Source organism: Carassius carassius, chromosome 7 (genome assembly GCF_963082965.1).
Source record: "Carassius carassius chromosome 7, fCarCar2.1, whole genome shotgun sequence".
Taxonomy (NCBI): Eukaryota; Metazoa; Chordata; class Actinopteri; order Cypriniformes; family Cyprinidae; genus Carassius; species Carassius carassius.
Window position 1 is genome coordinate 35,731,879 of NC_081761.1, and position 72,089 is coordinate 35,803,967.

The 72,089-nt window shown below is 36.2% G+C and overlaps 2 protein-coding genes across 3 annotated transcripts in view; both read left to right on the plus strand.

Moving 5' to 3' along the window:
• The window catches only part of LOC132144109 (adhesion G protein-coupled receptor E3-like), a 19,885-nt gene extending 10,426 nt beyond the window's left edge, over window positions 1–9,459 (plus strand). Inside the window, exons 8-12 of one of the 2 annotated variants that reach the window (XR_009434319.1) lie at window positions 603–669; window positions 751–842; window positions 931–1,093; window positions 4,072–4,202; window positions 9,113–9,459. Coding sequence is in view for 1 of the 2 variants with exons in the window: in XM_059554861.1 (XP_059410844.1) it covers window positions 603–669; window positions 751–842; window positions 931–1,093; window positions 4,072–4,131 (382 nt within the window). In the remaining variant the exon portion in view is untranslated. Of the gene's footprint in view, window positions 1–602; window positions 670–750; window positions 843–930; window positions 1,094–4,071; window positions 4,708–9,112 lie in introns of those variants that run through there. The other variant, XM_059554861.1, reaches the window with a different exon arrangement.
• Window positions 9,460–29,829: 20,370 nt separating this feature from the next.
• On the plus strand, window positions 29,830–59,077 carry LOC132144261 (oncoprotein-induced transcript 3 protein). Its single transcript, XM_059555041.1, has 7 exons — window positions 29,830–29,917; window positions 30,073–30,111; window positions 32,209–32,265; window positions 44,851–45,237; window positions 45,322–45,378; window positions 58,524–58,904; window positions 58,989–59,077. Exons 1-7 carry the CDS (start codon window positions 29,899–29,901, stop codon window positions 59,075–59,077), a joined length of 1,029 nt encoding a protein of 342 aa, XP_059411024.1. The 5' UTR covers window positions 29,830–29,898.
• The last annotated feature ends 13,012 nt before the right edge of the window (window positions 59,078–72,089 follow it).

The following is a 72,089-nucleotide window of genomic DNA, read 5'->3' on the forward strand; positions in this document are numbered from 1 at the left end:
GGCAGGTGTTCATCACTAATGCACAATCATTATTTAATTAGTCACTTAATTATATCATTGACTTTAACTCTTTGAGGACTTGGGATTTGACTTAACTTGTAACTTGGAAGGAATGACTTGGTTCCTCCTCTGGTGAAATCAGCTGCTGAGTTGAATTTTCAATCCATGTAAAACATAAATTTGAACTCCAGTGCTTTTTTAGACACACACAAATGTCAAGAACCAGCATATGAATTTTCACCACATATGAATTTTGTTTAGGATCATATGATAAATAAAGACTAATCAAGAACTTAAAAGTTACTTGCTAGTTCAAAATGTATTTCAACATAGCACAAATGTTTGCTGTGAGACAGTAAAACAATTGATTAGAAGTAAACTTATCAAAACTGCTAATAAAAAAAGGCTCAAGAGCTCAACTGAAGCAAATACTCACCACAATTATGGTGGTAATTTTTTTTCCTTCCAGTTGATTTCATATATATATATATATATATATATATATATATATATATATATATATATATATATATATATATATATATATATATAAACATCTGAAATGGCATTTTTTATTCAGTTATTTGTTTTCCTCTGAACAGGTGCTGGATTAAAGTTGATCAAGGTTTTATCTGGAGTTTTCTGGGTCCTGTTTGTGTCATACTAACAGTAAGTTCTGAATACAAACATTTTCATATGGGCAGTTGAAGCCAAAACATTCATTTAATAATTATTTTTCTTTATCCACAGTTAAACATGATTCTCTTCATTAATATCATCATCACTCTAAACTCAACTCTCAAAAAACTGAATGCTGAGGTTTCACAGATGAAACAAACGAAGTAACAAACAATATGATCAAAACACTATATAAATAAAGAACAAAATATTCAAAGAAGACATTATCTCTCTTTCACTGTTTCTCTGCAGGATTTTGGTGTTTAAAACTCTGGGTCAGTTTGTGGTTCTTGGTTGCCCCTGGATTCTGGGTTTCTTCATTAATGGCAGTGAGGTGCTGGAGATCATCTTCCTGATCTTGAACTCCCAGCAGGGAACCTTCATCTTCCTGATCTACTGTGTCCTCAATAATGAGGTCAGACTTTTTTCCATCCTTCTCTGAAAATAAACAAATCAATCTCCAGTGACAGTACAGTAGTTTCTTTCCTGTTTATTATAAACAAATCTCCATTCTGGTCTTTGAGTTTCAGAGGTCAAATTGATATCACAAAGCAAAAATTCCAGAGTGAAATTAACTCTGCTGGGAGTACATGTGAGACCACACTCCAGAGTGTGGAAGTGTTAAAATAGGAGTGTTAAATTAACACTGAAGCTGAGTTAAAGTTAATGAGATAATTAAGTGATTAATTGAGTGATGATTGACCACTATTGACGAGACCTGATGTTAACATGCAGAATCAACAAAGATAAAAATCACTATTTTTATGTCACCATTATAGTGGTCAGTGTTTGCTTTAGTTGGGTTCTTGAGCCTTACGTTTTTAAAGGCAGATTTAGTTTGGCTGTTACAAATAGTAATGACCAGACAAGAAAAAAATCTAATTATGGGTGTTTGACCTTAATCACCCAACTCAATTAAAGCCTAAACAGATTTGATTGACCTCATTGATTATAACAACCCTGTGATTGTGCAGTACCCGCTAATTAAAGAGATTTCTTGAAAGTTGTTCTGATAATTAAAAAAAAGCTTGTATTAGACACACACATACATCAAAAATTAGTGTAGGAATCTCAACAATGGTGACAAACAGCAAATACAGAAAAACAGAACAACTCTAAACATTAGAAAACAAACTACTAAAAGTAACATAAAAAAACAAAACAAAAATAGATAGTAGGATAGTAGATAGTAAGAATAAAGGAAATTCCTGAAACAATTCAGCTAATAATTTATTCATGCCGCAATGCATCATGGGAGCCATGGATGAATTTTGTTAGGTGGCACCCAGAATGCACTGCAACATGCTTTTTGGATTTTCGCTATTGTTGAGATTGACAGGTTGATTCTTGATGTTTGCATGTCTAACTGAAAGACTCTTTCGAAAGATTTCTGAGCAAACAACTTTTAAGAAATTCCACAGATTATATTGAGAATGCTGGAAATACATTGTTGAAGAATCATAGGGCTGCAATAATCAACAATATAACTTTAACTCAGTAATTCAGGGATAACAATAGACTTTGCTTGTCCATCAGTTTTATAACTCGGTTATAACAGCCAATTAAGACCTGGCGTTAACATTTTAGGGGTCAAGAGCCCAACTAAAGCAAACACTGACCACTATAATGGTGACACCATTAAAATAGTGATTTTCGTCTTTGTTGATTCTGCATGTTAACATCAGGTCTCGTCAATAGTGGTCAATCATCCCTCAATTAATCACTTAATTATCTCATTTACTTTAACTCAGCTTCAGTGTTAATTTAACACTCCTATTTTAACACTTTCACACTCTTGAGTGTGGTCTCACATGTACTCCCAGCAGAGTTAATTTCACTCAGATTTTTTTTGCTGTGCATGAACCCACCTAGAAACTTTTCAGCGGCTAGTTTTATTTTAGTTCCCAGAATGTTCTACTAAAAGTTAGGATAACATTCTCTAAAGACACTCAAAAAATCTCTATGGATAACATTGTTACAACATTATTCTCTAACATTCTAATAAAGCTTCCCATCACATTAGATCTGGACTGACATGGCTCAGAAGTCAAATGTTGGTTGAAGGTGAAAACCCAACCTCTGTTTGGTGTCAAACTCTCGCGTAAATAACTCCAAAAACAGTATTACTAACTGCACTTATTATAAACAAGATTTATTTCTGTCATACATGTAAAAAAGTTCTTATTGAGATTAACAGAGGTGTTGGTTTATTGAAAATAATAGTTTAGTTTGACATCACCATTATGGTGATCAGTACTTAGGCAGTATGAAACTTTTCAGTGTTACAATTCATTTAACTGCTGTAATTATATTTGTTACAGCAAAAGCACTGAGAGTAAAATGTCATCAGGTGATGCTGGTTACTTGCTGCTATTAAAACTTTCCTTAAGTAGTGATCTAATCAACTGGTTTTATCTGGAGCTGATCTGTACTATTAATTTAATATTAGTGACTATAGCAGATGCAATGCATAAGATTCTACAAATTATATCATATTTTGTCTGTTCTTTTTAAATTACATTGTCAATGAACCAGAGAAAGCTTAGACACACAATGACCTCAAGAATTAATGTATGAATCTCAACAATGGTGACATGCATTCTGGGTGCCATGGATGGGTTTATTTGTTTATTTGCTTATTTATTTGGATCCCCATTAGCTTCCACAATGTGGTTGCTAGTCTTCCTTGGGCCCATAAAAGGGTTTTGTATGATGTACCCAGAATACATTGCAGCATGAAGCATGTCACCATTGTTGAGATTCATACACTGAATCTTGATGTTTGTGTGATAAAGAAAGACTCTTTTTTTTTTTTTTTTTTTAAACCTTGAAATAATATGCTTTAAATTCAGTTGGGTCTCAGGCTGTTGAGCTGTTAAGTTGCTTTATTAAATAATATGTAACTAACACCATACATTAGATTGGGTGAAAACAGGTATCCAAACCACATATGTGATGATGTATTAATCATTAGCAAGCAACCAGTGTCATCTAACCACACGTTTTCTTGCAGTTTTTGCCAAAATAAAGATTATAGCAGTTAAAGAACAACACTGACAAGTCAAGGGTCAAATTGTAAACTAAACTAAAACCTACACTTATAACCAGTATGGTGACCAAACCAAACTATTACTTTTAAACAGACATCAACACCAACATCTAAACATCTGCTTAAATTTTAATTAGAATTTTAGGGGATAATGTTCTAATAATGTTATTAATAAACATTTTTAGAATGTTTTTAGAGAACGTTATTCTATCTTTTCAGAGAACGTTCTGGGAACAAAAATAAAACTACCCGCTAACAACATTGTTAGAACAATCCATGGGAATGTTTTTAGAACAAAATAATTCTAGCTGGGAAGTCACTCAGCTCGTCTCATTCTTGTTCAGGTCAGGCTGCAGTACAGGAAGTTTTTCATTTGTCTTTGCGGTGGAGGCAAAAAACTCTGAGGACTACAGCATCATGTTTAGACATTAAAAGTAATGCTGAAATGCCATTAACAGGTGATATTATTCTTACAGTAAAATCAATGTTTAAGATGTTAACTGTAGTTTCAGCTCTTTCCTGCAAATACTTTTGATATTACAGTTCTAAATACTATTAATGCTGAACATTTAAATCCTTTTTAAACACAACCTTTTTCTTAGTGGTGAGAGAAAATAATATTTTTACAGAGAATCCACTAAATGCTTGCCAATTATAAAAACCATCATGAAATATGTTTCATGCATTCATGGTGAAGGAAAATAACATGATTTTAGACTTTATAGTTTAAATTAAATATTTAAATGTGCCTTGCGTCAATTTTTTTTGTGTATTTATCGTCCATAGTTCTGTTTGTGGTTAGAATATTATTTTTTTTATTTTACTTTATATGCCGTAAAGTAAAAATACAGTATATTTTCAGAATGGCGTGTCACAGGTTTTACATGTGTATCTTTGTAAATAAACTATTCAAATAAAGGAACAGCTGATGTGTCAAATTTAAAGTGAATCTGTATTGTCATATGGCTTTTATTTTTGTATTAAAACACATGAATGATGATTGAAATTTGCTTTCACTCAGATTTTCATTATTTTAATTTCTTTTTTTTTTTTGTAAGGCAAGGCAAGGGAAGTTTATTTATATAGCACATTTCATACACAATGGTAATTCAAAGTGCTTTACATAAAAGAAAGTAAAATAATAATGAAGAAAAATAATAACAAGAATAAAACAAGCAATTTTAAAACTTTTAAAATTATTAAAACTGTGCTTATTTAAAATTAGTTTAAAACAGTTAGAAAATGATTTTACATAAAAAGAAATTAAAAAAACAGTGAAAATATATATTGCAATGAGTTCAGACATTGCACAGTGCTCATTCAATAAATGCACAGCTAAACAGATGAGTTTTAAGTCTAGATTTAAATGTGACTAGTGTTTTAGCACATCTGATCTCTTCTGGAAGCTGATTCCAACTGCGGATGGCATAGTAACTAAAGGAGGACTCCCCTTGTTTTGTGTGAACCCTTGGTATTTCTAACTGACTCGATCCTAATGATCTGAGTGGTCTGTGCTTATATTCAGTGAGCATATCTGAAATATATTTCGGTCCTAGGTCATTTAGTGACTTATATACGAGTAAAAGTACTTTAAAATCAATCCTAAATGTAACTGGAAGCCAGTGTAAGGACCTGAGGACTGGTGTGATATGCTCAGATCTTCTGGTTCTGGATGAGCTGCAGCTGTCTAATGGTCTTTTTGGGAAGGCCGGTGAGGAGCCCATTACAATAGTCCATCCTGCTGGTGATGAAGGCATGAACAAGTTTCTCCAAGTCTTGGCTGGAAACAAAAGATCTAATTCTTGCAATGTTTTTTAAATGATAGTATGCTGATTTAGTTACTGCTTTGACATGACTATTGAAACTAAGGTCTGTCTCCAGAATCACACCAAGATTCCTGACTTGATTATTAGTGGTTTGACCCCTAGAGTTAAGGTATGCATTCACCTTGAACACTTCATCTTTGTTTCCAAATGCAATGACTTCAGTTTTTTCCTTGTTTAACTGAAGAAAGTTCTGGCACATCCAACTATTAATTTCATCAATGCATTGGTAGAGGGAGTCAATTGGGCTGTAGTCATTTGGAGATAAGGCTAGGTAAATCTGGGTATCATCAGCATAGCTGTGATAGGCAATTTGGTTCTTTCTCATTATTTGACTTAGTGAAAGCATATACAGGCTAAACAAGAGCGGTGCAAGAATTGACCCTTGTGGGACTCCGCATGTCATGGACGTCCACTTAGACTTATGCTCTCCTAGACTCACATAATAGCCTCTCCCTTCTAAGTATGACCTGAACCATTTGAGTACCATCCCAGAAAGCCCGACCCAGTTTTCCAGTCTCTCTAGTAGTATGTTATGATCGACAGTGTCAAACGCAGCACTGAGATCTAGCAATACCAGCACCGATATTTTGCCAGAGTCACAATTTAAGCGAATATCATTTATTATATTAATGAGTGCTGTCTCTGTGCTGTGATGCGGTCGAAAACCAGATTGAAAATTGTCCAGGTATCCATTTGAGTTTAAGTATTTGTTCAGCTGATTAAAAACGACCTTTTCTATAATTTTACCTATAAAAGGAAGATTAGATATTGGTGTAAAAATTGCTCAAAATGGTGTTATCAAGATTGCTCTTTTTCAGGAGGGGCTTAACAACTGCATTTTTTAAGGAGTTTGGAAATATCCCAGAAAGAAGTGAGGCGTTCACCACTTCTAAAAGATCTGCTTCTAAGCAGGTAAGCACACTTGTGAAAAAAAGATGTGGGAAGTGTGTCAAGACAGCAGGTTGATGATTTTAGGTGCTGCACTATGTCTTCCAGAATTTTGCTATCAATTGCTTCAAAAATAGACATAGTATCTTTTTGATATTGTGGCCTAATCTGTATGACCTCTGCATTACTTGAGGATGTGCTAATCGCCTTCCTGATATTGATGATCTTCTCAGAAAAGAAGGATGCAAACTCATTGCATTTGCTGTCTGATAGCATTTCACTGGGAATCTGACTTGGGGGGTTTGTCAGTCTCTCTAGCTGTGGCTAGTTTCACATTAAAAGCATGAAGGCTGTCTTTGTAGATGCTATAGTGTAAGTTTTGTCTTCCGCCACATCCGCTCTGCTTTTCTGCATTGTCTTTTCATAGTCTGAACTGCTGTTGATCTTCTCCAAACTGATTTCTGTCTGTTTGTTTTCTTACTGATTATTATTGGAGCAATATCATCAATAACATTCTTAACTTTTGAGTTGAATGAATCAAGGAGAGTATCAACAGAGTCTGCAGAAATGCTTGGTGTTAAAGATATAGCCTCCATAAACAGTACACTTGTGTTCTCGTTAATGCATCTCCTTCTGACAGAGACAGATCTAGATTCAGTGGTAGCAGAGATCAAAATATCAAAGAAAATACAGAAGTGATCAGATAGTGCTATGTCCTTAATAACAATGGATGAAATGTTTAGACCCCTACTGATGATTAAGTCTAGAGTGTGTCCACCTTTGTGTGTGGGTCCATGCACATGCTGAGTCAAGTCAAAAGTGTTTAGAACCGTTATCACTTCTTTTGTAGTTTTGTTTTCTGAATTATCTATGTGAATATTAAAATCCCCTGCAATAGCAAAACAGTCAAACTCTGAGGAAATCATTGATAGCATTTCTGTGACCTCTTCAACAAAGGCTGGAGAGTATTTTGGAGGCCTGTAAATAATAATAAACAGAATGCGTGGAGCACCTTTCAGCACAATCCCTAGATATTCAAAATACAAGTACTGACCAAATGACACTTGCTTGCATTGATAGACATCTTTAAATAGAGCATCTACACCCCCACCTCTCTTATCAGTCCTGTAAACACTCATGTAAGTGAAGTTAGGAGGGGCTGCTTCATTAAGGACTGTTGCATTGCAGCTGTCTTCTAGCCATGTTTCGTTTAGAAACATAAAATCCAGATTGTTTGTGGTTATAAAGTCATTGATTAGAAATGATTTATTTTTTAGCGAGCGAATGTTTGAAGATGCTAACTTGATGGCTGTGCTTTGTGTCTTTACATCAATTTTATCACAGTCAGTCTGTGAGGAGGTCTGTGGGCAGGGTTCAGTCGGGATAGTGTCCATGAGTAGTGCTTGTTTTGGCTGTGTGGTGTTATCCGTGTCCTTGTGGGATATGTCAACCACATGATGACTCGGACCCGGTGTGTGTGTGCTGAATGGATTGACACACTCTGCTGAAGGATGACGGAGGGAAAAGTAGATATTGTCCTTAAACACTCTAGCACCAAGTTTGTTTGGGTGGAGGCCATCCGGTTTAAACAATTGTCTATGGCCCCAGAAAAGATTGAAGTTGTCAATGAAATTCACTCCTTTTATATTACAAGATCTTTGTAGCCATGTGTTCAGCCCAAGCAACCGTGAAAACATATTTGTTCCCCTTGCTGGGAGTGGTCCACTGATGAACGACTGAACTTTAAGTCTTCGAAGTGTTTCAAAGAGTTCACTGAAGTCCTTCTTAAGGAGTTCTGACTGCTCTTTCCGAATATCATTCTTCCCCACATGGATGATGATTCGATTTGCAGTCTTGTGCTTCATCAGAATGTTCTGAAGTTCCTTGTTCACATCAGAGACCGTTGCTTGAGGAAGGCAGCATGTTGTTGTAGTCCTGCTACGGATGTTTCTGATAACAGAGTCACCCACTATCAGAGTCCTTGGCTCGGCTGCGCTCTGAGTTGAAAGCCGCTGTCTGCTCGTCCTTGAGCGCCTGTTAGTAGCGGTGTTAGCTGCTGGCTGATTTTCCTTTGGGTCTCGCTCCCTGTTTGTGCCATCGATTATTGTGGCGATCAGTTTTGGCTTGTTCCTCTACACTTGGTATAAACTGTTGAGATTCATAAGATTCATGGGACTCACCGGCTGTATGCTGAGAAGGTCCATGACGACGGTCTACTAAGTGTTCCGTCTGTTTTGGAATTCCAGCAAGTAACTTTGTTTCAAGAATCACAATCCTTTGTAGAAGTTTGCAGCAGTTCGTGCAACAAGTAGATCCAACAGGAGGCATTTTTTCTCTCTTCTGTTTGAATGTAGGCAGTTGTTTTCCCCTCTCTGGAATGTAAGCAGCTGGCAGTGGGAGGCAAAGTTTTCTTTTTGTAGTGTTATTTCAGTCCCAAAGAGTTTTTAGTTTTAGCGTTTGTGCCAGAAAATCGTTTTTTGAGCACTGTGCTGATCTGCTGATGTAGAAATCTTAAAAAAAATCAGAAATAAGAAGCAAAGCGCAGAGCAGTAAGCTAGAACGTCCGAACGGTAGCAAAGCCGGAAGCTAAGACCCTTTTGTACAAAGTTTTGTCTTTACAAAAAGTGAGATATAATAACTGTATCTGTGAACATGTTTAATTCCATGTAAGACTAAATCTACATATAAGTAGACTGATTCTAATTTGAGAGAAATTTCCTGGTTTGAAATATAAAATAATATATTCTGCAATATAAGTGTATTTAAAATATAACTATCACATGTAGTTTTGGTTTCAGTTTGAGTTTCATGGACTTCTATTTTGTTTGTCTTTGTTACCTGTGTCTCATTGGTTGTCATAAATGTTCAGTGATTTCACACACCTGTTCATTACTTGTTCATTCTGTGTCATTCATTGTCTGGTGTTGTCTGTGCCTTGCACAGTGTCGTTGACTCTTGTACGTGGAGATCGCTAATTTATTTTGGTTTAAAAAAAAAGTTACACTACTCAACCTGTCACCATCCATAGCTGGAACCTTACAAAACATCAGACAGTAAGAATAATGGATTATGCAGCAGAATTTCTCACCCTCTCCTGTGAAAGGATTCCTATATTGGATCAAGCTGCTCACTAATGTTTGATCACCTGGCACATATTTTCATAAAAAAACAAAAACAACTTGAACAAAAAGCTGAATTATTATTTTATTTATTTTTTTGGTCAAAGACTCTGAACAAAATCATAGCAGAAATCCTGTACAAAGAGTCCATCAATAGTGGTGACAAGATGAAGCCTCATGAAGCTTTAAGCTTTTCAGCGAAGTGGTTGACAAAAGGGTTAATTTCTGGAGGCTTCATTTACTCACAGTACCACCTAGTGGCCAACGAGTGTAAAACAAGCAGATATATTACAGACAGAGGTGTAATGTCCAGGGATCAAAAAGTAAAAGTCCTGCCATACTTTTGCTCCACCCATGAACTCAGCAGCTGATTTCACCAGAGGAGGAACCAGGTCATTCCTTTCAAGACACAAACTAGTCTAAAGTCAAACCCCAAGTCCTCAAAGAGTATAAGGCAATGAGATAATTAAGAGACTTATTAAATGATGATTGTGGATTAGTGATGAACACCTGCTGTGTTCATCACTAATCCGCTTGAACCTTGAATGACTTTGACTTTGGTCCACTGACCAAAGTTGAACTAGTTGTTAATCTTGTATGGAGAATCGGTGAATGTCTATTTCATACTAACAGAACATGTAAAAATAAAAAAAAAAAATAAAAAAACACAGCGACAAAACTTTGATTCTGGTTCCTCAGTGGATGTCCTTTCAATGTCTGCAAAGATGTTAACTGGACTTAAACTTGCCCAGTGGGTAAATTCTGAAATAAAAGTAAAACATAAAAAAACCCAGAAGTGTAAATTATCTCCATATGTAATTACTAATTACCCTGTCAAAGACTTAATGACTGCTCTGTCAAATCTTTGTCATTAGTATGTGTGCTATTTAATAGCAATCTTTCCTTTGAAAGCCATGTTTCTAGCATTTGCAAAACTGCATTTTTCCATTTCAAAAATATATCTAAATTATGACCTAAACTCTCAATGTCAAATGCAGAAATGTTAATCCATGCGTTTATGACCTCAAGATTAAATTATTGTAAAGCTTTATTGATTGGTTGTTCTTCACGCTTAGTAAACAAATTACAGTTAGTCCAAAAGGCAGCAGCTAGTTCTTACAACCAGGAAGAATTAGCCCAGTTCTGTCAACACTGCAGTGGCTCCCTTTTAAACATCATACAGATTTTAAAATATTGCTAATTACTTATAAACCCTAAATGGTTCAGCATTTCAGTATTTGAACAAGCTCTAATTGCATTAAAGTCCACCATGTCCGATGTGTTCCCGAAACTCTGGCAGTTTGAAAATACCTAGAATATAAAAACCAACTGCAGGTGGCAGATCCTTTTCCTATATAGTCCCCAAACTCTGGAATAATCTACCTAACATTGTTTGGGAGGCTGAAACACTCAGTTTAAATCTGGATTAAAAGACACATCTTTTTTAATTTAGCTAACGCATAACGCACTAACACATTTCTAATATTCAAATCTCTTTTATTTGGGTTGTTAGGCTGCATTAGGTTGTTAGGTTATTAGGCTGCATTAAGTCAACCAGAATAACACCCAACTTGACCTCAACAGTCCTGAATATCAGTGGAGGCAGGGACAACTATATGAGCCCCAGAGAGAGATCCCCAGTGAAAACCTTGTCTCATAGGCTACGTTCACACTGCAGGCTGAAACGACCCAATTCCGATTTTTTTGCCCCTATGCGACCTGTATCTGATCTTTTCATGACAGTCTGAACGACACAGATCCGATCTTTTCAAATGTGACACAGGCCACTTGGGTATGTGGTCCTGAATCCGATACGTATCCGATCTTTTGAAATGCGACCTCCGTCTGAACGGCCAGGCCACATGTATCCGACCCGTACGTCATTGATACGCCACAAATGTCATAATTCTGCTTTTGAAGTAGGCGGGAACGAGAAGATAAACAACAACCATGGCGGACGATGCGGACAAGTTAGCTATCGTACGATAGCATGCACCTGTGGCTAGCCAATACACTCCAACTCCAACGCGTTTCTGCACTGTTATGGGCCACCGCAGAAATGTCTCTTCCCTTGATTAATTGAAGGCGCTCACAAACATAATCGAAGGTGGATCTGGTCATTCGAAAGTTACTGATGAATTCTGTATTAGTGAAGCCACTCACATAAGTATCCCACCACTCCTGGCTGCGACTCCGCACCCACACGTTTCTCTGTACCGACGTTGCTAACACTGCTCCACAAAACGCCATGGCCAAAAACCTTGCTCTCCTCCTCCTTTTTAAATTTCTTCTTAAAACGAGAAGATTGTAATTGTGCTGGCTCCGTTGGGAAAATAACTTTTATGTTGCAAAAATAGCTCCGCTGTTGACTACATTGTTGTTGACATCCATGTTTAACGTTAGCTTTGACTATCCGTGCACACCCCTAATATATATATATATATATGTGTGTGTATGTGCTCTAGTGACGTCGTTGACCGTTGAGTACTCTTCTGCGCATGCGGGTCACTTCTGGGTCATTTCATGTTCACACAGGAGATCACAAAAGGTCGTGTTTAATTGGAAATGTGAACGGCCTTGCAAAAAAATCTAATTTTTAAAAAAAAATCGGAAATTGAGCATTAAGCCCTGCAGTGTGAACGTAGCCCTAGACAGGCATCTTTGACATAATCTGTATTGTTGAAAAAAGCTATATAAATAAAGGTGACTTGACTTCTGTTGTGATGAAGGTAACCTGGAGCGAAGGCATTCTCCAGTGTCTGTGGTAAGGAGGTCACAAGAACATATATATATGTACAAGTTGGTATCAACATTGTCTGATGGTACTTGTTTTTCTACAGTGGAGTTAAGTAAAGAAAAAGTAAAGTGAAGTACCAAAGATAGCGAGGCTGTATTTTTTCCCGGAACTGATGGAGGCAGCACATACGCCTAGAAGTATTTCAGTCCTCAAAAGGTAAAGAAGAAAAACGCCTACACGCACATGGCTGGACAATACTTGAAAGATGGCAACGAGTTCAGTTCTGCCCTGACTCTGTGGCAAGAAAAGTGCTTATCGGTGTACTCATACTAGGCACTAAACAGCTGACCTGCACTCACACTTGTACTAAACGTTCTGGGCCGCAGCATGCTTACATTATGTAAGAGATAATGGAAAAAACCACATTTATCAATATTCTGTGTAATAAATGTATCATTTATGCCATGCAGTGATTTTCATTTACGTATCAAATAATTATTACGCCCGTTTCACACATACTCCGTCTATGGTGCGTATGCAGTCCGTGTGCGTTACGTATGTTGTGCTGAAGCAGCACGGACTCGTGCTTTCACACAGGACGCGTTTGCAGTCCGCTCTGATCCGCGGCTGTTTAAGCCACAAAACACAACATTTGTCCATTATTTTGATATCAAATCATGTAAAAAAAAAAAAAAAAAAAAATCAGAAAGCTTTTTCAGCATTGTGATATTCTTTCATCACAGTACAGTAACAATCTTTCATAGACATATTTAAATTCAAATATAAACAACGTATTACTCATGCATTTGACTGCTAGGTTTTTATAATAAGCTGCTGAAACAAGCTGCAACACATTTAAACACAACATTAGCCTACTTTTCTTGTAAGGATATCACAAACATTTAAAATTAAAACTCACCACTGACAGAAAAAGTCGACTCTTGAGACTTTTGCATTTAAATCTTTATTACACGCAAACCAACGGGTCTTAAATAACTTTGTTTTTCTGCCTCTATAAAAGTGCATATATAATGTTGCCTTGTTTCTCTAAAGTTGCTCCTTTTCTAGTTTTAAATCTATTAAAATCCATGTGTTGCGTGTGAAACACAGTAGGCTTTGATTAGTATACATTTATTGTGAAAATGACTGCATTTCCGTGTCAATCCATGTTAATTTTTACCGTTAACAATGCGCTGTCACTTTAATTCAGCGCCTGCAGCACAGCAAAAATAGACTCGGTACGTAAACGACCGCTGCACTGCTGCAGACACACTGCTCCTGGAACGCACTGACGCACTGACGGACCGCAACCGCGTGCAGTGTGAACGCTGGAATCCATTAACATGGGTGCGTAAAAAATTATGCAATGCATACGCACCGCAGATGGAGTATGTGTGAAACGGGCGTTACGGAGGCATCTGACATCGCAGTGGCGCAAAAAGTGGGTATGCCATGGGGGGCGCCAAAGCGATGGTTAATTAATTAATTCATTTTTTATAAGAAAAGTTATATATATTTATATTAAAATGTATATATAAAATATAGAGGACTAACAGGCGCCGATGCCCTCATAATATTCCATCATAGAATTTAGACATAGAAGGGTAATATCGCGAGTGGGCGGGGCGCGTGAGCGCTTGAGCAGCTGTAACGTTAGTGCGTTGTCGTTGAAACTCGAAAAAGATGGATAGAACAAAAAAGCTATTGGGGGCTAAAAATAGAAAAAGAAAGAGGGAAAAGGAGATGGCATGTCAAGTGATGCGACAGAAGCTAAGTAAGTGGATGGTGAAAGGCAACAGGTAGGATTTAAAATGTGACGTCTATGCTTGGAGGCTTGCAAATACGTTTGTTAACACTGGGAATATAGCAGACAGAATATGTAGATATCTTAGAATATGCAAAACTGAGGTTGCTGAGCTGAAAACTGAAAGGTAGCATCTGGAAAACAACTTTAATATATCTGGTTTACCGTGGAATCATGCGTAGATTTGCTACCAAATTTGGAGGCTTGCAAATATTAATGTTGACTGGCAAGTGTTTACTAACTTTCTGCAAAATAATGTTGCTGATATCTACATTTAGATTTTGGTTAAACCCTATGTTACCAATCCCATGCATGACATATCTCAATTTTATTAAAGTAAAATAACAACTGGTTAATATAAGGTAGCATCAGGCCCGGCTGCAGGATGAAATGACTGAGGGGGCATGTGAAATTGTTAAGGGGGCTTAACTTTATTACACCATCAATGATTAATACACACTGAGATCTCGCTTTGCAACGAGAAAACCTTTATAACAATAGAGTAAACTTTATAGTTAGCCTACTTCCACTGTGTTTGTCTGATATGAAAAACACACGTCAGCAAATTATATTTGAATAGATTGTTATTGCTGCCTCCACAGACTCCAAATGTAGGCTATTGTTTTACCAGTGCTTATGTGTAGCCTATTTAAATGTCTGAAATCTAAAATAAACATTATGAGGTTGAAAACACTGCATAGTTGTGATATGACAGCGCTGAGCTCGTCTGTCTCTGGCTCAGCGCCAACCAACGCGACACTAGCACTTGGTTCCACAGACATGTGTCTATTTTACAAACTCCAAATGTAGGCTGTTGTTTTACCAGTGCTTATGTGTATTTAAATGTCTGAAATCTAAAATAAACATTATGAGGTTGAAAACACTGCATAGTTGTAATAATAATGTCACGAGTCACAACACTGAACATTCTAAATCCCATGGGGATAAGGTTCAATTATTATTTAACTCAAAAGGTTGAACATTTTATTTTTAACCATGAACACAAAAATAAAACAGAGGGGCCACAAGTCAGATCTGAGGGGGCATTGCCCCCTTGTGGCACCGGGCCTTGGTAGCATGCACAATAAATGTTAGGGATGGCACGGTTTGCTGAAAAAAAAAAAAACAGACACACACGGTTCGGCACGCACTGGGACCGCGGTTCAACTTAAATCTGACAAAGCATCTGTAATATGGTTCGCTATATATATATATGTTTCAGTTGATGCATGCGCATTCTGGATTCCCAGACATAACAAACCATGCACTCCAGTTCAATGTGAATGTCTTATGCTGGAATATGAGCAGTCATTTATTCCGTAATCACCCGGGTGCTGATAGCGCGCGCGCACAGATGAGACCTGATCAGCACACGTTGATATCTGTGTTTAAACTAAACTCATTTAAGCTTTTTCAGTTTAAACATTTAAGAGCCAGAGGACGTGAGATCGCGCGCGCAGTGTGAAGATTTGTGCGTGCGCTCATCCGTAACGCGCAAACCCGCACCCCGCAAATATAAGCTCTCTCTGAAGTATTATATTTAAATGGACAAATGCACACAAAAATTTTCAAAATGCCCGTCTTGGTAAGTATCCTACAGCAGACATAGCCGGCTGAATGCAGGCCTACTGGATCAGTGCATTCTCTTTAACCCAGCAGGTACAGTAAATCAATGTGATGTCAGGAAGACGTTGGACTCCAACTAATCCGTCATTCAGATGTCATATTTTGGTTGAAAATGAAAGTCGGGTTTACGTCTAAACCCAACTTTGTTTGACTTCAAACTCTGACATCAGACAGACGTTGAATTTTGGTTGGAATAAGCACCACAACACAACAAAGGGTGAAATGCATAGCAGCACATTAAATATCTCAAGATCTCAGCAGAGGAAGATTAAACAAACTCCACAAACAGCATTACCAACTTCACTTATTACTAACCAGACCGACTTTATTTCTGTCAAACGTCTACAAAAGCTCTTAAAATTAACAGGGCTTTAAATCTTATGTTTAATTTCCATAACAGCTTAACAGTTAAACACCATAACAGTGGTTAGTGTTTCCATTAGTTGGTCTTTTAACAATTATTATATCTTTTGTCTTTTTTGGCTGCTGTGACAGTTTGTTTGTCGAGCACATTTGCAGCATCAAAGACAGCTAAAGTGACATGAGATCAGGTGATTATCTGTAAATGGTTTTATAATCATCATGAAATAACCTAATTCACTGATGTTTTTTTAATCTAACAGTTATGTTAGTCCTTTAGTACATTCATATTACAAACCCTGTGTTTCGGCCACATGAGATCCAGCAGTATTACAACAATCAGTTAAAATCTTTTAACAAACATGAGCTCAAAAAACTTAACTTACACTGACACACACAGACATCAACAATCAGCATATGAATCTCAACAATGGTGACATGCTTCATGCAGCAATGCATGCTGGGAGCCATGTGTTTTATACTACGGTGGCTCCCAGCATGCATTGCTGCATGAAGCATGCCACCATTGTTGAGATTCATATACTGATTATTGATGTTTATGTGTATCGAAAGATTTTACTCTCAAAAGTATTTAAAAATGAAAATTCTGAATGTCTGATCTGATGGAAGAAAGTATTGTTTCTTGAATATTGTTCATTAATAATAAACAACCACTTTAGATCAATGATGAGAAAATTAGTTTACATCAATAGTTTTTATTTTCTTATGGTCCCTTTTATAATAAATTATGCGTTTTGGTAAACACTATTACAGGAACCAAAGACTTACTAAGCCAAGAGTCAAACTACCCAAATAAAGCAAACACTGATCACAATAATGGTGATCAAACATTTTCAAATAAAACATCAACATATAAACCTCTGTTAATTCTCAAAAAGAACTTCTGTAGACGTCTGACAGAAATAAAGTCAAACTGGTTAGTAATAAGTGAAGTTGGTAATACGTGTAGTGCCATGCATTTAACCGTTTTTTATGTTTGGTTTTTTTGGGGAGGGGGGGGGGTGTTCCAGCCAACATTCAGCATCTGCCCAATGTTGGAGCTTGACGTCAAACAGTCGTTGGATTTAGACGTCAACCTGATTTTCATTTTCAACCCGACGTTGGAGTCTACATCCTGTGCCTGCTGGGAATTATCTTTATAATAATCGAACAGCAACAACAGAAAAATCTCTCACTGCTCTTGATTATAACGCTTTTGTAACTTTAATAAAGAACAATCTTTAATTTATACAGTCAAATATGCGATGCTGTTTTACATGTGATTATTCAATTTCTGTACCTAAAAACTAAAGATAGACCTCCCTAAAAAATATGGTATATATGTGTATATATACCATATAATTATGGTAGGTTTACAGAGGCTGTCTGATATACTTTAAAATAAACATTTATTATTTCAACCCCATACATGATGATGTCCTACAATTATTTATTTAGAAGTGGGGGTGGGGGGAGAAGCACCCGGCTGCAGCCTGCAGATCGAGGCGGGGCTGCACCTGGGGCGGGGTTGCACGTGCAGCCCTGCCCCATACCTACTCTTAATGGTTCAATCGTCTTTCATAGACTTAGATGATAGGAAATGTGTGCGTAGTTGGTGTAGGATGGAGAATGCTGTTTAAAAAGCTAAAAACACTGTACAGTTTTATAAAGCCTTCATAATGCACAAAAGAACAAAAAAAAAACATTAGCCTGTAACTCGCCATGTCCCTGAAATGATTTTTTTGTTAAATTAAGCTGATCTTTAGGCTAACATATGAATATAGTAAATTAATTGGGTTGATTATCCACAGTAAGACGATCAGGTCTTCAGAAAGAATAATTAATTATGAATTAAATAATTGTAGAAAATTTGATTATTTCATATCATCAGAGTATGAGAAAGGAAAATGAAAGGGGTGTATCATTACTATTTTTATTTCTATAGCATGACAAGACAATTATTGTTACATATAATTATCCGTCATGCAGTTGATAAATGACACTGCAATAGTCTAATGTGTCTGCCAATTTAATTTTTATGAAACTTTTAATTTTCTTTACTACATTGCAAAACATAGACTCTTTCTTCTCTTTATATCAGGAAAATATGCTGCTCCTCGTTATTTGAAAGAAATCGATAAACTTTTATTTCTATCGGCCAGTGATGATTCTGAAAGGACATACCTGTAAACCGTTGCTATAGTAACGAACACAATTTCATGATAATTGTACTCTTATTTTAGTGCAGTCTCACAGCCACTGTCAAATATTGAGATACACTTTATAAAGTATCATCTATTTATATTAAATTGGTATCTTCACCGATATCCATTTTGTTACCATAGAGCCGATTCTTTTCAATCAGCTGGAATGATTCGGGACATTCTACGTTTAATGTGGCTTAATGCATTAAAAGAGTGTTTTTAAAAGACCAAACTCAGTAAACAAATTAATAATAAAGCATTTTGTTCACTGACAGGCAGATGAGTCCAGAATAAGAATGCAATGTGTTTAATTACGTGTTAAGCATTTTCCTCCCATAGAAAACCATTAGACTAAAAGGAAAACGCGTAACGTGGCGTAATGCATTAAAACGTGTTTTAAAAAGACCAAACTCAGTAAACATTTTAATAAAACATTTTATTTACAGACAAGCAGGTTATGGGTGGAAATTAAACGCTTTGTGTTCGTATTCTGTGCTCATATCTGCTTGTCTGTGAATAGAATGCTTTATTAATAATTTGTTTACTGAGTTTGGTCTTTTTAAAACACTGTTTTAATGCATAAAGCCATGTAGCCTACTTTAACGTTAAGCGTGCTTTTAGAATGTCCCAATTATTCATTTGTGAATTAATCTGGTCAAGAAGAGTAAACTTGCAGCAGCTAACATCTCTTGATTCAATAAATCAGACATAGTGAGTCAAGTTAACAATAAAAAACTGCATTATAGTAAAGGCTTTATAAAACTGTACAGCGTTTTTAGCTTTTTAAACAGCATTCTCCATCCTACACCAACTACGCACACATTTCCTATCATGTATGTCTTTGAAAGACGATTGAACCAATAAGAGTAGGTATGGGGCGGGGCTGCACGTGCAACCCCGCCCCAGGTGCGGCCCCACCTCGATCTGCAGGCTGCAGCCGGGTGTACTTGGGTGGGGGCGCCAAAATGTTTTGTTGCATACCCCTCTAACACTGGATAGTTGCGCCCCTACATCACTGAAATAATTTGCAGCTTTACTCACAAACTATAGTTTGTACTTTGGTTCTTACCCTACTGTAGAAAAACAAGTACCATCAGGCAATGTTGCTAACAACTTGGTATACACAAAATACTAGCTGTTCTGTGCTCTGGCACAGTTAACCATGACAATAGATGTGTACCTCGCCCGAGTGGATACAAGGGCTAAATGCCCTTGAGTGACCAAGTCAGAGCCCTGATTTAAAGGAACACTCCGACTTTTTGGGACTTTAGCTTATTCACAGTATCCCCCAGAGTTAGATAAGTCCATACATACCTTTTTTATTTCTGTGCGTTCTGTAAGTGTTATTTGACGCACCCACCGCTAGCCTAGCTTAGCACAAAGACTGGATGTAAATGGATACTGGTAGCATAGTAATCCCAATAAGTGACAAAATAATGCAAACATTTTCCTATTTACATGTTGTGATCTGTATAGTCACAGCGTGTACAAATAACAAGGCTATATGAGACAGAGAGCATTTTTAATCGTATAAATACTGGGAACTATATTCTCACTAGCGTAGGAGCACAGCTAACGTTACTTGGGCGGAGTGATTAGCGCAGCACACGAGACGCGCCATGGTGAGGAGAAGAGAGTTCGCTCAGAGTTGGAGTAATAGAGTCAGCAATTACTAGATAGTAGATTTATAGTGTACAATCATGGATGATCGCTGTATTGTAAAGAACTGCGACAATAAACAGGGGAGACAAGGTATTACTATGATGTTTCATAGAATTCCAACCACAAATGCTGACCTGATAAATCGATGGCTACTTGCTCTGGAAATAGATCCAAACACACCTGAAAACACCATCACAAAGTATTTCGTTTGCTCTGAACATTTTACTGTAGACGACTATTTTGAAAAAATGCAAGTTGCCACACGGACCATGAAACGTGTGCTAAAGGATACAGCCATCCCATCGATAATAAAGACAGGACAAATTGGATCACCTGTTGCTGCGGTAAGTGTTCCGTTATGTTTTGAGATGACTAACATTAGCCATACTGTAACAGTGCCATGCTAATGTAATATAACCTTAGTAGTGACACTATTACGTGAATAGGGGGTCCGTGTATCCCCTTTATTGTTATTATTGTGACACACTGTATGCAATGGCTATACTACAATTTCATTGAACTATGAATGATCATTATAACAAAATCACTTACTTGGTGGATAGCTGACCATTAGTTCACTCGGCATGGGGCGTTTCTTCCAGTTGATCTTGTCACAATGGGGAAAAAAGACAACTGCCTGGTGTATTAGGGCAGAGAAATCTTCCGTGGTAGTGACGCAAATATTTTGATTGTTATCAAGCCTTGACATTGATGGCTATACACGGTCTCATTCATTACAACAAAGGCACTCGGTTTCTGTCGACATAGGTTGGCATGTTCCACATTTACACCACCAGTCTGTGTTCGTTCTGATTCTCCCTTCGTCTTACAGCTTCCAAAGTTTGTAACTCCTCGTCTGTGTATTCTGGCTCAAAACTATATGGTTCTGGATCTTGGTTTGATACACAGTAAAATTCCTCTGAGTCTGCCAATTCCTCAAAGTAAGCCATGATCACGAGTCACGTCTAGCTAGTTAGTCACGTTTGTTTTGTTTACGGTCTCGTGTGCTGCGCTAATCACTCCGCCCAAGTAATGTTAGCTGTGCTCCTACGCCTAGTGAGAATATAGTTCCCAGTATTTATACGATTAAAAATACTCTCTGTCTCATATAGCCTTGTTATTTGTACACGCTGTGACTATACAGATCACAACATGTAAATGGGAAAATGTTTGCATTATTTTGTCACTTATTGGGATTACTATGCTACCAGTATCCATTTACATCCAGTCTTTGTGCTAAGCTAGGCTAGCGGTGGGTGCGTCACTTACAGAACGCACAGAAATAAAAAAGGTATGTATGGACTTATCTAACTCTGGGGGATACTGTGAATAAGCTAAAGTCCCAAAAAGTCGGAGTGTTCCTTTAAAACCTATAGAAAAACCTGTGGATGGACTTAAAGAGAGCAGTCCATTGCCACTCACCATGGAATCTGACTGAAGATTCATGGCTGTAATTAATGCAAAAGAAAGCTCTACAATTATTAAATACACTGTAAAACCCAACAAGTTAACTTAACTCAAACCGTTTGAGTAAACCGATTGCCTTGACTGTAATACCCGACAAGTAAACTTAACTCAAACGGTTTGAGTAAACAGATATCCTTAAGTTATGTTAACTCAAACCATTTGAGGAAACAGATTGCCTTAAACCGTTTAAGTTGAAAAAACTAACAGTTATGAGTACTCTGAACTTAATTCAGTTGAGTTCACTGAAAGAAGATATACATTGCAATTAAGTAATTAAGTGATTAATTGAGTGATAATTGAGTTTAGTGATGAACACCTTCTGTTAACAAACAGAATTACTGAAGAAAAGAGAGAAAGGGAATACAGCTGACTTCAGACACAGCCTCACTCAAACCTGACAAGTTATGTTAACTCAAACCGTTTGAGGAAACCGATTGCCTTAAACCATTTAAGTTGAAAAAACTAACAGTTATGAGTACTCTGAACTTAATTCAGTTGAGTTCACTGAAAGATGTACATTGCAATTAAGATTAACTAAGTGCTGATTGTTAATTAGTGATGAACAGCTGCTGTTAACAAACAGAATCACTGAAGAAAAGAGAAACACAAGAACTACTACAACTGACTTCAGACACAGCCTTAGATGAAATCAACTGATATCAAATACATGAAATCTCTCAAGATCTGATTAAACAACCCCACAAACAGCATCACCAGCTCCACATATTAATAACCAGACTGACTTTATTTCTGTCAGACGTCTACAGAAGATCTTATTGAGAATGAACTAAGGTTTAGATGTTGATTTATTGTTTCATTTGAAGTAACCATGTTAGAGATCAGTGTTTGCTTTATTTGGGCTCTTGACCCTTGACTTCTGTCTTAGTCTTTTTTCTGGCTGTTATAACCGTGTGTTTCTAAAACACATTTGTTGTAACTCAAAAGCCCAGAAAAAATGCCATTAGGTGTTAACCTGTACCAAGGTGCAGGTTGTTATACTTTATATTGGTGATGATAATTATTCATTATTATTCACAATTATTGAGCCGTACAGAGTCTAATCTTTGATGAAGTAGATGTAGTGTAATTTGTAGAAGTGGTTCTAGTAAAAAATGACACTAAGAGCCAGTGGTTCTGTGATAATCAGTTAATATAAAAATGACTTTCTAAACATTTTGTACACATACATTTTTCTTCTATGCCAGTAGTTGGTCAAACACAGACATTAATAATCAGAATATGAACCTCTACAATGGTGACGAAAAAAAAACATGCTGCAATGCATGCTGGGTACTATTGTAGTACAAAACTCATCCATGGCTCCCAGCATGCTCTGCAGCATTTTTTTTTTTTATGGTCACCATTGTTGAGGTTCATATGCTGATTATTGATGTCTGTGTGTGACTAATTGACACCATAGAAGTCCAAACTGTTCGGAAAGTCTTTGTATTATCTGATTATCACAGAACCACTGGCTCTTAGCATCCATTTACTATAATCAATCAAATTACACAACACCTATTTCATCAGAGATTAGACTCAGTACAGTTCAATAATTGATGATTGTCATCATCAATATAAAGTATAACAACTTACACCTAGGTACAGGTTGGCACCTGATGGCATTTCTTCTGGGCTTTTGAATTACAACAAATGTGTTTTAGAAACACACGGTTATAACAGCCAGAGAAAACACAAGGACAGAAGTAAAGGGTTAAGAGCCCAACTAAAGCAAACACTGATCTCTAACATGGTTACTTCAAATGAAACAATAAATCAACATCTAAACCTTAGTTCATTCTCAATAAGATCTTCTGTAGACGGCTGACAGAAATAAAGTCAGTCTGGTTATTAATAAGTGAAGCTGGTGATGCTGTTTGTGGGGTTGTTTAATCAGATCTCACAGAGATTTCATGTATTTTATTTCAGTTGATTTCATCTAAGGCTGTGCCTGAAGTCAGTTGTAGTAGTTCTTGTGTTTCTCTTTTCTTCAGTGATTCTGTTTGTTAACAGCAGCTGTTCATCACTAATTCTCAATCAGCACTTAGTTAATCACTTAATTACTTGAATGCAAAGTTTCAAAACTTACATGGTTTAAATCAAGGCAATCTGTTTACTCAAACGGTTTGAGTTAAGTTAACTTGTCGGGTTTTACAGTGAAGGGAAAGATGACTTTTCCAACCCTGTTATGTGATGAGACTTGAAATGTCCCTCTTATTGAGGAAGGTAAGAAAAGAATGTTGTTATTATTAATATAGGGTTGCGCTGAGCTGAAAAAAAAAAAAAACTAAAAACCATGATCGAATAACAGCAGCTGCCAATGTGGGTTAAATATAGGGCTGGGCGATATATCGAACGATATGATCATGCGCATCTAATCAGTAAAGCTGCTTCCGTGATCACCGCTAAAATCGCCATCACATAATTGGAGTGGCATTTAATAGACAGCAGAGGTGGGACTTTCAAGTCACAAGCAAGTCTTCAAGTCATATCCAAGTCCTCAAAGGGTTAAAGTTAATAAGATAATTAAGTGACTAATTAAATGATGATTGTACATTAGTGATGAACTTCTGCTGTTAACAATCAACATCACTGAAGTAAAGCGAAACACAAGAACTACAACTGAATTTAGCCACAGCCTTCAACTGAAAAAAGAAAGAAAAAACACTATGCCACCATAATTGTGGTCAGGGTTTGCTTTAGGTAGTGTCTTGACCCTTTTACTAATTCGAAGCAATTTGATTCAAAACAATTTCAATAATGTTTTCGCAACAAACATGTATGCATTGCTGAATCAAACCTTGTAGTAACAGATGATCTTATGCTTTTCTGGCTTATAACTCATGTTGACTTGGACATCGTGAGATAGTCTTCTTTGGATTGTTGACTGACATTCAGCTTTTACCAGAGTTGGGACTTTAAAGTCACAAGCAAGTCTTCAAGTCATATCACAAGTCCTCAAAGGGTTAAAGTTAATGAGATAATTAAGTGATTAAGTGATGATTGTGCATTAATGATGAAAACCTGCTGTTCTTGAGAATTACAGAGGATCAGATGTTGATGTTTTATTGGTTAAAGTGATGCAACCATAATGGAGATCAGTGTTTGCTTTAGTGGGGCTCTTGACTGTCACGTTAGATCTCTTTATGTAGCATTGCATGAGGTGCTGTAAAGCAGAGAGAAGAAATTAATCTGTATGTGATAGGTGGTCAGATTACAATTAAATTAACATTAGCTCTATTTAAGTTTGGCATAATGAACCCAGTAAAACTACACTATGGAAAAAAATTAAGTGAATTTTAAATCTACTAAGTGCATACAAAATTTGAAAAACTACACTGTGTAGACACACACAGAGATCAAGAACCAGCATATGACTCTCAACAGTGGTGACAATCAACAAAATGTTGCATGCTGGGTAAAACCTTAGTAAAAACTCCCGTCATGCACTGCAGTATGAAAAATTGTCACCACTGTTGAGGATCGTGTGATAAGTGTGGTTGTCTAAAAACCTGAACCGATTGACTCCTTTTGTGTCTTTCAACATTGAAGCATTGTGATTTTTTTTTTTTTTTACTTCAGTTAAGTAATAGCTGAGTGTCAGTCTACTATCCAAAGATAAACACAATTTCATGATGTTCAGTCATCATGAGTTATAAGCAGAAAAGGCATAAGGTCATCTGTTATTGCAAGGTTCGACTCAGCAATGCATACATGTTTGATGCGAAAACAATATTGCAATTGTTTTGAATCAAATTGGTTTGAATTAGTAAAAGGGTCAAGACACTACTTAAAGCAAACCTTGACCACAATTATGGTGGCATAGTGTTTTTTTTTTTCTTTTACTTTTTTTTTTCATTTGAAGGCTGTGGCTAAATTCAGTTGTAGTTCTTGTGTTTCTCTTTACTTCAGTGATGTTGATTGTTAACAGCAGATGTTCATCACTAATGCACAATCATCATTTAATTAGTCACTTAATTATCTCTTTAGCTTTAACCCTTTGAGGACTTGAATATGACTTGAAGACTTTCTTGTGACTTGTAAGTCCCACCTCTGATAGACAGAGCCGTAAATCGCTGACAAGCCACGCCATATCGCGTTCATTATCGAAGGTGATTCATCTGCGATAATGAACGCGATATGGCGTGGCTTGTCAGCGATCTACGGCTCTGTCTATTCAATGCCACTCCAATTATAAGCAGGTGATGGAGATTTTAGCGGTGATCACGGAAGCAGCTTTACTGATTAGATGCGCATGATCATATCGTTCATATATCGCCCAGCCCTAGTTAAATATGCCAAAATCTGATAGGAAATTACATGCATTGTTGGGGGTAACTATAGTTACAAAGTAACGGATTTCAGTAACTATTACTTTTTTTGGTAACGACGTAAAGTAACGCATTACACTAATAATATTGGTAACTACGCTACTGTACTAGACTATATGAAAGCGCTTTCCTGCATTACACAAGCCGTTGGCCTGTTTGTAAAGGCCAACGGCCCCTCTTCTATATGGATTCCATCTGATCTTGCACACACCACAACTTTTTGTCGCCAAATAGTCTCCACTGTCGCAAAACCTCAACTGTGTGCATGCATCAGTGGAACCAGACAATAGGCTTTAATGTTTCCCGACTTCTCTGTTAAAAAGCAGATTGTGTATCAAATTGTGCATAAAACTGCCATCTTTGCCTTTACGGGTTTTCCTTATATAGTTGTATTGAGGATTGAGGAAGTGGCATGTCTCTTATAAATTGTCTCTGGTGCTACTTAGGAGTCGCTATCCATTTGTCAAGTGCTGAAATGTCACCTTAAAAAATAGCTCTTAATTGTAGTAATGATATACGATCGTTTATTGACGTTAACCTATTGCTGCGTTCCAGACAGACAACTAGGATATTATACAGGTCCTTCTCAAAAAATTAGCATATTGTGATAAAGTTCATTATTTTCCATAATGTAATGATAAAAATTAAACTTTCATATATTTTAGATTCATTGCACACCAACTGAAATATGCTAATTTTTTGAGACAGGCATTTTGGGTTTTCATGAGCTGTATGCCAAAATCATCAGTATTAAAACAATAAAAGACCTGAAATATTTCAGTTGGTGTGCAATGAATCTAAAATATATGAAAGTTTAATTTTTATCATTACATTATGGAAAATAATGAACTTTATCACAATATGCTAATTTTTTGAGAAGGACCTGTAACTATAATACAATACAATATTGTATTATATAATAGTGTATAATATTATACTTTACATAATAATATATATTGTACTTTTTATAGAGAGAGAGAGAGAGAGAGAAAGAGAGAGAGAAAGAAAGAGAGAGACATTATTTCCAGGTCTAATACATAGCTGGTTTTGTGCACTTCAGAAAGTCATTGACATATTTACATGCATAAAAAAACAACTTAATTTATTTATTTATTTTCTTAAAATAGCCTTATGAAATGTTTTCCCCTCCAGAACTGCACTGATGTTATGCTGCGTTCACTTCATGATCATTTGACCATTTGATTTAAGTAAAACTAGCCACATACACAGAACTGTAAAGGTATTCACATTAACACGTCAAAATAAAAGTCCGGTTTAATTTAAAGACAAGTATTTGCCAGAAATGTATTGCTATTGTTCAGAACAATGTACATAGCTTACTACTACTAATGTGATGACATGGCTGAGTCAGTTAAATCCATCTGCAGCAGTTTATTAATACAGGTAATTAAACAGAGAAAGGCAGACATCAAAAGGGAACTCAGGCAGACGTTCGTAGAGAACTCAGATAAATACAAACAGAGATAATACTGATACTTGCAACACAGACCAGGGGAAAATCAATACTTCACAAATAACAAAGAGGGGAGCAGTCCATATAAAGGGAAGAAGATAAGGTGCTGGTGATAATACTAATGGTAATCAAGATAACTAAGCAGTGTTAGACAAGGGATGATTGCGAAGAGGAGAACTGGGAAATGAAGTCCTAATATTCAGGGGAGAGGGATTTGATGCAGCCAGAGGAGGGCGTAGCAGACTGTTCCATGACAATTAAAATAAAACAAACATAATTTTTTTTAAGGAATAACCACACAGCATTTCTTCCATGTTTTATTTTTAATAGTAATCCCCCTTGTTTCCCAAAAAATAAGTTTGCTTAATTTTCAATAATTAAAAGAAAAACTAAATTAGTCTTTTATTCCTTCATTTGATAACCAGATAAAATTTAAATACACAACAGGATTTCTGACAAAAAAAAAAAAACAATTTCATAAGGCTATTTTAAGAAAAAAAATTTTAAGTTGTTTTTAATAATTATTATTTAAATTATTTATTATTTAATAATTGTTATTTAAATAATTAAACATGCTAAAACACAGAATTTGGTAACAATAAAACATATGGTGAATAAAAAATGAAACATTTCATAGGGCCCTAAACATGTATTTTTTGTAAATGTATAAGTAAAAATGTATGTGTTATGATTAAATTTATTAGACATAATTTTTGATTAATACAATTAAATTTAACCATTAAAATGGAGTTGAGAAAAAAAAAAGGAAAAAAATGGAATTCAAAAAAATTTAAGCAGAAAATGGAATTTAGAAAAATAAATAAAACGGAATTTGGAAAATAATAAAACTTTTATAGTTTTATATAAAAATTTTATAGGGCCCTAAAAAAGGAAAGTAATAAGTAGTGAAGTTACTTTTCAAATGCAGTAACTAGTAAAGTGATCTCATTACAATTTACAGAAGTAACTGGTAACTAATTACTTTTGTTGAGTAACCACCCCACAACTGATTACATGCACTGTAAAAAAAAAAAAGTTGCGTCAACTTAAAAAAATATTGTGTTAAATGTTAAATAAATCCAGTGTTAATTATACCTTAATATGTTAGCAGTCTTGTGGCAAGTCACATGTATTTAACATTTTTGTTTGTTTTTAAAGGAACTATTACGTGAAAATTACTATATTGCATATTACAACATCAACCTAATCCACTGGGCAAAGTTACGTCCAGTGGACGTCTTTTTATGTCTTTACAGACATTGAAAAGTTGTCAACTGAGGAGACAGAATGTTTTTATGACGTCTTTTTTCAAATGTTTCTTATGTCTTCTGTACGTCCGATATAGACATTCACAGATCCTCCTTACAAGGTTCTGTGACTTTATTTCTGTCAGACATCTAGAGAAGCTCTTATTGAGAAGTAAAAGAGGTTTAAATGTTGATACTTGATTCATTTGAAGTCACCATTGTGGTGGAAAGTGTTTGGTTTAGTTGGGATTTTGGTCCAGTAACTTCTTGTGTTAGCTTGTCTCTTGCTGCTGTAACGGTGTATTTTGAAAAGCTGTTTCTGTTAAATCTGCAAAGACATAAAAAGACGTCCATTGGATGTAACTTTGCCCAGTGGATTAGGTTGATGTTATTTTGTTATGTTAATTTTCACCTAATAGTTCCTTTAAAAACAAACAAAAATGTTAAATACATGTGATTTCATGGCACAAGACTGCTAGCGTATGAAAGTATAATTAACACTGGATTTATTTAACATGCATTATGCACCATGTGTTGAGTTCAGTGTGAAATGCATTGAGTAAAGAAGGTAATATACAAGACTTGGTATGTCCTTGTGCTCTGGACACAAACTTTCAAAAATAAAAAAAGTTATTTGAACCGTGTTATGGTCTTTTATTTATTTAGACCATTTGAATAATATAAACAATTGTGTATGTTTAGAGATGGTGGTGTTGGCGCAGTGGAAGGTTTGAAGATACACTACCAAGAAACTGGAAATGTGAGTTTATGTAATTTGTATATGAATTTGAATTTGAGAAGGAAACGGTGAACATGGCGTCAAATGTCCTTATCGGGCTGATGGATTGATAACTTCTCTGTAAACATCTGTAAACAGTCATTTGTGTTAGGTGAGGATCACTGTACATCACCTCACATCAGGTAAGACCCTTCTGCTCAGTGATGCTCATCAATGTCTCTAAATCAAACATGTAATGATGTGGGATTGTGTGTAGTTACAGTTGAGTAAGTTAGGCTTTGACCATCCAGTAAGTCATTAAACAGTCTATGAATGCATAAATATTTATGAACTACTCCAGATCACCTGTAGATCTACACTAGTTTTCAGGTGTGATGGTTTTGGGAAACAGTTTGTGATTTTAAGATGATGATAATTTCTGGGAAAACACTAAATTAAGAGCATCATTTAATTTTTTATTGCATTATGTTTTGACAATAAATCAACTTCAATTTTGACTCTTGTAAATGCATATTTATAAAGGCTGTGAATTGTTTTTCATGTGGGTTTAAAATTAAGAGGAAACAAACCTTTGTTATTCACGAGTCAGAGCCAAAGCTAATTTCCTTTTCTTGTAAAAGTTAGGGAAACTTGTCATCTGACCTGGTTTGTGTTTAACTGAATTACAACAGTGTCTCAAAACTGACAATGGCTATATTTCATAATGGTGAGTTATTTTTTTTTTTTTACTTTAAAGGTAGAGTCTCATTGACCTAAATAAAACCTTATTACATAAACCATGCTCATATGATGAATGTTGTGCTCACTAACTCAATTCAAACATTTTCAGTTGTTTTTAATTGATTTTTCTTAATGTTTCAGCTTTTATAAAAACACCGACTATCATCTCTGTTATTTTGTGTAAGTTATCTTGCTTTTGTTTCAGTACACTGACAAAACCTGTAGAAGTTGAAGTTTAATTGTTCACCTTCATGTCGCTCCAAACCCTTAAAACAAACAAAAAAGATTGGTCAGGATTAGAGGTTGACTGATTGTGGATTTTGCTGATACTGATAGCTAGGTTGGACCACAATGGCTGATACAGATTAATTAACCGATAATTTTTAGCAGTGGTGCGAACAGGGGGGCAGGAAGTCTTGAGAAAAAGGAAAGCCCCCCACCCCCCCGGTCCTCAATTGTGCCCTCGTAACGCCATTTCGCCCCTGCCCCTCCAGAGGTCTGTGGACGCCACTGGTTTTTAGAATGGATCGGCTACTAAACAAAAACTAAAATAGTGCTTTATAAAAAATAAAAATTAATAAAAGACAAAAATTAACTATAGTAGGGATGTGCGATTAATCGAAATCAACATAAAAATCGCGATTTGAGCGTGTACGATTTCTAAATTGCTTAATAGCTCGATTTTCCGCAGCCCTGACATCCCGCAGAATGCTAGCTGAAACAATCAGAATGCAGCGTGCCTAAATGGAGTCCAAGAACAGAACAGACTGGGCATACGCCTGCATAACTCCAGGTTCACACACTCAAGCATGTCTCTGTATGTCATAATCGTGATTAGAATTGAAATCACAAAACTAATCAAACAAAGCTTGATAGGTTTTCTTTTTTTGTCCATATCGCACAGCCATAAACTATAGTAGTAAGAATAATAAAAAAGTTATAATAATAATAATAATAATAATAGTAATAGTAAATGTTTAAATTACCACACTCTACTAGGGTCCTATGAAACCCACTTATTTCTGTTTTAATTTTTCTGGATTTATTTTTTAATAGTTAATTAAAGTTGTATTAATCAAAAAGCAAGTCTAACTCATTAAAAACATGAAACATGTACTGTATTGTCCGGACAATAAGTCGCACTTTTTTCATAGTTTGGCTGGTCCTGCGACTTATAGTCAGGTGCGACTTATTGATCAAAATTAATTTGACATGAACCGAGAGAAATCGACTAAGAGACATGAACCAAGAGAAAACATTACTGTCTACAGCTGCGAGAGGGCGCTCTATGCTGCTCAGTGCTCCTGTAGTGTACACTGAGAACATAGAGCGCCCTCTCGTGGCGGTAGACGGTAATGTTTTCTCTTGGTTCTTGGTTCTAAATAAATGCGACTTATAGTCCAGTGCGACTTATATATGTTTTTCCCCTCATCATGACTTATTTTTGGACTGATGCGACTTATAATCAGGTGTGACTTATAGTCCGAAAAATACGGTACATTGTTACATCAATTTAGTAAGAGTATAATAAAAATTATGTTTAGGGCCCAAAAAGATGTTTAATTTTTTTCTCACTATATTTTATATTGTCACCAAATGTTGTGTTTAAGCATGTCTAATTATTTGAATGCATAAAAGGGGAAAAAAAGAAAAAAAAGAAGCCTAATGATTTTTCTGGTTTTCAAATCAAGGCATGAAACATTAATTTCATTTATCTTTTAATTACTGAAAATTAAGCAAACAAAGGGGATTTTGGAAATCAAAGGGGATTTACTATTAAAATGTAAACATGCAAGAAATGTTCTGTGATTTATTCATAAAAAAAATAATGTTTGTTTCATTTTAGTAATAACAGTTGGTTATGTACATTCTGCTGAAAAATAGACTTCAAAACCAAACCGGACTTTTATTTTGATGGGTTGCTGTGAATACCTTAAAAAGTTTTGTGTATGTGAAAGGGCTGGGCGATAAATAGATTTTATCGAATAACTCAAATGTGTAGTTTACATCGATTTGTTTGAATTAAAATTGGTTTTCTTTTTAACGCTCCACTCAGGGCTCCCAAATGGGCTAAACTCTCACTCCGAGCGATTTTAGAATTCTATGAAAGAAAAAGTCACACTGGTTTGATAAGGCATGACGAGAGAGTAAATTATAATTGTCATTTTTGAGTTAACTGTAACTTTATGTACAAGTGTGCATTTATGTGTTTATTTTACCAGCTGACTACTTTCATTGAATGTTGTTGATTAATTTGTGGTCATAAATATTTTTCAGATGTCTTAACACTTAACTTGTCATTCAAAACAGTCACATGGGCGACGACTACAGCAGGTAATGTACCCTGTTGCTGACTGGTGTGTGGTCTGGATATGCATGACTGTAGCTTTTAATTGAACTGAATAGCATTGATCACGAATCCTGCCAATTCATATTCTGTGATAATTATCACTGTTCACAGGAGCGCAGCGTTGTCCGCTTTGTCCAAAACTCTCTTTGACAGCACACCTGCTTTCATATGCTGCTCTTTAACTTTGTATTCAATACTATTCAAATAATCCTGAAAAAAAGTTTAGTATCACATTTTCCACAAAAATATTGAGAAGCAAAAACAGTTTTCAGTATAAATAATTGTAGAGGTGGAATCTCTGGATTTTTTTGACAGACCTTTGAAAACTGGTGACACCAGTAAGAGAGTAAAGGGCTCAGAGAGTCACATCAAAGAAAGCTTTAATGAGTCGGATTTATACAGGCCACGTTGGTGAGCATAAAGGTATACAGGCAAAAGTTATTGGGGACTGTATGTGTGTGTGGGGTCTGGAATAAAGGACAATTGTGGAAATTAGATATAAAGAATATAACTTTCTTTTAACTTTCTATTAACTTACTAAATAATGTTAAACATTTCCATTCTGAACAGATAAACAATCATCAGTGGTCTTAAATTTACTGACAAATGCAAAATTATGATAGTGTAGCATATCAAAATGTTCTCAAAACAGCTAACGGATTAAGATACGTTAAAATTAGGGATGCACTGAATCCAGGATTCAGATTCGGCAGAATACTGGGCTTCGGTTTCGGCTGAACCTTAGATTTTTTCTCCACCGAACCGAACCCCAGGCTTGCGCTACGCTGGTCGACGTCACGCGGCTGTTGATAACTTGAAGGTGTTTACATGTGGACCGTTCGAATGTATTAGGCTGTGAGAATCAGAAAATGGAACTCGTAAGAAAAAAAGTATTGTTTGGCAGTACTTTCAACCAAAAGAAGACGATTCAATTCGAGCTACATGTTCAATTTGCAATGCAGATTTGTCTCTTGGTGGCAAGGACCCTAAGCAGTACACAACATAGCCGCTGTTAAAACATTTGCGTTACTACATTTTCAGTACTGCTGGGGACATTCGTTCTCACACTTGCTACCGGCTGTCACCTGTTAATGCAAAGCGTCTGGGTTTTTTTTGAAAGGAAAAAAATGCCTTTTACTAGCATGTAATCTTCCAAGAATAGATTAACAAATAACCTAATATTGTACGAATATACTCTTTCAAGATTAATGTATCATCAACATTATTAACATGCATGTTTCTGCTAGAGAATGCAAAATAAACATCCTTTTTTTTTTGAACGCACACAACTTTAAAGTTCGGCTGCTCACCATGACCCAGCGCGTGTGGTGTATATAGCTCATGTAGGGCTGTCATGATGTAACACAGTACAAACTTCACAATCACGGGAAGGACATATGCATATTCAGAAAAACAGAACAACTCTAAACATTAGAAAACAAACTACTAAAAGTAACATCACAAAAAAAAAAAAAAAATAGATTAGTAAGAATAAAGGAAACAATTCAGCTAATAATTTATTCATGTCGCAATGCATCATGGGAGCCATGGATGAATTTTGATAGGTGGCACCCAGAATGCACTGCAACATGCTTTTTGGATTTTCACCATTGTTGAGATTCACAGGTTGATTCTTGATGTTTGCATGTCTAACTGAAAGACTCTTTTGAAAGATTTTTGAGCAAATAACTTTTAGGAAATTCATCAGATTGTATTTAAAATGCTGGAAATACTTTGTTGAAGAGTCATAGGGTTGCAATAATCAACAATGTAACTTTAGCTCAGTAATTCAGGGATAACAATAGACTTTGCTTGTCCATCAGTTTTTATAACTCAGTTATAACAGGCAATTAAAACAGACTTTAACATTTTTGGGGGTCAAGAGCCCAACTAAAGCAAACACTGACCACTATAATGGTGACACCATTAAAATAGTGGTTTTCGTCTTTGTTGATTCTGCATGTTAACATCAGGTCTCGTCAATAATGGTCAATCATCACTCAATGAATCACTTAATTATCTCATTAACTTTAACTCAGTTTCAGTGTTAATTTAACACTCCTATTTTAACACTTTCACGCTCTTGAGTGTGGTCTCACATGTACTCCCAGCAGTTAATTTCACTCAGATTTTTTTGCTGTGTATGAAATAACAAGAGAAAACACTATCAAGCTCAACAGTATGATGAATGAATATTAATGGCAACACTTTACAATAAGATATCATTTGTTATCATTAATGTATTAACTAACATGAAAGAACAATAAACAATAAATGTATTACACAATTTATTCATCTTTGTTAATGTTAATAAAAATCGAATCATGCATTGTTCTTGTTAGTTCACAGTGCATTAATTTTACAAACACAACTTGTGATTTTAACAATGCATAAATAAATGGTGAAATTAACATGGACTAAGATTAATAAATGCTGTGGAAATATTGTTCATTATTATTTAGGCTATGTTGTTTTTAAGTTAACTAATGTAATTAACTACCGGTATATGTCACACACTAAATTAACATGATATCAATAACTGTTGCATTTAATATCACAGTTATCTTCAATGCCGGCTTCAGCTTTGATCACAGAAATAAATTTCATTTTTTACATATCAATAATAGAAAACTATTATATTAAGTGTAATATACTGTATTTTTGATTAAGTAAATTCTGCTTTGTTTAAAAAAGAATAAATCACTCAATACATGAATAAACTAATTAATTAATGAATAATAATTAAAAAAATCACTGTTCCATATTAAAGCGCTGCTTTAATTGATGCACACAATGCTGCTCACGCTCTCCTATTGCGGACTTTGATCTTGAAATGAGCTGATAATTATCTTTTGATTTCGTTAACGTGAACTGTGTTAAATTTAAATATAATGCGAGAATCGAAGATCAGATTTGTATATGTTTTGTGATGACATATGTATGTGGCCAAGTGTAAATGGAAACATTTTTAAAAATCAGACAAAAACGCATGAAATGACAAGGTGTAACAAGCCCTTAGAAACACAAGAACTACGGACTTCAGCCACAGTGCACTTCGCTATGGGATGAAATTAGACTTAATTATTAATAGATGAACGCAAAAATATCAATGTACTACATCAATTATATTTTTATATAAATTTTATATTTTATTGTATCTTACGAACCATAAACAAATGCCTTTCAATTTGATTTGGGATTAAATTATTGTGCAGCGATTTGTACACACACAGACATGTTTGCAAATAAAAATGTTCTGTTCTGCATTAATATATCATAAATTGCTCATGCAAAAGGGAATCAAAATGAATCCATGCATATGTTTTCTTTGTGTATGTGAAGTCAACATTTGAAGTGGATCAAATCCCTTAAAATTGTCCTTAAACCAAAAAGCAATATTGTCTTAAAACAACTTAACTTTTTTATTTAAAGACTTTTTTAAAGATTAACTTTTTTGATCTACTTTAAATTTTGACTTTATCTGTTTGCAAGAACTTTAAAGCAGTCATATAATGCTACATGCACTTTTACAAGTTGTTTGAACTGAAATGTGTGTTGGCAGTGTGTTAATTAATTATTAATTAATGATACAAATCCACCAAATGCACCACCAAATCCACCACTTTCTCAAATCGAGCCGTCTGACCGCGTGACGTCGCACGGTCAGAGGCCCCTCCCACGATTGTTTGATTGACAGCAGCGCCTCAGCACAGACTGGACTTGTGTCTTACCTCAGACTCGCCCTAAGTGAGCCGTCATCAGTCCGAGATGCAGATGAGCATGACTCCGAAGAGATTGAGGTGTTTCGTTGTTGGATGTAATAATGAACATAGCAGTAGTCATTAACTCTAAACTAGTCATTAACTAGTCATTCTATGCTTAACGTGGCTTAATGCATTAAAATTGTGTTTTTTAAATTCTTAAACTAAACATGCATTCGTATTAACTGTCTTTTGACAAATATGTCCTTAAACTTTAACATGAAAAAGCATGTTAAAAAATGTAACAGATAAAATGTATTTAAACATATTGAAATATATGCATTTTAAAATTTGTCAGTGTCAACATGCAACTACAAATTTGACAATATATATATATATATATATATATATATATATATATATATATATATATATATAAATCAATTTTGGGCTCATATCTGCTTGTCTGTGAACAGAATGCTTTATTAATAATTTGTTTTTAATAATTAATAGTTTTTAATAATAATCAAACTCAAGTAGTAATAATTTGAGTTTGATATTTTTAAAACACTGTTTTAATGCATAAGGTCATGTACTTTCACATTAAGCATTTTAGAATGTCCCAATGATTCATTTGTGAATTCGACTGGTCCAGAAGATTAAACTTGCAGCAGCTAACATCTCTTGATTCAATAAATCAGACATAGTGTGTGAAGTTACCAATAAACATCTGCATTATAATGAAGGCTTTGTAAAACTGCTCAGTGCCTTTAGCTTTTAAACAGCATTCATCATCCTACACCAACTACGCACACATTTCCTATCATGTATGTCTATGAAAGAAGATAGAAACCAATCAGAGTAGGTATGGGGTGGGGCTGCACGTGTAACCCCGCCCCAGGTGCAGCCTCTCCTCGATCTGCAGGCTGCAGCCGGGTGTAATTGTTTACTGACACACCCAATGCTGCGTTCCAGACGGACAACTTGGATATAATAACTATAACACAATACAACGTTATATTATATTATAGTGTATAATATTATACTTTACATAATAATATATAATGTATGTTACGGTACGTATACAGTAAAGAGAGAGAGAGAGAGATGATATTTCAGGGTTCAATACATAGCTGGTTTTCATGCACTTCAGCAAGTCATTGATATATTTTTTCCCCCCAGTCTTTGAAGCATTTCCTAAATTACTTTTTTCGGCCCTTTTAAATTATTTCATTTATAAATTAATAAAAAAAAGAAAGAAATCGAGCCATAAAGTTTACAATAAAGCTCAATAAAAGCCTTATATTATAATCGCATTGCACTTCGAATCAAGATAAAGGTGTAATCTGCCGATTGTCCTGCAAGTGAGTGCATAAATCTGTCTTCTTACGATGCACTTAGGGCTTTACGATTACTCCTGAGTACCTGTAGATTTGCAATGATTTTTAAGTGCTACTTAAGTTACGATGCTTTTGGGAAACAGACCGTAATATTAAGATCAGTCATACGATCATTTTTATGAACTGCTTAGCCTTACGAATCTTTTGGGAAACTCAGCCCAGCGTGTTTTGAACAATAGTATGTTCCTGCACAATCGGAGGCTGCTGTTTTAGGACCCTGGCTATAGGATCCCGTTATAGGACTCTAGTTTTTTGTGATATAGCAACGGTTGCAGTTTCAGGACCGCAGTTATAAGACCCGGGTGTTTTTTGTGTTTTTTATTTTATTTTTATTGTGTTTTTTATTTTATTATGTGTTTTTTATTCAAAAGGCTTCAGAGGTTAAATTTAAACAAATTCATTTCCACAAAACAAATTACAAATGTATATCAATCTTTAAACAACTGAAAAAGTGAAGTCTTAGTTTCTTGAATTAAACTGTATATTGATTAACCTCCTTAAGTTTAACTAATTTGCTCGTTATCAGGTAAAATAAAGATAGAAATCAGAATATGCAGTCACTACATGATATAGCCAGATATTGTAATGGTTGTAGAGAGGCAAGACAAAACTCGAGAATGATTAAATAATGAATTTATTACCACTTATGAAATGTTGGAGTTGTAGAGAGAGAAAGTCAAATAGAATGTTCATGTTACTGAGGTCTAATTCTAAACTCCAAATGTGTAAATATATAATAGCAATACCCACCAACTGAATGCTCTCCCTTCTTTCCTCAATTGTTTGTCAATTTGTCTGTTCAATTCTTCAACTTCACTGAAATAGTTATCAGAGAACAATCACTGTTGTGTTAACATAAATATCAGTAACAAAAGGGGGCACTGGGCATTGCTCAAAAATAATTAATAATATACTCTGACCTGCAATGATAATCCAGACCTGAAAGGAAGACCTGCTCAGCCTTCTGTAAGGAGACATTCCGGAGGACAGCCAGGGCATTCATGATGGCCTATGAAAAACATTAATGTAAATATACTATAATACCACTACTGAACATTTGATTGTTATATGCATCTTGAAAAAGAGAGAGCCTATTATATATAGAATATTCTGAGATCATCTCAATTAAAATAACCCTAGTGCATTTTTTTCTTCATATGTCCTACAATGATCCTAACCAAATCCATAAAATTCATATTGGCCATGCAGAACATCACAGAAACTAACACATGTTAACCATGGACTGTGTGGGTCGTAGGCCTGCAGATTAGGCTAAATTGTTACAGACTTTTAAAACTGCCAAATGACTCATTCATAATTGCAAAACAATGCCAAAACGACAGGCTAATTTGTAGTGCAACCAGGCAGTTGAATTATGAAAGGTATTTTATACCTAACTAATAAGGTAAAACAATGATTAAGCAAGTTTTCGTACTAATACAGTAAGCTCCAGGTAATCTTACACATTTAACATCAGCATGCTTTCATGCTCAACTGATTTACTTCGTGCTGGCTAGATTTACTTATTATAAAACACAACAAGGATTCATTAAATCATGGCCACGAATTAAGAACGTCATAGTAATTAATACATCTACACAGCAAAATCTCCAGTGTTAATTTAACACTCTGAGTGTGGAGTCTGTGGACTCATATAAACTCTGAAGCAGTGTTAAAAGTAACACTGAAGCAGAGTTGAAGTTAATGAGATAATTAAGAAGTTAATTGAGTTATGATTGAGCATAACTGAAGACACCTGATGTTAACAAGCAGACTCACCAAAAGAGAAAATCACAATTTGTGTGTCACCATTATAGTGGTCAGTGTTTGCTTTAGTTGTGACCCTGGCTTGTGGCTTTTTACTTTTCAAATTTGTTTTGCAAGTCAAAAGCAAAAGTCATCGGTTGGTGATGATTATGTTTAAATGTAATCGTTGTTTGAGCTGAGTTGCTTAACTCGTTTACAGTGTTTTCTCTAAATACTTCTCCATTATTGATTGTAACAGCTTTGATTCCACAATGAAAGCATCTGCATTTTCTAATCATTTTGTAGCCAACTCTTACAAGTGATTCTGATTTTTTTTTTAATTAAAGAGTGTTTATTTTAGGCACACACAGGTAACAAGAATCAACGTATGAATCTCAACAACGGTGATAAACAGCATATCCAGATAAACAGATCTACTCTGAACATCACAAAACTAGATAATAAAAATTCACATAAAAACAGCAAAAATAAAATATAGTTAGAATAAAAAGTTAAAAAGACAGTTCAGCTCATAATTTATTCATGCCGCAATGCTTGATGGGAGCCATGGATGAGTTTTTATTGGCTACAACATGCTTTTTTGATGGTCACCGTTGTTGTGATGCTTACACTGATTCTTGATGTCTGTGTGTCTAAACTAAATATTTTTTTTCTTTATGTAGAACTAACTTTTAAAAACGTCATATTGTGCCAAAAATGCTGGATTGTTATCTTTTTTTCACTTAATTTATGTATACATTAACAAAAGACTGAACTCACGTATTCAGGTCATTCCATGGCAATTAGTCCAAACCACAGTCAATAGCACAAATAATTGCCTTTGCTCTGGTCTGTATGTTATAATTCTGTTACCACAGCCCACAAAGTCTAAAGTAAATAACTGAAGGTTCAAGATCCCAACTAAAGCAAACACTGACCACTATAATGGTGACACACAAATTGTGATTTTCTCGTTTGGTGAGTCTGCTTGTTAACATCAGGTGTCTTCAATAATGGTCAATCATAACTCAATTAACTGCTTAATTATCTCATTAACTTCATCTCTGCTTCAGTGTTAATTTTAACACTGCTTCAGAGTTTATATGAGTCCACAGACTCCACACTCAGAGTGTTAAATTAACACTGGGGATTTTGCTGTGTAGAATACGAATTCTAAATCCATGGGAATTAGTTATTAATTCATAGTTAGCAGCTCTCACTTTGGCTATGTAAACTTTGCTTAGTTTAAATTAAATGTAATATAATTAAAGTTAATTTAATATCGGTACAATATCTCACAGTCTGATTGTCTATGTCCATCTCAAATGAGTGTTTTTGGTGATCCAGTTCGGTAGGTGGCGCTGTCAGAAGAAACTAGGGTCCTATAACCGGGGTCCTATGGGCTAGTTGCATACATAGACATGTATAAAAAGGCTAGATGGCTCAAGGCGGAGTCAGCTGTGTCGTCACTTGGCGGCCATCTTAGGTCAGGAGACTGCGCTGCTGCTCCCTGCTGCTGTGGACGGAAGGTGAGTGACATACGCCAACTAAAATGCTCGTAACTTGCTGAATTCTTGACGGATTTACAAACGGTTTGGTTTATTACAAACCTTATTAACGTGGCTATTATGATTAATAAACTCCGTGGCTATAATTTTTCAGAAGTATGCAGTTAAATAGCCGCATCCCTGAAGTTTATGACACACCAAGCCGTTTGAAAATCGGTTGAAAATTGAGCAAAATATAGTTATTTCAGCACTACATGCACAATAGACTTTAATGTTATAACTGGACGAGCGGTCCTGTCCTAAGATGGCCGCCGTGTGACGTCGTCGGGTCCCATTGGCTCTCAGCGCCGGTAAGCTATCTAGCCTTTCTACACATGTCTATGGTTGCATATCTCTGCCATTTTGGATTTCCGGTCTTGCGAGTGTGTGCTTTGATAAACATAATACCATATACCAATTATGTAAATGTAAAAATTACTTATTTCTCGAAAATGTTTGTATAACATTGATTATTATTATTTTTTTGTTTAATGAAATATTCACCTTGTGAGACATGGGCTGTGATTTATCTTCACATTTCTCAATTGTGCACATACATTAGTTTGTTTCATCATCATTTTCACAACATATTTAAATAGGGCTGGGCGATATATCGAACGATATGATCATGCGCATCTAATCAGTAAAGCTGCTTCCGTGATCACCGCTAAAATCGCCATCACATAATTGGAGTGGCATTTAATAGACAGCAGAGGTGGGACTTTCAAGTCACAAGCAAGTCTTCAAGTCATATCCAAGTCCTCAAAGGGTTAAAGTTAATAAGATAATTAAGTGACTAATTAAATGATGATTGTACATTAGTGATGAACTTCTGCTGTTAACAATCAACATCACTGAAGTAAAGCGAAACACAAGAACTACAACTGAATTTAGCCACAGCCTTCAACTGAAAAAAGAAAAAAAAAACACTATGCCACCATAATTGTGGTCAGGGTTTGCTTTAGGTAGTGTCTTGACCCTTTTACTAATTCGAAGCAATTTGATTCAAAACAATTTCAATATTGTTTTCGCAACAAACATGTATGCATTGCTGAATCAAACCTTGTAGTAACAGATGATCTTATGCTTTTCTGGCTTATAACTCGTGTTGACTTGGACATCGTGAGATAGTCTTCTTTGGATTGTTGACTGACATTCAGCTTTTACCAGAGTTGGGACTTTAAAGTCACAAGCAAGTCTTCAAGTCATATCACAAGTCCTCAAAGGGTTAAAGTTAATGAGATAATTAAGTGATTAAGTGATGATTGTGCATTAATGATGAAAACCTGCTGTTCTTGAGAATTACAGAGGATCAGATGTTGATGTTTTATTGGTTAAAGTGATGCAACCATAATGGAGATCAGTGTTTGCTTTAGTGGGGCTCTTGACTGTCACGTTAGATCTCTTTATGTAGCATTGCATGAGGTGCTGTAAAGCAGAGAGAAGAAATTAATCTGTATGTGATAGGTGGTCAGATTACAATTAAATTAACATTAGCTCTATTTAAGTTTGGCATAATGAACCCAGTAAAACTACACTATGGAAAAAAATTAAGTGAATTTTAAATCTACTAAGTGCATACAAAATTTGAAAAACTACACTGTGTAGACACACACAGAGATCAAGAACCAGCATATGACTCTCAACAGTGGTGACAATCAACAAAATGTTGCATGCTGGGTAAAACCTTAGTAAAAACTCCCGTCATGCACTGCAGTATGAAAAATTGTCACCACTGTTGAGGATCGTGTGATAAGTGTGGTTGTCTAAAAACCTGAACCGATTGACTCCTTTTGTGTCTTTCAACATTGAAGCATTGTGATTTTTTTTTTTTTTTACTTCAGTTCAGTAATAGCTGAGTGTCAGTCTACTATCCAAAGATAAACACAATTTCATGATGTTCAGTCATCATGAGTTATAAGCAGAAAAGGCATAAGGTCATCTGTTACTGCAAGGTTCGACTCAGCAATGCATACATGTTTGATGCGAAAACAATATTGCAATTGTTTTGAATCAAATTGGTTTGAATTAGTAAAAGGGTCAAGACACTACTTAAAGCAAACCTTGACCACAATTATGGTGGCATAGTGTTTTTTTTTTTCTTTTACTTTTTTTTTTCATTTGAAGGCTGTGGCTAAATTCAGTTGTAGTTCTTGTGTTTCTCTTTACTTCAGTGATGTTGATTGTTAACAGCAGATGTTCATCACTAATGCACAATCATCATTTAATTAGTCACTTAATTATCTCTTTAGCTTTAACCCTTTGAGGACTTGAATATGACTTGAAGACTTTCTTGTGACTTGTAAGTCCCACCTCTGATAGACAGAGCCGTAAATCGCTGACAAGCCACGCCATATCGCGTTCATTATCGAAGGTGATTCATCTGCGATAATGAACGCGATATGGCGTGGCTTGTCAGCGATCTACGGCTCTGTCTATTCAATGCCACTCCAATTATAAGCAGGTGATGGAGATTTTAGCGGTGATCACGGAAGCAGCTTTACTGATTAGATGCGCATGATCATATCGTTCATATATCGCCCAGCCCTATATTTAAATGAAAAAAAAAACCGGCTGTAAAATAATACAACTAAAACATGACTAATTAATGAATTAATTAATATTTGTTTTATCTGAAGAATTTGTAACAAAATACATGCTGCTTATAGACAAAATTATTTATGCTGCATATATTTTACAGAACAGATAAACATAGATAAAAACACACATGAATGCAAACAGCGATCTTTTAATTAATGCAAACCTACTATAATAGCATTACGTTAAATTGTACACAGTTATAAACTGTTATCAAATAAAGTTAATAAAACATACATACCTTATCAGAAATATCTTGTTTGACAGTCAGAAACCTTATGACCTTATAGATAAGTCAGAACAAAATCAGATCTCTGAAAATGTAAATTATTGCATATTTGAGTGGTTTGTGTTTGAAAGAAGAAATCCCTGTGGACCTGACCTGACGCTGATCCTCATAATCAACAGAAGAATAAAGCAATCTCCGCGTTTTATCTTGATGAATTTCCACACAGAGGTACGCAAAAATGTAGGGAGGATGTTTCTTCGTGTCTTTGCTGTACCACTATTAGATGTTAAATTTGAAAAACATTAATTATATCCATCTAGCCAAGTTTCGTATATAAGTTTCCCTTATAGTAAATGTGAGCATCGCGAGACCGGAAGTAAGTTTGCATACACTCGTGTCGCTGAAGCTCATTGGCACCATCTTGTGCATCTAGCCCATAGGCAGGGCCTTAAACCGCAGCCTCAGGTTGTGCAAGAATATGTTTTTAAGAGCTGTTTTTTACAGGGTAAAAAAAATTGCGTTTTTTTAAACTACCATTGAGAAATTTTAAACAAACTATGTTACAGACTTTTAATTAAGAGCCTAAAGAATCAGATCAACTAGTGGAAAATGGGCATTATATGACCCCTTTAACTTTGAAATGTTTTAACTGTTGCCTTGCTTTCTACTTCTCAAACCTCGTACTTTCTATGGTATCGTGCTGCGAAAACACGGAGGAACATTGAGCTTTGTGAGTTACCCATTGCGTGTTGGTAGTGGCGCTTACCACAGACTGCATTGCTGACTGCGAAAGGTGATTGGTAAACAGTTTGCCAGAATAACAAGCATGACATTTTTCTCGAGCAGGCGCCGAATGCTGCCAATCACAGCACAGACAGGCCCAGCTAACCAATCACAGGGCATTTCGTATTTAAGGAAGGCGGGCCTTCAATTGATACAGTAACTATTTGAGACGTTCATAACAGACTCAAGAGAGAGGTGTTGTAATAATGTAAAATATGTTGAAAGAATTTTTATTTTTTAACAACCTAGTATCAAAGTCTAGTCTAGTACACAGGAATTCAGAAAGCTTAAAATTTTAACAATATGAAATTCTTTGTTCAGACAGCTATGTTTGACTTGGGATATTATTTGGGGTAATTTTGTTGGTCTGACTATTAAATTATTTAAATCTAAATAGTATTAAATAGTAATAGTAATAGTAAATAGTATAAACAGTAAAAATAGTAAATGGTAGTTAAGGAAAACTAATATAAAGTGGGACAAAACTTTTGTTTGCTAATAACATTACATAATAACAACATGTTTTTCAGAAACATACTAATTTCTTGTAATATTTTCTTAACAGCTAATCTGCCTGACCCCTGCTACAACTACACTGTGCTGGATGATCCATGGAGATCCACCAGTAATACATATGGCTTACATTCATATTACATGTGTGACCAGTCAGTCACCTGGAGCGGCTGGTATCGTCTCTTCATCAACGGTCTGAGCGCTCACATCCCAGACACATGTGTTGCTCAGTACAGCTGTGGCACTGATATTGCACTGTGGATTCGTGGTGGACACCCAACAGTTCAAGATGGAGTCGTCACTCGAGATGTCTGTGGTAACTCTGGCAGTTACTGCTGCTATTTCGGGTCTTACCCCATTAAAGTCAAAGCCTGTCCAGGCAATTATTATGTCTATGAGCTGGTTAGTCCAGCTTGGTGCAATCTTGCATACTGTGCAGGTGATTATATTTACATCATCTCTTTCTACACATTCATGATATTTGTGTCTCTGTTCATTAATCACTATTTATCCAAACGTTCAGACGTTAGCAGCGTTAACACCAGCTCTACAGCCGTCACACCAGCGACCCTCTCTACAGGTAATGCAATACACTTTATCTTATTGACTTGACTGAATAATTTCTAATGTACATATAGATCTGTGCTGCTGAATGGATGTGTGCTTGAGTTGCAAGAAAAAACATATTTACTGCACTATTACAAATAGTATACCAGTTAAAAACAGTATAAACCACCACTAGTGTAGCTTCTAGTGTAGCTTCCTGGCTTAAAAATGTTGAACTCTTTCCTGATGATTCATAATGAGCTTTATTAAAGATCTGTCACTGTAGATTTGCAGTAATCAGCATTAAATGCCATAAGACATCACAAATCACTGTAAGAGCTTTGTATGAAGAAAACATAATATAATATAAATAAACTATGAAATAAACATACATCAAATCAAACACAAACTAATACAACAATAGTTTAACACACCTAACGTCATGCAAACCAATAACCATTACTACATAGGGCAAGAAATCCAAAACAATACACATAACAAAGTCAATTTTACCTTATTCTCCACTCAAACCAGGAGGTAAATCCTTGAAGTTCTCTTTAACCGTATGCCTTTAAATGAATCGACCATGATACAATGTACAATGCTTTGAGCATGCCACAATATATATCCACTTAAGTGGATGAATTTCAAAATAAAAGACCTGGTTACCACAAACGTATAAACAAATAAAACCCCAAAATCCAACAATTAAGCACGATACACATTCAAAATGGACAACACTACAAATCATTTAAATATGATTTTTTTTTAAACCATATATATATATACATACTGTAACATAACCAAATCCTTAACAACTAGAAATAATTTGACCTATATATGGGGCTGTTAGCTGCATCTGGTATGGCATGAATACAACCAGAAGGTGCGTCACTTTAGAAGCACTCTTGGTAACACTTTCTATGAAGCCTGTGTTTATAATACATTATAAGGGTATTCTTAAGGCATTATAATGAAGGCATAATGCATTATAAAAAAAAGAAAAATTATGATATGTTGTATCATCTTTTGACTATTCATAAGATAAGTTTTAATATATTACAATATTTGCTTATTTGTGGTTATATCTTTTAAGAGTATAATGATTTATAACAAACATGTTGCATCAACTTTTACAATGGATTATACTTCTCATAGTTATAAGGTATTATAAAACTCATTTCTTGCTATTTTTCGGATGCTACTTTACTTGAAGCAGTCAAATACCACTTATAAGTAGTAATAATAATATTAATAATAACAAGTTTTTCTTTCAAACAACCATAAGATCAGATATCAGATCACATGAATGTGTAATATGACACATTTGCTTTGAACTATTTTATTGTAATATAACTATTTTGATGGTACCCTTTAGACAGCTGTTGATAAGTAACTCTGCAACTACATATCAACTGGGGCTCATTAGAGTAGTGATTCCCAAACTTTTCCATTCTATGACCCACCTAGACAAGTGTAATCTATTTCACTACCCACCAAAATATATATATATATATATATATATATACATGAAAAATAATAAAACGGTTGACATTAAGCCTAATCTTACTTAAATGTTTGATGACAGAAATTAAGTATTTAAGAAAAATAACCAATTTTCACTACTAATTTTTAAGTTTTAATTTTTGTTTACAGACGTTAAAATATGTAGTGTCCATAAAACCGTAAAACAGGTTCACTCCAGTAAACTGTAATCTGCGATGCTGTGTTTTGTTGCAGAAAATGCATTCATGATCCTTTCGTGTGTGTCGGCGAGAACAGTGCACAGTCCAACACTTTTTTAGATATGCAAAAGAAGCAAAGCAGAACTATCTAAAACAGTTTTGAGATTAAAATAATTGTGAAATAGGTAAAAAAAAATTAAATAAACAGATGTGTCTCATTTGAAATAATTATAATAATAAAAACTGGATGACATTTATTTGAGGCAGAAATTAATTTTTGTTATGGTTAAATAAATGTTCAGCAATATCTTCAAAAGATTTCTGAACTTCGGCAAATTTTTCTCTAAACAGAGATGATACGTCAAGGAAATATTGCGAACTTTTGTACATTTTGTTATGTGGAAATGTTTAAATCTTGTATTGTTACAATTAACCCTGCGTTTGTGCCCTGCTGTGCTCACCCTGTACATGTGAAATGCTTTTTACAAACCGTTTCCCGAACGAAAACAGTGCAGAGTTCAAAAAGCATGATAGAAATGAATGAACATGGCCTACCTGAAACCGTTTTCGTAACATTAGAATTTTCTGGTGTATGCAATCTCATGCAGAATATAGTGTATTGAAGTGAGCAAGTTTTTTCTCTTTTAATAATGCGGACCGATTGAACCTTTTAATGACATTGCTCTGAGACCTTCACTGAACAGTTACAACTTGTGTGCGCCTGCGCTCCAAAACACGCACATGGACTTTATTGCAATTTCGAAAATCACACTAAGGATATTGCAGTTTGTTATTAATGTTGGTGGGTATATCGTTGTGACGAGGGGGTTCCCGGTTCCCGCCTCCTCCTTCCTGTGATTGTGAGGTTTTTAATGTGTTACACTGGTGCCGAAGCCCGGGAGGAAGGAGGGAGGCGCTGCCGAAGATCCCTCGCCACTGTGCGGAATCCGCGGTGCAAATGAGCAGGGCGAAGGGGTCTGCCGCCGGGGATGCTCGAGGCGGTGGGCTGGAGTGAGTTGCCGGGGGGACTGACAAACTCACTCCAGCCCACTGCCTCGATGACTCCTTCGGGAAGGAGGCGTGAACCGGCAGACAATCAAACAAAGTTTTGATAACCAGATAAACACAAAACAGCACGACAGCCCTTCGCGGACAACTGCTGCGCACATATAAAAAACAAACACAAAATAAAACCCAGGCCTGGTTCTCTCTCGTCCTTCACTGTTTTTCATTTGGAGTATTAAAGGGTTAGTTCATCGTAAAATCAAAATTATGTTATTAATGACTCACCCTCATGTTGTTTCAAACCAGTAAGACCTCCGTTTATCTTTGGAACAAAGTTTAAGATATTTTAGATTTAGTCCGAGAGCTCTCAGTCCCTCCATTGAAACTGTGTGTACGGTATACTGTCCATGTCCAGAAAGGTAAGAAAAACATCATCAAAGTAGTCCATGTGACATCAGAGGGTCAGTTAGAATTTTTTTGAGGCATCGAAAATACATTTTTGTCCAAAAATAGCAAAAACTATGACTTTATTCAGCATTGTCTTCTCTTCCGTGTCTGTTGTGAGAGAGTTCAAAACAAAGCACTTTGTCATATCTGGTTCGCGAACGAATCATTCGATTTAACCGGATCTTTTTGAACCAGTTCATCAAATAAAATCGTTTTCAAATCGTTTTAAATGGTTCGCGTCTCCAATATGCATTAATCCACAAATGACTTAAGCTGTTAACTATTTCAATGTGGCTGACACTCCCTCTGATAGGACTGGGTAAAAAAAAATCAATTTTTCGATTAATCGTTTTTTAAAATGTAGTCGATTCAAAATCGATTCTCAAAGGCCATGAATCGATTTTTTCCTATATTTATTTCCGCAGACATTGAACGTAAGATTAGCGTTAATCTAATTACAAATCTTCTCCACTAGATGTCACCCTCTTTTGTGCCTTGTGCGATGTTACCAACGAACCTGTCATTCATTCATTCAGTGCTTAAAGCAGTGGTTCTCAACCCGCGGCCCGTCACGAATTCAAATGCGGCCCACCATATGCTGAACACACACACACACACAAAACTTTTGCAACTCACTTGAAGAAGTTCAAGCAAATGAAAACACCATATACTACGCAGCAATCATCCTTAATTGAAGAAATGTGGCAAACATCTCTGAAGAGAACCTCATATTAATAAATTCGAAAGTGCTTTCCATATTTGGATCAACATAGGCTACATTTGTGAACGCACATTTTCTGCAATGTCGCGCGTCTTAAGGCCCGTTCACACCAAGCACGATAACTATAATGATAACGATAAAGATATAGTTCTAAAAATCGTTCTCAATATTAAAGAATAGCAGAGTCCACACTACAACTATAACGATAAAGGCACAGAGAAACGGTATAGTTGGAATAATTTTCAGAACGATTTTTTTCCAGCTGATGAACGATACAAACATTGAAATCCAATCAGAATCCACTCTGCTATAACGAGCTCGAGGATTTAAAGCCGCAGACACACGTGCTCTCAGAATAAGCAGACGTTATCGTTCGCTGGTGTGGACACTAATATCATTATCTTTATAGTTATCTTTATAGTTATTGTTCTTGGTGTGAACGGGGCTTTACAGACTGCATCTGTTCAGGCAGTGTGAAGAAGCCCATTGCCAGACGTACCTGTGCAATCCGTCAATAAAGAATATAAAGACAGCGATGTGCAATGATTCTGGGCAATTGTTTGTTCACATATTTGTTGTAGAGCGGACCATCAGCGTGCTTTCAGAAGTATAAATGAAAGAAGTCCGCTTCAGCGCTGGCCATGTCTGCGTCCGGATTGCTCATTTCACAAAATTGTTCAGCTCCCGACAGAATCAGGTGTAGTAGAATTATTTATTTATTTCAATGAATCTAATCGATTAGATATCATCATATTTAGGCTGTAATATTATAAATCAGGTTGGTTTGTATTGGTGACGTAATGTGCGTGCGGCCCGCGAGACTTGTACTTGGACCATATGCGGCCCAGTGGGAAAAAAAGGTTGAACCACTGGCTTAAAGGGTTTCAGGTGCTTTGACGACGTTGATGCCACCTTCAGATAAAAAGTCAGAGGTATGGAAGCATTTTAGATTTCGTAAGCAAGACGACGACGATAGTGTTGTTGACAAGAACAAAGCATTTTTCATCTTGCATCATACTTGTATTTATTTAACATAATTTTATGCATTTGAAAATTAGAGATGGGTTCTGTTTTAATGTACCCAAGTGTACCTAAAATAAAAGAGTTTAATATACATGTTCACTGTTCTTTTTTATACCTATAGTATTTGCATTAAATCTATATTCATTGACTTGAATCGAGTATAGAAAATAGAGCTTAAGATCTTTGCCCCAACGCGACGGACCCGATCGGACTTCACTTTGATTCGGGCTTCATTTATATAATTTTACACGGGCTCGGGCTTGTGCGGTAAATGAGAGGTCATGTAATGTGTTTCGATTAGCGCGAGAAAGATGCGAAAATGTATGCTGAGTAGTTGAATCGGAGGCTTGCCTCTGACGATTACGTTTTGGTAGCACCAGCAGGGGCACTGCACAAGATCCCCCCCCCCCCCCCCCCCTTTGAAAATATATATTCCAGACTTTTCAAGGGCCCTCTCTTCCTTTGGGGCCCTGGTAATCAGTACTGGTTTTACCCCCAGTCCGACGCCCCTGAGCACCAGCAACTAAAGCAAAGTCTGAGGTTTGGAAAAGTTTTGACCTTGTTTATAATGCGAATCCTCGAATAATGAGCCAGAGGGTTATATTGCTGGACGCACCATCAGTGAGCACAGGAACACGCTGAAGCCATATACAGTGGATTCAATCATTTTCCTCCACAAAAACACGTAGGCCTTGCCTAATCTTGGTGATGAAATGTTTTTCAAATAATAACTAAATATTAATTGAGTCTTAAATGCATAAAGTAGACAGAGTAGGCTATATAAGCTAATGTTGGCATTATTATTTTATTATGTCAGCTGCTATGGAGAAGCAAATCCGACGGAGCCTTTATCTTAATTAATTTAGTTATTGCCAAATACCCATCTTAATTTAGAATTTATCTTAATTAATTTTTTTAAGAAAGACTTGTTTTATTGGTGCGTTGGCCTATTTATATGCTAAATGAGCCTATACCTAGGGCTATTTATAGAGTGCTGAGATATTACGATGTTACAGAGGACTTATTTTATTTCTTTGTTCAAACTTCCAAGTGGCCTCTTAGGTTAGTCTTATATAAATTATGTTAAAACATGTATAAATGACTCATTCTTGACAAAAGGGCATGCTCTGTGTGTGTGCGCACATTTCAATAATGTCGGGTTGTAAATGGGTTCGGGCTTTTAAAAAGCTGTCAATCAAAATGTACTTGTCGGGCTCGGGTCCTGTTGTGTTTAACTTTTTAAGGCCCGATTACAGCTCTTATAAAAAATGGAATTGAAATTGAAAATGGAATTGAGAATCGAAATCGAATCGATTTGAGAGCTTATGAATCGAAATCGAATCGATCTGGAACATCTGAATCGATACCCAGCCCTACCCTCTGAGTTCAAACAAACCAATATCCCGGAGTAATTCATTTACTCAAACAGTACACTGACTGAACTGCTGTGAAGAGAGAACTGAAGATGAACACCGAGCCGAGCCAGATAATGAACAAAAGATTGACAAGATTGCAGCTGGTGCTGGATAAAAAATGATTATGTTTTGGAAAACAGCAAGTCAAATGTAGAATAGAGGGCCACACACTTGCACTGAATGTAGCATTGAATAGACTGAACGTGAGCAATACCCATGTTTTAGCAACAGATTTGTTCCTTCTAGTTTACTGTGTTTTGGTTAGGATATTTAAAGATGCAATGTTTTTAGTGTGTGTACCTCTGCCTCCAACAGCTCCTCAATTTGATTTGAGGTTCTGAAAAACAGAGCGATCAACATCTATGCAACTATAATTTACAGGTGCTGGTCATATAATTAGAATATCATCAAAAAGTTCATTTATTTCACTAATTCCCTCCAAAAATGAAACTTTTATATAATATTAATTTATCACACACAGACTGATATATTTCAAATGTTTATTACTTTTAATTTTGATAATTATAACTGACAACTTAGGAAAATCCCAAATTCAGTATCTCAGAAAATTAGAATATTGTGAAAAGGTTCAATATTGAAGACACCTGGTGTCAGACTCTAATCAGCTAATTAGCGCAAAACACCTGCAAAGGCCTTTAAATGGTCTCTCAGTCTAGTTCTGTAGGCTACACAATCATGGGGAAGACTGCTGACTTGACAGTTGTCCAAAAGACTACCATTGACACCTTGCACAAGGAGAGAAAGACACAAAAGTTCATTGCAAAAGAGGCTGGCTGTTCACAGAGCTCTGTTTCCAAGCACATTAATAGAGAGGTGAAGGGAAGGAAAAGATGTGGTAGAAAAAAATGTACAAACAATAGTGATAACCGCACCCTGGAGAGGATTGTGAAACAAAACCCATTCAAAAATGTGGGGGAGATTCACAAAGTGATCCACAAAAGAGTGGACTGCACCTGGAGTCAGTAGGTGTGTTTACATGGACACTTTGAATTCATTCTGATTGACAAATCCGAACATAGTGTTTACATGAACGCTGAATAAAGTAATTGGGTTGATATGCGCATTTATATGTCACAAGTTTCTGATCGGATTTACCTTTTTGACATGCGCTCACTCCATGATTATACAGAGTATACCCGCTGCTGTCGCATGCTGTTTTAAAAAGCACACGTGATATTCATCTACTTCGGCTCCTAATTAGGCAACGACCAGGACATGAACTGTTTTGCTGCTCAACACTACTTGAAAAAAAATTAAAAATAGCAAAAGTGCCCCTTCCCACACCCAAACCTAGTCGTCTGTTGACCAGAGCCTTAAACAAGGACTGGTGGATGTCTTGTTCCACTTCAAATACACTGAGTTTTATAATGACAGGGCACTTATTTATCACACTTTATTCGTCTGGAAGAACAGCTTGATCCGCGTGTCATACGTCATTACACTAATTCTACGCCACTGCGCATGCGCAGTACTTTTGCAGTTTTGGTTTTCAATCCGATCAAGTGTTTACATGTCCTCTAGCCTGATTACAATAGGAATAAACCACCCCTTACAATCTGATTAAAATTTTTGTCGGATCTGGCCAAATCAATCCGATTTATGTGTTTACATGTGACTTTTTTTATTCTGATTGTGCTTCTAGTCCTATTACAATCGGATAAGTAAGGTCCATGTAAACACTACGCACAGAACCACTTCGCACAGACGTAGACAAGACATGGGTTTCAGCTGTCACATTCCTTGTGTCCAGCCACTCTTGAACAACAGACAGCGTCAGAAGCGTCTCGCCTTGTCAGAAGACAAAAAGGACTGGACTGCTGCTGAGTGGTCCAAAGTTATGTTCTCTGATGAAAGTAAATTTTGCATTTCCTTTGGAAATCAGGGTCCCAGAGTCTGGAGGAAGAGAGGAGAGGCACACAATCCACATTGCTTGAGGTCCAGTGTAAAGTTTCCACAATCAGTGATGGTTTGGGGTGCCATGTCATCTGCTGGTGTTGGTCCACTGTGAAAACTTCATGTCTAAAGTTTTAGAGCACTTCATGTTTCCTGCTGCTGACCAACTTTATGGAGATGCAGATTTCATTTTCCAACAGGACCTGGCACCTGCACACAGTGCCAAAGCTTCCAGTACCTGGTTTAAGGACCATAGTTTCCCTGTTCTTAATTGGCCAGCAAACTCGCCTGACCTTAACACCATAGAAAATCTATGGGGTATTGTGAAGAGGAAGATACGATATGCCTGACCCAAGAATGCAGAAGAGCTGAAGGCCACTATCAGAGCAACCTGGGCTCTCATAACACCTGAGCAGTGCCACAGACTGATCGACTCCATGCCACACCGCATTGCTGCAGTCATTCAGGCAAAAGGAGCCCAAACTAAGTATTGAGTGCTGTACATGCTCATACTTTTCAGTTGGCCAAGATTTCTAAAAATCCTTTCTTTGTCTTGGTCTTAAGTAATATTCTTATTTTTTGAGATACTGAATTTGGGATTTTCCTTAGTTGTCATAATCATCAAAATTAAAAGAAATAAAGATTTGAAATATATCAGTCTGTGTGTAATGAATGAATATAATATACAAGTTTCACTTTTTGAATGGATTTAGTGAAATAAACTTTTTGATGATATTCTAATTATATGACTAGCACCTGTATATATATATATATATATATATAGGTGTATGTGTGTGTGTTTGTGTGTGTGTGTGTGTGTGTGTGTGTGTTGGAGGCACACATAGCACATAGGGCAAGGAAACATTCATTTGTCTTATCTGAAGAGGTACGCGCACAACAATTATTCGCTTCTTTTATTATCCTAACCAAAACAAAGTAAACTAGAAGGAACAAATGTGGTGCTAAAAAAGTAACATGGGTATTCTGTGTAAGTGTGTGGCCTCTATTCTACATTTGACTTGCTGTTTTACAAAACATAATAATAATTTTTGTTTGGCACCAGCTGCAGCTAATGTTGACTTTTATATTACCTGCAGTATGTAATGTTGTTTTATACTATACAGCTATCATTAAGGTACCCCCCCCCCCCCCAACAGATGCAGATCTGAAGATTTTGTCATCAGGTTTATACAGACAACATTTTCCATTTTACTGACTGACGTACACCTCTGCATGCAGACACCCAACTGTACAAATTCATTTCTAGATTTAAAAGCCAGTCCTGAACCTGGAGAACCACGTTCTGCAGGGTTCAGATCCAACACACTTGCTTGGACATTGCTACTGATCCTGAAGGCCTTGCTTAGCTTAGGTGTGTTTATTTTTAAGTAGTTGTACAGCTTGAAGTGTGAAGTTTATTCTTGTACACAGATATGGCATATTCATTGCAGTACACATGAAATGTATGTATTTATTTGTCATTTAAACTGATGTAAACAGAAAAAGAGTAGATTGGATTTTTTAAAGCCTGTCGCCCCCTCTAGTGGACATCAAGTATCTTAAGGCCTTTATTGCTCAGTTAACGAAAGTCAATAGGAATTTTTGGGAAGGTAATCTGAGTCAGACGAGTCTGAAGATCTGAGCTGAATTTGGTGAAACAATAAAGTTCTAGTCAGTGTCAGTTACTCTCATAATAAATAATAATAATGTTAAAGACCCAAAAAACCCATACTCAGAATTCGTGCTCTGCATTTAAACCATGCAGTGGGCAGCCATTTATGCTGTGGCACCCGGGGAGCAGTTGGGGGTTCGATGCCTTAAGAAGTAACTGGACCCAGATCCCAACTAAACCAAACACTTTTTGATAATGAATCAAATATCAACATTGAAACCTCTGATTATTCTCAGTAAGAGCTTCTCTGTCTGACAGAAATAAAGTCACAGAACCTTGTAAGGAGGATCCGTAATCATCTATATCGGACGTACAGAAGACATAAAAAACATAAAAAGAGCCGTCATAAAAACATTCTGTCTTCTCAGTGGACGTCTTTTCAACGTCTGCAAAGACATAAAAAGACGTCCACTGGACTTAACTTTGCCCATTGTATTAGGTTGATGTTAAAATATGCAATATAGTAATTTTCACGTAATTTAGAAACACCCAGCAGTTTGAAAACACCCACAAGATGATAAACGCCCACGTTTGCTCTGCAGAGACCTAAGTCTCCTTCAATGCGGCATCTCATGCAAATCATCCAACCGCCATTCTGTGAAGATTCGTCCTATTCTGCCCCTGTTTGGGTAATACTCGCTGCCATCGGTGGATTGATTGGTTTGCTTCAGGTTCACGGTCAGTCAGAGTCAGAGGAGGGCGGTTCTCTTCTTGGCAGAGAGTCGATTTGAAAGAAAGGCGGAGGCTCAAGATACCCCCCCTGCATCCAGCGTTTAAACGAAAGCGGACGCAAAAGTATTAACAAGAGTGGGAGGAATCATAAAGTGGAAATGAGTATCAAGCCAATTGCACAATTTGTCGGCGTATGTTCTCTGTTGCGCACGGTGGCTTGTCAGATGTGCGACAGCATGCCTCGTGAGAACAACATTGCCGCAATGCTAGAGGTCACAGAAATCAAAGCACCATCTCAAAGTTCTTCATACCTCAATCATCTCCTGAGTCATATAGTGTAATGACAGTTTTTTAATCACCTCAATAATTTTCTGATTGATTACATTAGATTTCATAGGCTGCCTATTTGTTAAGAAATAATTGTAAAAATGTTAATGAATCATGTTATGGTATGATTTGTTGGTAACACTTTACAATAAGGTTCATTTATTAAACATTAGTTAATGTATTAACTAACATGAACTAACAATGAGTAAGTAATACATTTGTTACAGTATTTATTAATATTTGTTAATGTTAGTTAATAGAAATAAAGCTGTTCATTGTTTGTTCATGTTAGTTCACGGTTCATTAACAAGATTTTAATAAAGTATTATTAAATGTGGAAATTAACATGAAAAAACATGAAGAATTGCTGTATAAGTGAAGTTCATGAAGTTCAAGTTCATGTTAATGTAGGCCTAGTTAACTAATGAACCTTATTTTAAAGTGTTACCAATTTGTTTATTACAGTTAATGTGTACAGTCAGACACATAAGCATTACTGTATTTTAATAAGAAATAAGAGAGATATTTAATAATAGAAATATAGTGCCTATGTGAAGCAAATAAACAACTTAACTAATTTAAATGATTGCATTCTTCAATAGGCTACTGTAGAATTAGCAAAAGACTATATAAAATAGATTTACTTACCAATAATAATAATAATAAAATGGTGTTTTACTTGAATTTAGAAATGTTTGTAGACCGGTTATTTATTATGTGGTCTCACTGTTTGGATGGTATTACTGTCTGCAAACAATGACAAATATTTTATCCAAAATCTGTGTTCACGCCACTTTATACAATTACTAAAGTTCATTAGCATATTTTTATGAAAACATGTTTTAAATTGTGATTTACCACTGGCACGTCATCGGACCTGTGGTCATCTTGGCCCCGAGGGGTTTCTCCCCAAGGAGTCCCTTATTTTTCTGTATTGAAGGTGGCAACCCTAGTTTTCAACTCTCGTTGATCACTTTCTGTAGCCGTGCTTCAAGTCGAACGCACCCATATGACAGACGATTGAACCAATCTAAGTGGCTCTGCCTCAATCTGCAGGCTGGGTGTACTTGAAAACTTGAGCTCTTTACATCAAATAACTAACAATAACGATAAAACAACAACAAAAAGTTTAAACTAAGTCAGAAAACCACAAAAACAACAGTCAGTAACTGCATAATTTATTCATGCTGCAATGCATGCTGGGAACTAACAAAGTCTTAATATTTCAACAATACAACATTTTTTGTTCAGACAACTGCACAGTAAAATCCTAAGTGTTACATTAACACTGCTCAGAGCATATATGGACCCACTTCTACAAGAGTGTTAAAGTAACACTGAAGCAGTGTTAAAGTTAATGAGATAATTATGTGATTAATTAAGTGTTGATTGAGCATTAGTGATGAACAGCTGCTGTTAACAGATCCCTTAGAGATAGGGTGAGAAGCTCAATCACCCGGGAGGAGCTCAGAGTAGAGCCGCTGCTCCTCCACATCGAGAGGGGTCAGCTGAGGTGGCTCGGGCATCTGTTCTGGATGCCTCCTGGACGCCTTCCCGGGAAGGTTTTCCGGGCGCATCCCACTGGGAGGAGACCCCGGGGAAGACCTAGGACACGCTGGAGAGACTATGTCTCCCGGCTGGCCTGGGAACGCCTCGGTGTCCCCCCAGAAGAGCTGGAGGAAGTGTCTAGGGAGAGGGAAGTCTGGGGTTCTCTGCTTAGACTGCTGCCCCCGCGACCCGGCCCCGGATAAGCGGAAGAAGATGGATGGATGGATTTATTTCTGTGATACACAGCTGTATTTTCAGCATCATTACTCCAATCTTCAGTGTCACATTATCTTCAGAAATTATTTTAATATTCTGATTTGCTGTTCAAAATAACATTTATTATTATTATTATGTTGAAAACGGTAGATTTTTTAAAGGTTTTTTTTGATAGAAAGTTCAAAAGAACAAAATTTATGTGAAATAGAAATATTTTATTAATGTTTTTCACACTTGATAAATTTAAAGAATCCTTGCAAAATATAAGTATTAATTTATATACTTGTGATAATGATAATAGTAATAATAACAGGAGAATCATGATCTCTATATGAGACAAAAAAAAAATCGTGATTCTCAATTTATCCAGAATCGAACAGCCCTAATAAATAGTAAATAGTATAAATATTATAAATAGTAAATGGTAAATAAGGTAACCTAATATAAAGTGGGACCAAATTGTTTTGCTAATAACATCACATAATAACATATTTTTCAGAAACATACTAATTTCTTGTAATATTTTCACAACAGCTACTCTACCTGACCCCTGCTACAACTACACTGTGCTGGACGATCCATGGAGAGCCAACAGCAGTCAGCTATCAAGCTCCTACAAGTGTGACCAGTCAGTCACCTGGAGCGGCTGGTATCGTCTCTTCATCAACGGTCTGAGCGCTCACATCCCAGACACATGTGTTGCACGTGGTAGCTGTGGCACTGATATCGCACTGTGGATTCGTGGTGGACACCCAACAGTTCAAGATGGAGTCGTCACTCGAGATGTCTGTGGTAACGCTGGCAGTTACTGCTGCTATTTCGGGTCTTACCCCATTAAAGTCAAAGCCTGTCCAGACAACTATTATGTCTATGAGCTGGTTAATCCAACTTGGTGCAATTTTGCATACTGTGCAGGTGATTATATTTACATGAGCTCTTTCTACACATTCATGATATTTGTGTCTCTGTTCATTAATCACTATTCATCCAAACGTTCAGATGTTAGCAGCGTTATCACCAGCTCTACAACCATCACACCAGTGACCCTCTCTACAGGTAATGCAATACACTTTATCTTATTGACTTGACTGAATAATTTCTAATGTACTTATAGATCTGTGTTGCTGAATGGATGTATGCTTGAGTTGCAAAAATATATATATATATATTATACAGTAACACTTTAGAATAGGCAACACTTATTCAATATTAACTATGACTATTCCCTCAATAAATTCCTAATTTGCTGCTTGTTAGGAGTTAGTTCTGTAGTTGTTAAGTTTAGGTATTGGGGATTAGAGATGTAGAATAAGGTCACGTAGAATAAGGCATTAATATGCGCTTAATTACTAATAAATGGCTAATATTCTAGTAATATGCATGCTAATAAGCAACTACAGTACAAATACAGTACATGTAATTTTGAGCAATATTAATCAGTCTGTGTAAATACCGTATTTTCCGGACTATAAGTTGCACTTTTTTCATAGTTTGGCTGGTCCTGCGACTTATAGTGAGGTGCGACTTATTTATCAAAATTAATTTGACATGAACCAAGAGAAATGAACTAAGAGAAATGAACCAAGAGAAAACATTACCGTCTACGCCCTCTCGTGGCTGGAGATGGTAATGTTTTCTCTTGGTTCTTGCTTCTAAATAAATGTGACTTATGGTCCAGTGCGACTTATATATGTTTTTTTCCCTCATCATGACGTATTATTGGACTGATGCGACTTATACTCAGGTGCGACTTATAGTCCGAAAAATACGGTAAACATAAATGCCATGTCAGATGCAGCTTCTGTTCCAGCTTTTTAATGTAAAGATGGCTTTTGTTGATGATAAAATTTCATTGGTAACAGCCTATATCAGGGGTCGGTAACCTTTTCGGCATGACATGCCATTTTCTATTTTTCTGGTTGACCACTGTGCCAAAAATGCATTCTGTGTTTATACAGTACATACACATTTTAAAATGATACAATTAAAAAAATAATAATAATAATATAGGTTAGCCTATTTGCTGTTCATGCAAATAGTTTCTCAAGAGTTTTTCATAAATTGTTGTCATAAAAAGTTTCTTGAATACCAGAGACCATAGTGAACACCACTGTATCTGTGTGTGACAAGGCCAATGCATTAAAACCATTCAGTTTAACCACCGTTTTATATTAATGCACTGCTTTTATTTGATGCACACATGCACACAGAGATCTAAGATCATGTTTGCATCACTGGATATAGCGGTCAGTCATTTAACATTTCTGTCGTAAAACATATCATTAAAAGTTGACTAATATTAAATGATTTGTTTCATCTTACCTCGCTCTCTTTAAAAAGGATAGTTCACCCAAAAATTAATATTTGATGTTCTTCTGGTTACCCCAAGAAGGTGACTTTGTTTCTTCAGTAGAACACAAATTATGATTTTTAACTTCAGTCGTTGCAGTCTCTGACCAGTAGTACAGAGCTTGGCAATGGTCACAGAATCTATGAGAGATACACAACATGCACAGAAAAATCCAAATTAAACCCTGCAGCTTGTGACGATACCTTGATGTGTAAAGACACAAAACGATCGGTCTGTCCAAGAAACTGAACAGTATTTATATAGGGTTGTTTTTTATTTACTTATTTTTATTTATTTTTTTTACCTCTGATTCACCTAATGTCCGAACTGTTAGAACTCCTTTTTTCATTTTACTGTTGATAATGCACGTTCACAGTTGTCTCGTGTACACATACATTTATATGCTACTTTACTTAAAGCAGTCAAAGACCACTTTTTAAGTAGAAGTAATAATAATAATAAGGTAGCACTTTATTTTACAGTCCTGTTCCTCATGTACATACTATGTACTTATTATAGTAATTACAATAACTATGTAATAACTAGGTATTAACCTTGAACCTACCCCTAAGCCTAACCCTACCCCATGTATTTACCTTGTATTACCAGAACATCCTTAGATAAATACACTGTAAGTACACTATAAGTACATGTAATTGCATGTACTGTAAAATAAAGTGCAACCGTAATATGACACATTTGCTTTAACCATTTTTATTGTAATATCAGTTTGATTATTTTGATGGTACCCTTTAGACAGCTGTTGATAAGTAACTATATCAACTAGTGGTCACTGGAGTATTAGTATTTCTGCTACTGTAAACATATGCTAACACTATTTTGATGGTCAAGCAACAGATAAACTGACATACTGTAAGTGTCTTTGCAAGTACATCAGATTATTCTACCATACTAGATTCAACCATTCTTGAGCATACTAATACTAATGAAGGTTGGTTGGGATGTAGTTGCAAAGTTGCTTATAGTCGACTGATTAAGGGGACCATCAAAATAAAATGTATGTTATAAATAATCATACTGTTAAACTCATAACCACATATACATAGGTATTATGATGTATTATAATTGTTGTTATGATTATTCATGAGTTGGTATAATATATTATATGTTTTTTTATAATAAATTATGCATTCATTATAATGCCTTAAGAAATTTACTGTATATCAAGTAAATTCAGACTTCTTTATAAAATATTAAATATATCAATGAATACATCAATAAAATAATGAATGAAAAATAAAAAAGCACTGTTGCATATTAATGCACTGCTTTAATTGATGCACACAACCCTTATCTTTCTAGTGATGATGCCAGGTGCTCTCCTATTGAGGGATTTGATCTTAAAAATGAGCTGATAATTAATCTAATGCAGCACTTATCTTTTGATTTTGTTGATTTGAACTTTGTTAAATTTAAATATAGTTCAGAAATTGAAAATCGGGTTTATACCTGCTTTGCGATGACGCATGTATGTGACAGAGTGTAAATGGAAACGTTTTAATAAATCAGATAGATATCCGATCAGCAAAAATACATGAAATAACCAGGGGTGTATTCCAGAAAGCAGGGTTAACTTACCATTATCTAAACCCTCATTGTAAAAAAAAAAAAAAAAAAAAAAAAGTTGCGTCAACTTAAAAAAAATAAGGCAACTTATTGCAAGTGATTTTTTGAGTAAACTTAACAAACGGGGACTAAAGTCCACCTAACTTAAAATAACTTAATATCACATGTTGTCACAACATAAATAGTCATGTTAACCTAAAAAATATCAGAACAAAATATTTTTCGTTTACTGAATACAAGCCCTATTATCTATAAGCATACACAATTTTAAAGTGAAAAGTGACATTAAGCCAAGTATGGTGATTTATACTCAGAATTCAAGCTCTACATTTAACCCATCCAAAGCACGCACACGCGCGCACACACACTGTGAACACACACCCAGAGCAGTGTTCATCATTTACACTGCAGCATCCGGGGAGCAGTTGGGGGTTCAGTGGCTTGCTCAAGGGCACCTAAGTCGTGTTATTGCCAGCCTGAGTTTTGAACCCACAACCCTAGGGTTAGGAGTCAAACTCTCTAACCACTAGGCCACGACTTTATATGATTCAGATAGTCTAAATAAATAAAAGACCATAACACGGGTCAAATAACTTTTTTTATTATTGAAAGTTTGTGTCCAAAGCACAAGGACATACCAAGTCTTGTATATTAACTTCTTTACTCAATGCATTTTACACTGAACTCAACACATGGTACATAATGCATGTTAAATAAATCCAGTGTTAATTATACCTTAATATGTTAGCAGTCTTGTGGCATGAAGTCACATGTATTTAACATTTTTGTTTGTTTTTAAAGGAACTATTACGTGAAAATTACTATATTGCATATTTTAACATCAACCTAATCCACTGGGCAAAGTCTTTTTATGTCTTTGCAGACGTTGAAAAGACGTCCACTGGGAGACAGAATGTTTTTATGATGTCTTTTTTTAAAATGTTTTTTATGTCTTCTGTACGTCCGATATAGACGTTCACAGATCCTCCTTACAAGGTTCTGTGACTTTATTTCTGTCAGACATCTAGAGAAGCTCTTATTGAGAATTAACAGAGGTTTAAATGTTGATACTTGATTCATTTGAAGTCACCATTGTGGTGGAAAGTGTTTGGTTTGGTTGGGATCTTGGTCCAGTTATATCTTGTGTTAGCTTGTATCTTGCTGTTGAAAAGGTGTGTTATAAAACACTTTTATTGTGGCAGAGAGAGTTGAGATCAAGCATATACTACATATCTTGCTTGTAATGGTGAATTATAGCAAATATATAGAAATTATAGCAAAATAAGATGTTAATGTATTGTTGCAACTATGGATTTATTTTTATGGATAGAAACCTTGTAGAAAAAAAAATGTACTTTTAGAAAACTGATCATGTCGTCATTAACAGACATCAAGATTTTGGATATGCATCACATCAATGGTGACAATCAGAACAAAAAAGGCTGTAAAATAAGGATGAGTTTGTGCTACGGAGCTCTTTTGTTTGTCACCGTTGTTGTGATGCATATGCTAAATCTAGAAGTCTGTGTGTGTGAGCATTTGATCCTTTTACTCAAAATATTTCAAACACATTCAATTTTTCCATCTTCAAAATAAGTATTTTGCTCTTGTTGCCTGTTAATAATATCAAACAAAACTTATTTTCTGGTCTCAAATACTTATTATGTGATTTAGTCATTTAGTGCAACTGGTTTTATGATAAGCTTATGCTCACAATGTTTTTGTTAGTCTTTTCTCTGTGATTACAAAATAAAGACAAGTGTCAGAAACCTCCACTGATTGTCTAGAGGCGTCATCAACCTACAAACTCATCGACGATGTTGATGGTTCCGGGCTTAATGGTGTAACTATGAGGATAAGTAACTGAATTCAGTCGCTATAAAATAATTAGAAATAATAATGTGAATCTGTGAAAATCTCTCCAATTGATCTGGCACAACATAGACTGTATAAAAACATACAACACACTCGCAAATCTGATGCTTCTGCGTGAGCTCTCAACCAATGATTCAGCGGCGATCCACAAGGACTGCCTCCCTCATAAGTAAATAAAAGTTAAAAAGAATAAAAAAAAAAAGTAAAATAAATACATAAAGGAAAAAAGTAATTTAAAATATAAATTCAGGATTGAATTTTATTACAAATTAACTATTTTTGTTTTTATCACATTTATTTTTTTATTTTTTCATTTTATTAAATGTATTTATTTATCTATATATACATTTATTTATTTTTAATATCTGCAGATTTAGTCCTCCATACTTTCTACACCAACTACGAACACATTTCCTATCATGTATGTCTATGAAAGACGATAGAAACCAATCAGAGTAAGTGTGGAGCGGGGCTGCACGTGTAACCCCGCCCCAGATGCAGCCCCTCCTCGATCTGCAGGCTGCAGGCGGTTGTACTTGTCTGAAGCGGTACATTAATATTGACTCCATTGTGAAAAACGGCCAGCAAAGGTTGTACTTGCTTCGTCAGCTGAAAAAGTTCAACCTGCCACAGGCACAGATGACACCATTCTACTGGACTATTATTGAGTCTGGTCTGTGCTCTTCTAGTCCACGACTTTGGGGAAGTCGTGGCCTAATGGTTAGAGAGTCGGACTCCCAATCGAAAGGTTGTGAGTTCGAGTCCCGGGCCGGCAGGAATTGTGGGTGGGGGGAGTGCATGTACAGTTCTCTCTCCACCTTCAATACCACGACTTAGGTGCCCTTGAGCAAGGCATTGAACCCCCAACTGCTCCCTGGGTGCCGCAGCATAAATGGCTACCCACTGCTCCGGGTGTGTGCTCACAGTGTGTGTGTGTGTTCACTGCTCTGTGTGTGTGCATTTTGGATGGGTTAAATGCAGAGCACAAATTCTGAGTATGGGTCACCATACTTGGCTGAATGTCACGTCACTTTCTATAAATGTCTGGTTTGGATCAGCCAGCAAATCAGATTTAAGAGGACTGCAACAGACTGTTAGAACTGTAGAAAGGATCATTGGTGTGCACCTGCCCAGTCTTTAGGACTTGTACAACTCCAGAGTGAAGAAACGGGCATCATCAAAGACCTGTCTCACCCCGGACACATAATAATGAGAAATTTTCTCATAATAATGACTTAGCTTCTCGTAATACTTACTTATTTTCTCTTAATAATGAGAACATTTCTTGTAAAAATGAGAAACTTTCTCGTAATAATGACTTAATCCACAAAAAAACCCTTAATTGACACATGCGCAATGCAAGAGTGACTGTGCGCTTCAATATCTGTGGGTCAAAGCCATGCAGTAAAAGCGCAAACGTTGCTTGTTCTGTAATCTAAAGGGTATAATGCTATAATCTGTCATTACAGTTCAGATAAATAATCTGCATGTAGTCTTTTGTTAATTTGCAACACTGTTACTCTGCCAGATAGTTATGGCTTCAAACATTCCAGACTAATATTTCAGTTAATAAATCCAGGCATTTAATGAAGAAATGAAAACCATTACAAATAAACTTAATTTATAGATGTTTATTTTGATGATTTATTAGTTTTATTAGCTGTCCCTTTTATCCAGCACATGCATACAATATTCATTCGGTAAGCCATCTCAGTTCAAAAGCACAGAGCATCGTTGTTCGTTACCACGGCAACCTCTTGGTCTTTAGCATCCCACTTCTTGCAGGACAAACTCTTAACGTGAAAAATGCTTAACCTGGCTTGAAGTACAAAGACAGATTGAACCAAATTCAGTACAGAAATTAATGAACATGCATATTGTATATACAGGCAATCAGGTGGACCCAAAATATGAATGCAACACAAAACAGAAACGCTTATGTATTTTCTATAACAGTTTTCTATAGGAAAAAACTTTTTTTTCACGCTCACATGTACCTCAAGAAGCGGTGTGGGAAGCTAAGGCAGATATGTATCTTCATAAAATGTGTGTGATTTTTGTCTGAAGCCATGAACTATCATGCTGGCAGAGTAACTTGTTGGTAAGTGGTAGTATATAAAGAAACCATAAAACTGCCATTTGGAAAATATAGGAAAATATTACAAGTTCAATGAATGATACAGTGTATTTGATTTCTAAGCCAAATCAAAGTAGAAGAAACAAATACAATAAAAATATATGAATAAAACCTGTCAATTAGACAATAAATAAATAAATAAATAAAATAATAAAGGCAAGAAGTTTGACATATCTGTCGCCCTCACTTGTGAGATGATGGCTTTGCCCCTGGTCATAAAGCTCAGCTAGACCTGTTATGAACATAACAAAACAAATCAAACAGATTGAATCATCAGTCAATCAGAACACTTGGTGTTTACACTTGGCAAAATTAACTGACATTTCTGGTTAACTGATCGGATCTGTCTTTCCCCACACAATAAAGTCTGCAGAGAATGACCCTGTCAACCTGAATTGGTGGGTTTTCTTTTGAAAAGCATTTTCAGTTACAGGAGATATTTCAAATCAAAGTGTAGGAGTCTCATTTCGCGCTCCACACAGGTGTTCTCCGTATTTTTTTCCGTAACAGTTCGCGAGAGAGGTGGCAGCGTTTTGCATGATGACGACCTGCGAATGCAGACATTATGGCTGGATTGGCTGATGTAAGCATGACAAACGTGGCCTGACTGAACTAACGCGATGCTGAACATACTTCAGTCAAAAATAGTGACCGGCTTGTCACTGGAGAGGCTAGTAACTGTAGGGTATCAGCCCCAACCCAAATTAAAGTTTCGATCGGGAGCATGGTTGAAACATGAGGAGTCACACTGCACAGAAAGGCTCAAGACAACAGAATGTTGTAAGTCAAATCCTAGCGCCACAGGTTGGAAGAAAGTCCACTAACTGGCAGCTTGAACAGCTTTCAACATTAGAACAAAAGAACATTATTATTATTGACAATTCCAATTCAGAGAGGAGATTGTCAAATTTGAGGCAAGTAACCAAGATTGATGGTCAAAGAGATGCACAGCCTGACCATCACATGTAAACCCATGATAGTAATCATGATCACAAGATCTATGGATTGACTTCCTCCCACCTAAAAGACAAGAACCAGACTAAAATTCCTTTAGGGGACCTTTAAACTTCTGATCTCCACAAAATGTCCTTATGTCAAAGAATGGCACAGAAACTGTCTTTTACAGATGTAGATGCACCAAAATGAACAACAAAAAAAAACTTATAAAGGAATATCAGTCCATTGCTTAACTTCATATCATATATGTAACCCGCACTTTTGACTATCATGTTTCTAATCACTTATTGTGTATGTCTTTTTAATAACTATTGCATAGCTTAATGATTCATATTCATGTTAGTATGTGTGTGTTTGAATCTTCTTGCATGAAACATTTCTGACAATCAATTATTTGTCAAATGTATCCTATTCTTTTTATAGCAATCATGTCCAAAATTATACCCTGCAAGAGAGGGAAAATTCAGACCATGTGATTGATAAGATAACATATGATTTATAACTAGGAGGAGAAATATACAATGCCCCGAGCAAAGACAATATCTAACTGGTTAAGGCACCATTTGGGAGGTGTCCCACAGCCCGGTTTAAATACTCAGGACACAATCTAGCTCTTAGCTTTTGCTCTTAGCTATGCTTTTAGTCATCACTTTTAGCATTCTTTGAGCTCTGTTCCAGCGTGCTTCGGCCTGCACGCCTGCTGCTACTTAACCACGATGAAAAGAAACACCTCCTAGTCTTGTCAAACTTTACTTCTTTACTTCTTCTGTTCTTTTACTTTATTTATTTTTTTCTGTTGAGAGTTTTGTGTTCTGAGTTGAGTTTTGTAATGCTGTGTCTCTGAGTCTGCCTTGAGTGCATGCCTAAAACTTAAACCAGCCCACACAACTCTGCATCGTCAGACAACGCCCAACCACGGGCTTCCCAAGACGTTACTTCAACGACTACTGAACTTCCAGCCAATCAGCAACCTCAGGAAACCCCATTTTCAATGACAACAAAAGGGACCCCGTTACAAAGGCAATGCAATTAACTTACCTCCAGACTCTGAGCTTAACTGGTGTATCTAATATAACTGTAAGAAAGGAAGAATGCAATTGAGGAACTCAATGCGAAGGTTAATTAAGTGATTGATGCTTTTGAGGTCTATGCAATTTCAGGTATTGCTGTAAACTTGGGATTCCAAATTTTCATTCTCTTAAACTCATTCTTCCCTGACTTTCCCTGACTGCCAGTAGTGTGAATGTGTGTGCTTATGTGTTAGATTAGTTTATATGTCTTAGATTTATCTAATAAAGCCTTACTGAAAAGAAAAGTATATTGTGTTTTGTGCTTACGAGTTTGTCTTAAATCTTAAACTGCTGATCTTGTGATTGTGCTAATTAATAGTGTTTTCACTATACTTTGGGTATTAATATCCAGTGCAGATTTGATGTTAAACGGCTACTTCAGTAAACCGCTGGCCGTCTCAGTGATCAGCCGTAAAACAGTGATTCTATCCAAATTCCCTTTAAAATCTTAAATGATTCTCTTTGAGCTAAATCGACCTGTTTCCCGTACATATCATCTTGTTATTCATGGCTTGAATGATAAGATTCCTGACACATGTGTTGCTCAGTACAGCTGTGGCACTGCTGCCCCACTGTGGATTCATGGTGGACACCCAACAGTTCAAGATTGAGTTGTCAGCCGAGAAGTCTGTGGTCACTGACACAATGACTGCTCTATTACCGGTCTTACCCCATTAAAGTCAATGCCTGTCCAGGCAATTATTATGTCTATAATAAGTTTATTGAACAAATTATCTGTGATTCAGCATACTGTGCATGTGATTCTATTTACATTAACACTTTCTTCACATTCATTATATTTGGGTCTGTTCAAATGGTTTCAAATGTTTCTAAATATTGTTTCTAAATTCTTTTGTGCCCAAGCATTACATTTGCTAGAGTCTTTAGATCTTTAGGAAAGTGTGAAAAAGAAATCAACTAAAACCTGAGTAGGCATTTTTCATGTGTAAGACTTGCATGAGCCCTTTAGTAGTATTGTTTAGTATTATTTGTGTCATTGTTGATTCACTGACATTCATCATTATTATATTTTTTTCCAGCCGTTACTAACATCAGTGCCACCTTTACAACAGTCAGACCAGAGACAAGCTCAGCTAGTAATGTAGTCTAATGTTTCCTCTGATGATTGTGTTTTGGCTAAATGTTTGTTGATTTGTAGAATGGAACAGGAGTGTGGGGTTGTTTAATCAGATCTTGAGAGATTTAATGTATTGTATATTAGTTGATTTCATCTAAGTCTGTGTCTGAAGTCAGTTGTAGTTCTTGTGTTTCTCTTTTCTTCAGTGATTCTGTTTGTTAACAGCAGCTGTTCATCACTAATGCTCAATTATCACTCAATTAATCACTTAATTACTTAATTGCAAAGTTTTAAAACTTACATGCTTTAAATCAAGGCAAAATGTTTACCCAAACAGTTTGAGTTAAGTTACTTGTCGGGTTTTACAGTGTGGAACTGCGACCAACTTAACATTTTACAGAGTTTAATGTAGCAATGTGGTCACTCAGTTTTTCAAGATCAGTTTTAATCGTGTTACTGTTAGATTTGAACAGAGAAATAAAGTGTTACTACACATAGGCTTTATTGACTGCAAATACAAAAACAAGGCGAGTAAAGAAAACACGGTTTTCATCACCCTTTACTTAAATATATGAACATATAAAACCGCTGTTAACAGGTTAATATAACGTTTCCCATTCTATGACTAGTAAAATAATGTCAACTTCCTCTGATGAGCACGGCTCTCCTCAGAGTAGCTGCCAGCGCTGCATCTTCTTCTTTATTGACAGGTGTCAGCATTAAGGCACAATACTTCCACCTGGGAGTACTTACATGTGGTATTATTATAAAAGAATTGTTCATATTAAATATTGAGCTAATACCGGTATATGTCACACACTAAATTAACATGATATAGATAACTGTTACTTTGAATATCATCAATTATCGGTTATCGGTTATCATCAAGAGCGGTATATTGCGACACAACTAGTCTAGTTTCACTGACATCAGTGGGTTTGTGGATGTAGCAATCAGCTTTGTCAGCATGCTGGTTGAAAAGTTAACACAAACCATAACAATAAAAACTTTCTCTAACCAGAAACCATTGGTCGATAAATCAATCCAGGCAGCGGTGAATACATGCAAGGCCGTGTATAATGCAGGGCTCATTGGGAGACATGAGCAGATACAAAACAGCATGTTACGCTCTCCGACACACTGTGAGAATCGCTAAACAACAGTACAGAAAACGAGTGGAGTCTCATTTCCAACTGAATGACTCCAGGCACATGTGGCAGGGACTGAGAACTGGTGAGTGTTGACTCTTCACTAGCCAATGGCTGAACACCTTTTATGCATGTTTCAAAGCAAACCACTCTGGCGATATCAACAGTCTACTGACGTGCACAGAGGAAAGGAACAGCTGTGTCAGTGACGTGTGCACAATCACTGTATCGGAGGACGAAGTTCATCAAGCTCTGAAGTATGTGAACATCAGGAAAGCGGCTGGCCCAGACAGGATTTCTGGTCATGTATTGAGATCATGCATCGAATCAGATGGCTGGATTGTTTATGTCCATCTTCAACAAGACCCTTGCGCAGTCAGTTGTCCCTACATGCTTTAAAAAATCTATCATCATTCCTGTACCTAAAAACAACAACCCATCTTGCCTAAATGACTATTGACCAGTGGTACTCGCATCCCTAATTATGAAGGTTTTTGAGAGGCTTATCAAGAACACCATCTGCTCCTCTATCCCCATAACAGCATTGACCCACTCCAGTTCACCTGTAGCCCTAATAGGTCTACTGAGGATGCTGTTTCCCACCTCCTGCACACTTCTCTCACCCTCACTGACTGCAATTAAGTGAGGCTGCTCTTTACAGATAATAGCTTAGCCTTCAACTCTATAGTCCCCCACAATCTGGTCTCCAAGCTCATAAACCTCGGACTGCATGCCCCACTCTGTGACTGGGTTCTTGATTTTCTATCATGCAGACCTCAGGTAGTGATGGTCGGTCAGACCACCTCCAACTTCATCAACCTGGGTACAGGAGCCCCACAAGGCTTTGTTTTGAGCTCGCTGTTCTACTCCCTCTACACATTTGACTATGTGTCCTCTAACATCTCCACTTCTTCCATCAAGTTTGCGGATGATACAGTGGTGATGGGCCTCATCTCCAACAACGAGTCTGACTACCTTGATGAGGCAGAGAGTCTGACATCATGGTGCCAAACAAACTATCTATTTCTGAATGTCAGCAAAACCAAGGAGCAGGTTGTGGACTTCAGGAGGAGGAAGCAGCGGATCTACACCCCACTCATCATTTACAGGACCTCAGTGGAGTGAGTGAGCAGCTTCAAATACCTTAGTGTACACATTTCCGAGGACCTGACCTGGACTAACCACATTTAAGTTAAAAAAGCCAGACAATGACTGTACCATCTGAAACTCCTGAGAAAATTCAAGGTTTCCCCTGGAATCCTGAAAACTTTCTATATCGGGGCTTTAGAAAGTACAATGAATCATCATGGAATAGAAACAGCTCAGCCCAGGATTGTAAAGCCCTGCAAAGAGTAGTGTGCTCAGCCGAGCGCATCTCCAGAACTGATCTCCCCTCTCTGCAAGACATGAACACCAGGAGACCCTGGAAATTCACTGTTTAATCTACAGTCAGGCAGATGCTTCTGCAGTCTGATGGCAAAAACGGAGAGGCTCAGGGGAGATTCTTCCCTCATGCTATCAGACTACTAAACATGGACAATAAACACACTGCACTTTAGAGACTCTGGTGGTATAGGATAACCCAATACTTCTCTGCACAATGCACTTTTTTGAGATAAGTTAATTATGCAACTCATCTTCACTGCACATTGTTTACATCTCTGCAAATCATCTGTGTAGCAGTTTCTGTGTATCATCTTTACAAATCATCTTTAATATATTGTGTATGTTTCATTATTTGTATTTTATTATATTTTATTTTTTGGCACAGTCTAAAAAGAGTGCCAGGCCTATATTTCACTGCTTGTTGTATAACATATAACTTGTACTTGTACGTTAAATACAGTTTTTTTCTGCATTTTTTCTTTCAAATAAATGAAGGCTTGATGAGCATTAGA

What these genes read in the sequence shown, in the direction of transcription:
- LOC132144261 (XM_059555041.1), top strand. An exon ending in ACCAGCGACCCTCTCTACAG is followed by an intron (nt 45,379 to 58,523) that starts GTAATGCAATAC and finishes TTTTCACAACAG; the next exon opens with CTACTCTACCTGACCCCTGC. An exon ending in CAATTTTGCATACTGTGCAG is followed by an intron (nt 58,905 to 58,988) that starts GTGATTATATTT and finishes CCAAACGTTCAG; the next exon opens with ATGTTAGCAGCGTTATCACC.